The sequence below is a fragment of the Solanum stenotomum genome, chromosome 9 (assembly GCF_019186545.1).
Source record: "Solanum stenotomum isolate F172 chromosome 9, ASM1918654v1, whole genome shotgun sequence".
Lineage (NCBI taxonomy): Eukaryota > Viridiplantae > Streptophyta > Magnoliopsida > Solanales > Solanaceae > Solanum > Solanum stenotomum.
Window position 1 is genome coordinate 9383199 of NC_064290.1, and position 55639 is coordinate 9438837.

The window sequence follows — 55639 nt, forward strand, 5'->3', positions numbered from 1 at the left end:
AATTGACTACTGCTTTGTGCAGTTCAGGGTATATACAAAGTCATTTGGACTACTCCTTATTCACCAAAAGAAGAGGTGATGGAATAGTCATTGTTTTGGTCTATGTGGATGATCTTTTGATCACAGGAAATGATGCAAGTTTGATAGAAGAAACCAAACATGTACTACACAGTCACTTTAAGATCAAAGACTTAGGAGAATTGAGGTATTTTTTGGGGATTGAATTTCTCAGATCCAGCAAAGGGATAGTTATGAATCAAAGAAAATATGCTCTAGAGATAATCTCTGAGGTGGGCTTAGCTGCTGCAAAACCAGCAATGACACCATTAGAATGTAACATGAAGTTAACTAGTGTGTAATTTGATGAAGGCATTATCACTACTGATGATTTGTTTCCAGATGTTAACAAATATCAGAGGCTTGTTGGGAAGTTGTTGTATTTGACAAACACTAGGCCAGATATAGCCTTTGCAGTGCAATCCTTGAGCCAGTTCATGCAGAAGCCAAAAAGGTCACATTGGGAGGCAGCATTAAGGGTGATTAGATACATTAAAACAGAACCAGGTAAAGGTTGTTGATGAGTGCAGACACAAGACATCAGCTTACAGGGTTCTGTGATGCAGATTGGGCTGCTTGCCCAAATACTAGAAGGTCTGTGACTGGTTTCATATTGAAGTTTGGTGATTCTTTGATATCTTGGAAGTCTAAGAAGCAAAACACAATATCTAGAAGTTCTGCAGAAGCAGAGTATAGAAGTTTGGCTACATTAACTGTTGAGATTGCTTGGGTTAATAATTTGTTTCATGAGTTGGGAGTAAAACTGACAGGACCAGCCAACATTCATTGTGATAGCAAGGCAGCTATACAAATTGTTGCTAATCTTGTAATTCACAAACGTACTAAACACATAGAAATTGATTGTCACTTTATTCGAGAGAAGGTGCAACAGGGATTAATCAGACCTACATACATACATACAAAGGATCAACCAGACCTACATACATACATACAAAGGATCAACAAGCAGATGTACTGACTAAGGCTCTGGGAAGACTTCAACATGACACTTTAGTTGGCAAGCTGGGATTCCTGAACTTGTTCAATACATCTAGCTTGAGGGGGAGTATTGGAATTGGCTGATAACATTGTTAATTGTACAGTTAGTTAATTAACCTATAGCTAATTGTCCACGTGTAAATTAGTTAGTTAGAAGCGTCAGAATCAGTTAGCCCAACTAAGTAGTTAGTTTGTTAGATTGTTAAAGTGTATATAAATATCAGTGCATCATTGTATTCATTTTACAGTTTTGAGAAATAAGAATTCTCTTTCAGTTCTCTCGTTTATGGTGTGAGTTTCAATAACATGAAATGACTAGAGTACTTATTTGAATTACGAAATTCAAAAGATACCATATAAATTGAAACGAAAATAAAATATACCAAATTTGCTGAGATGCTTGCCAGTCAGGGAAAGGAAATAGAATTCATAATTTCATTGGTTAGAAAATTATTTATAACGCACCAATAATTTATATATATATATATATATATATATATACACACATAAGCTGTAACTTTTTTGACGTGAGAATATTTTCTGGTATAATGCTAGGAAAAAGAATCCGGAGTCAAAAGGACAAAAAAAATTGAGTAACATTTTTAAAAGGACAATAAAAATTGAGGATCAAATCAAAAAGGCAACATTTGGATGAAAGGGTGGGCATGCGCCTTGCAAGCAGCATGCATGTGCAACTTTATAAGCAGTGGCGGAGCCACCTTACAATGAGGGGGTCATCTGAACCCCCTTTGGCGGAAAATTATATGATTTATACATAGTTAAAATATTTTTTTAGGTATATATAGTAGATGTCGAACCCCCTTCGGCTACTTCGTGTGTCTATTTTTTTAGATTTTGAACCCCCTTACTGAAAATTCTGGCTCTGCCACTGCTTATAAGACATATGTCACTGTGTGCCTTCCAACCAACGATTTAACGACGTCCATTCTTCCATCCAAATATTGTCCTTTATGTTGTAATTGATCCTTAATTTTTATTGCCCTTTTAAAAAATTTACTCAATTTTTTTAACCTTTTGACTCCGAACTCCACAAAAAAGGTTCAAAAGGCTCTTTACATTACAGGCTCAAATTTTAATTATAATATTAAAAATATTATACTACCGCACTGTGTACTACTTTAGCTGCAAACCTTTTTTTATTTTATTTAATAAAAGGTCTTTAGCTGCAAACCGAAAAAAAGAAACATGGCTTCTTTTTTTCTTTTATATTTGAGAAGCGTGGTTTTAATATTAAGCATCCCTAATCATTCTTATTAATTATTATTATAAAATAAATAAATGTACCTTTTCTTTTTTGGCATGTTAAAGAAAAAGGAATACACGTATTCTAGTTTTTATAATTGAGAAACGTGCATTTAATATTAAGCATTCCCAATCATTCATATTAATTATTATTATTATAATAATAAAATAAATAAATTTACCTTTTCTTTTTTGGCTTGTTAAAGAAAAAGGAATACAAGCATTATAGCTTTTATATTTGAGAAGCGTGCATTTAATATTAAGCATCCTCAATCATTCTTATTAATTATTATTATAATAATAGTAAAATAAATAAATGTACCTTTTCTTTTTTGGCTTGTTAAAGAAAAAGGATTACATGTATTATAGTTTTTAAATTTGAAACAAAAGAAGAGCTTATTTTTGGTCTCTCATCATTGGTCTGCCGGGAGTGACACACGTCTTAATTTCAGATTAAGGTGTGTTATGTAGGACGAAAAATATTTTCCATATAAATGGGTGAATTTTTAAACTTATTTTCTTATGTAAGATACTTAAAAGTAAAAAATATTATCAATTTAAAAGTATTTATATATAATCTAGACAAATACTATGAGAGTTGATGGAACTAGTGTGTTGATTACCGCTTCGACCAAATACATTAACTTTGATTCAAATTCTGAATTTGTAGTAAGAAATTTACTGAATATATAAAAAGATGTTAATTTAGAACATTATAATTTAAAATAAATTAAAATTTCAAATCTATAAACTTTTAATCTGTCTCCAAATCCATTATTCATAAATCTCAAATTCTGAATCACAAAATTAAATTTGTTTTAACTAATGGAACATCAAAAACGTGAATTTTTTTCCCTCTAGAACACACCTTAAGTAACTAAAAATTATTTTAAAAGGAGCTTAATTATTTTTTTGCTCTCATGTTATCATTTGGTCTGCTAGAATAACATGTGTCATGGCCTAATTAACTTAAGACAGTTACGCCATAATGTTAGTAACTACCAAATCTCTAATTGATAATTATTGCAATCAAAACTTTATCTTATTTTCCTTTTGTATCAAGTAGGTCCACCGTATAGTATAGTTTTGACCAAAGGGTCCAATTTTGTAAAAATAATAATATTGAAAATAGTATATTTTCAATTACCTAAATCTTCGTCCTAATTATCGGAAAACAATATTCTTTTCTCCTTGTCTAAGGTTGACTAACAAATAATAAAAATAATATTGTATTTGATTATATTTTAATCTTAGTTTATGTCGTACTATACTACTATTGTCTATTTGAATATGCGGTATGAATTTTAGGATGAAGTGACTTATGCTATGAAAAAAACAAGGAAACATTTTTTAAAATATATAAAAATGTCNACTTAAGACAGTTACGCCATAATGTTAGTAACTACCAAATCTCTAATTGATAATTATTGCAATCAAAACTTTATCTTATTTTCCTTTTGTATCAAGTAGGTCCACCGTATAGTATAGTTTTGACCAAAGGGTCCAATTTTGTAAAAATAATAATATTGAAAATAGTATATTTTCCATTACCTAAATCTTCGTCCTAATTATCGGAAAGCATATTCTTTTCTCCTTGTCTAAGGTTGACTAACAGATAATAAAAATAATATTGTATTTGGTTGTATTTTAATCTTAGTTTATGTCGTACTATACTATTATTGTCTATTTGAATATGCGGTATGAATTTTAGGATGAAGTGACTTATGTTATGAAAAAAACAAGGAAACATTTTTTAAAATATATAAAAATATCGTGTCATAATTTTTTATTTGGGGTACTGTATATTCATGATTCTAAACGTTTTTATTATTATTATTTTAGTTTAATTAATTCAATTCCTACTATTTTAGTTGGTTATTGGAGAGCGGGGACAATTGCTAGATCAAAATTTTCATAGGGTACTTGAACTAAGCCACCATTTAGTTTTGTATTCAGATGATTCAAAATCTATATATATTATATATATACTAAGATTTCTTAAATTAACCTGTATATATACAATTTACTAAATGAGTTCGGGTCAACACTCTTGCCTCTTTCTAGATCTGTTCTACAAGATCAATATAAATATCACTTGCGATTTTCTATTTTTAGTTTAATCAGTCAAATATGAAAAATTGAAATTTTCTTTTCTCTTAATTATATTTGATGATGGATTCGCTTATAAGATAATATTTAATTTTTGGGAATATAAGTGATAGTAATATCTTTTAAGAGCAGCATTTAAATTGTATACTATATTGACGACATGCAAAGTTGTCAATTTATTAAAATCAGAAGCTTGTCTTCCGATTCCTAAAAAATGAGTGGAAATTTCTACTCAATTTCCGCATGGGTTGCATGTCAATAAATAATATATATTACCGCGTTCCAATTTGTTTAAACTATTTGCTTTTTAATTCAGACTATAAAATTAAAAAATATTTTAATATATTTAATATATTTTTAATTTAAAGTCACAAAATTTAATAATTATTTTTAAAATTTTTAAGATTTATATCAAATTAAAATATATCAAAGAAATTGAAATCGAAAAAGAAGTATATATATAAATACTATATCGTACCAATATTGTGTCGGCAGCAGTCAAATTAAATTATTCAAAGCGGGGACTACAACTAAAATATTTCTAACGAGTAACACTTGGCAGTAGATTTTTCACTTTGTTGACAAAAAGGCCAAGTACATATAAGCATTATTGTTCCACATACGTGTATTTTGCTTGCACATATATAAAATGTTTTACTGATAAAGATCGTGATAGAGTGATAAGCACTTTTTAATAAAATTGGTGTTAGGGAGCGAATTTAGTTTACCTAATAACTGATATCAAAATCAATGATTAAATTAAATAAAATTTATAAAAATATCAAAAAAAATGTCATGAGACTCGATTTACCAACCTTACCATAACAAAAATAGCTCGGAGACAACCAATGTATAAAAATATCAAAAAAATGTTACAAGACTCGATTTACCACCCTTACCATAACAAAATTAGCATGAACCGTGAATGGTGGTAATGAGCCACGCGAAACTTAGTTCGAGAGGGAGAGTCGTGAATTAAAGTAAAGCCACGCAAAATCTTACATTGATAGTTAAAAATACTGGTAAGCTACATATATAAGTCACATGATTACGAACAAATATTTACAACATGTTAAGAGTGTCTTTTAAATGAATTAGCTCAATGAAATATATCTTAGATTATACATTCTTTCTTTAATTCCGCAAAATTAATTACTATTTATATGATGATTGTAAATATTAGCAATATAATTAAACCAATTATACTATCAATAAAGTTTCACCTATTATAAATTATCAGTTTTGTGAAGTTACCAATTAATAATTATCACTGAAATTTATTTGTAATTAGGATGATAAAATTAGCTCATGTACTTGTAATCATCTATGTGACTTGCATAAATTTCTGTCATACAACTAAGGAGTTCGTTTGGTAATTGATTTGGAAGGAAGTTATGCATCATACATAAGCATTATATTTAGTAGCTCGTTAGAAGGTTAGTCATTCATATATAAAATTAATATAATATTATTTCATGCAAAATGTAAATTCTAACTAACTATCAACCGACCGCTTTGTGTGTATAACTTAAATTCATTCTAAAGAGTAATGGATGGATGAATTTTCTTCTCTAGTTTTAATCACGAAACACAAACTTGTTTGGCATTTTTCCTTTTTGAACCAACATCTACGCAGTAGTACAAGGAGATTACACTACTACTTTTATAAGAATAATGACAGTGGAATGAGGTCTAGCCCAAAATCAGGGACACGAATCACGTTGAGAAAAAAAGTTTAAAGGTGGCTTATACTCCTATTCTATTTTATTCTCTCGGTTTCAATTTATTTTTCTATAGTTTTAACTTGACATCGTTTAAAAAGAAACCAAACTCTTCACTCCTACTGTTTTAAATTAAAAATATATAGAATGTACTGTAATGCCTCTCAATCTTATGAGGCTAAACATTTTATCTTGTCACAACCTAAAAGTCGAGGTCATGATAACACACATACAGAAAACCCCAAAAAAGTGTGTAAGTTGTACGAAATACACATACGAGACTCTCGAAGGGAAGTCAGACCACAAACAATAAAAAAACAACAAAAAATATCCCCAAAACCTGATAGCATAAGTATAAAGAACATCTAATACATTCCTAGAATCTAAATACATCTCAAGTCTCAGAAAAGAAAGTTAAAGACTTTAAATGATAGATGGAGATTAATGACTATCCGAAAATCAAGATCTCACCACAACTCTAAAAGAGAGAACTTCACTGAATCTAATCAACTGGTACAAGACTCATCCTGACTAGGTCTACATCAAAGATAACAGAAGTAGGGGTGAATATAATCTACATGTATTCATTGGTACAAGTTTATATTAAAAAATTATCAAAAAGACATTATTTTCAAAATGGACTGAAAATAAAGAGTGACATGTGGATCATAAACGTAGAAAAATAAAACATGGGGATAATAAATATTGTAGCCTCCATTTTCAAAACCAACAAATTCAAGTAACAAACCGTTACAATTTTATAATTTTAACCATTACACCCTCCCTCCCCCCAAACCCCCACAACCCCCAACAAGAATTTTCATTTCACTTAAAGGAAAGTGACATACTAGACTACACACACATCTACATATTCCCCCCACTAGACTAAAAACAGAGCACACTTTTGTTCATTAACTTCTCCTTTTTCTTCACTCCTAAAACCTCTTTAGGAGTGACAGTAGAAGGAGAAACAAACAAACAAACAAAGAAAAAATTCAATTTCCATCATGAAGAGTTCTTTTTTGCACCATTTTTCTCTTCTTCTTCTATCACTCTCCACCATTTTCTCCTCTTCTGCTATAGCTTTTGATTATGCAGATGCTCTTTCCAAGAGTCTCCTTTACTTTGAAGCTCAAAGGTCCGGTCGATTACCTTACAATCAACGTGTCACTTGGCGCGACCATTCTGGTTTAACTGATGGTTTAGAAGAAGGAGTAAGTATAAACATTTGATTTTGATATAAACTTGATGTTATTCGGAGAAATTAATGATTTTTTATATTTGAAATTAACAATGTAGGTGGATTTAGTTGGAGGTTACTATGATGCTGGTGACCATGTGAAATTTGGTCTACCAATGGCATTTACAGTAACAATGTTGTCATGGAGTGTTATTGAATATGGTGAAGAGATTTCTTATGTAGGAGAAATTGAACATGCTTTTGAAGCTATCAAATGGGGTACTGATTATTTCATCAAAGCACATACTAGTCCAAATGTATTATGGGCTGAGGTATGAAATTAAACACAATTTATACCTAAGCATTTTTTAATTTTTTTTTGGATAAAATTAAAAATCTGTGCTATTTAGGTNAATGTTGTCATGGAGTGTTATTGAATATGGTGAAGAGATTTCTTATGTAGGAGAAATTGAACATGCTTTTGAAGCTATCAAATGGGGTACTGATTATTTCATCAAAGCACATACTAGTCCAAATGTCTTATGGGCTGAGGTATGAAATTAAACACAATTTATACCTAAACATATGGGTTTTTTTTTTTGTTATTTTGGATAAATTAAAAATTTGTGATATTTAGGTTGGAGATGGAGATACTGATCATTACTGTTGGCAACGTCCGGAGGACATGACAACTTCTCGTCGATCATTCAAGATCGACGAGAATAACCCCGGCTCTGACTTAGCCGGGGAGACAGCTGCCGCGATGGCAGCCGCGTCTATTGTGTTTAGGAAAAGTAATCCGCATTACTCTCACTTACTATTGCACCATGCCCAACAGGTAATATTATTGAATAATGAATTTAAGTTATATATACTGACCGACCGATCGATGAATGGGCATTAATTAATGAACATGGGTGCAGTTGTTTGAGTTTGGTGACAAGTACAGAGGAAAATATGACAAAAGTGTGGGAGTAGTGAAAAACTATTATGCATCAGTGAGTGGGTACGAAGATGAGTTGTTGTGGGCAGCATTATGGCTATACAAAGCCACCGACAAAGAAGATTATTTGGAGTATGTAATTAACAAGGCAAATTCATTTGGAGGTATTGGTTGGGCTATTACTGAGTTCAGTTGGGATGTTAAATTTGCTGGTCTACAAATTATTGCTTCCAAGGTAACCGACACTAACTGTTCTGTTCCAACTTTTTATAAATATTATTATGCGTTCGTGTCGAGTCTTGATGAAATATTGTGAATAGTCTTTTTTCATCTCTTTTGCACTAGACTAGAGTTCATTTTCAAATGTTTGAATTTGTTGGGCCAGCATGTTTTGTGTACTGCATTAGCTTCCAATATTTCAATTTCAAAATCTTATAAAACGTGTATTCTATAAAGAAAATGTAAAAGAGAATGTATACACTTTTTAAAGTAAAAGAGTGATTGTGTCAAATCTCATTTGGTTGCTTTTTGTTAGGAGTCAAATGTGGAATAATACTTTTACTTCTAGGTGGGATATGCTTTTTAACTTTATGGAAAACTAATTGAAGTGTGTTATGTGTAGTAATAAAGTTTTTCCCCCCACCTGGTCGGTGTTTTGATATTCACATTGAAACTCGACTAATTTTGAAATTGCGTCAGGAAGTCCCAGGGGTAAAACGCTTCCTAACAAAATGGCGACTTGTACCCAAAGTGACTCGAATCCAAAATCTTTGATTAAGGATGAAGGAGTACTTATTACTCCCCACGATCGTCGTTGATATGTAGTATTAATTAAAGTTGATAGAAAGCTATGTGAAGTGAATGCAAATTAAGGTATCATAATAAATGAAGGACTAAATATATGTGGTGGATAAAGACATAGATTGGGGCCTTGGAGAACAATGTCACATGCATATTCATAGGTCATTTGACAGTGCCTTTAATGTAGGGATCTTCAAATCAGATGGTTAAAGCAAAAATAGGAAAAAGAAGAAAAAGTGGATGAATTACCTCATATTTGTACTAGCTATTCCATACTCTTATTTAATTTCTTTATTGAGTCGATTTGGGCGGAACAATAGCGAAGCTCAGATGGTAATGTAAATGCATGATAAGTATAGCAAGTTGTATAAGTGAGCTAGTGTGACAAGACACTAGTTATGAATATTGAGAACAAAAAGTAGAGAAATAGGAAGAACTTTTTTGTGAAATAGTAATATGCATTTTAGTGATAGAAAATGAAATTGTAATCATAATTGGACTATAACTCTAATTATGATACTTTGTCAGTTCTAATTTATGTGCTTTCTTTTTTAGTCCATCCTTAGCAAAAGTCAACTTTCATAATTGGAGATAATTTAACAATAAAATTCCTTTTTTCATCCCTAATGAAATGGTCAAGGAAAAAAAATTTGGTCAAGGAGTATTATACACCATAAATTTCAATATTCTTTCTTTTTAAACTTTGTGTTAAGTCAAATATCAATATAAATTTGGACGGAGGACATATTTACGATAATTGGGCTTAAGTATTTTAATAATTTTTTCTTGCATATGATGTGATGTAATATTTATGGTGAAAAAAAAAACACTGCTGGTTTGAGTTCCCACAACATTGAATTTCCATCTACCCAACTTGAAAATTTTGAAAAATTATAAACAGATTTGCCCCACTTTGTCTCCACTTCCTGAAGTTTCCTACTACTAAATAAATATTGCATGTATCTTTATATTTGATGTAATAAAAAATAATAAATCACAAAGTGTTTTTTATACATAATTAAATTCAAAATTTAGTGGAACATTCTTTTTTAGCATGATAAAAATCCCCATCCCTTCAAGAAATGGTATTATGGACATAACTAATAAATTGATTTGACAACCCACTGACTAGCAGCACATGACCCATACTTACAATATTTTGATAGTATTTTTTTCTTAACTTATTTGAGAGTGAGACGTAATTATATAAAATTCTCAATGCAGATACTACAGGAGACAAAACACAAGAAACACAGCTACATACAAGAACAATATCGTTCGAAAGCTGAACACTACATATGTTCATGTCTCAACAAAAACAACGGTACCACCAACGTTGATCGCACCCCAGGTGGACTACTATACGTCCGTCAATGGAACAACATGCAGTACGTATCGACCGCGGCCTTCCTCCTCACATTCTACTCAGATTTCCTTAAAAATTTTGACCAAAAAATCGTCTGTCATGGAGGAATAGTTGATCATGAAGAACTATTCAATTTTGCTAAATCCCAAGTGGACTACATCTTGGGCTCAAACCCAAAAAACATGAGTTATCTTGTGGGGTTTGGCCCAAATTATCCAAAAAGAGTACACCATAGAGGGGCTTCAATTGTGTCTTATAGAGAGAACAAGGGCTTTATTGGATGTACACAAGGGTATGATTATTGGTACAACAAAAATGGGCCAAACCCAAATGTTTTAATTGGGGCAATTGTTGGTGGGCCTGATAATCAAGATGAGTTTAATGATGACAGAGCAAATTATGTGCAAACAGAGGCTTGTACATATAATACAGCACCTCTTGTGGGTATTTTTGCTAAGTTGAATTTTTTGAGTTCACCATTAATTGCATCTTTCTAAAAAAAATTAAAATGTATTATACAAAAATAATATAGTCATAGAATATGTTTACTTATCTTCTTTTTTTTTTTTTTGAATTATATGTGTTTTTTTTTTGGGTTTTCTTGTGGTGGCTAAATTTGGCAACAGCCTCCATATGATATCACATCTTGTGTAATGGAACCCCAATTGTGAATATGTGATATGCAAGTAAGAGACTTATGTATTAAATCCATGCATTATTTTCATCTTGTTTATTTCAATACTAAAAATGGTCTAAAATATTCTTAAACTATCGAGCTTGATACAAAATTGAACTTTTCGGCTTTAAACTGACCCCGATGTCACCATATTGGCCTTAAAGTACCTTTATTTTTACAGTCACATTTAAAAATATAATTAAAAGTTTCGTTTATTACGTGACATGATTTTATTAGTGTGATTTATAATTAACCCAAGCTAGTTAAATCTTAATCTAAAGTCGAATCCACTTAATAACCCTCTACCCACCCAGCCTAAAGATCCATAAAACTAAGGGGAAAGACACTAAAGAGATTTATTTTTTTAGGAAGATTGGATAAAACCTACACAAGAAATCAAATGGTAATTTTTAGACTATTGCATTTCAATTTTCATTCATGCATGTCTAAATTTTCTGGGAAATATTTAAGTAGGATTGCGCCAGAAGAATCAGAACAATATCATTTGGAAAGGACAAGTGACTTATAGCATTCATTATACAATTTGTCCACATCCATGCACCATAAGGCTCCAATGTGTGATGTGTCCTTTTCTGATTTGTTAGACAATTTTTGTCCATATCAATTATAAATGACAAAGTTAACATGTATATGTAACCCTTTTCCTTTTTTTCTTTTTTTAAAAAAATTTATGAAATCTATTTGGATGTGCCTTTTTGTGTGGTTCAAAATGAAATAATGAATAATGAGCTTTTGCCTCTGTATAGTATACTTTCGTTTCAATTTTATATGACAATTCTTATCCTACGTAGCATTTTATGTGTATTGTGATACTATGTGTTATGCAAATTCTAAGGAAGTGACATGGTGAAAGTGAACCAAATCAGTAGGGAATTGCTCAGAAGATTTCACATGTCGTTGAAAAAATACCCAACTACCAATAGGACGATGTCCAGCTTGTCTATTTGCTGAAACTATTTAATTAGTAGCTAGCTAGAGGCCAATATATAGTTGTATGAAGCAGTGACAACAATCATTTCTTTCTAGTGTTTGATACACCTGTTAGGAGTACTATTTTCTTTCTAATGTTTGATACACCTGTTAGGAGTACTATTAATCAATAATTGATACATACAACTACAAGGGTAAGATTATTATAGAAATGCATCATTTTTTATAAGAGCGACTAAAAAAAAAGTGTGTCACGTGAATTGAAACAGAAGGAATACTGTTTTGTAAATCCTCTCAATTTGTCAATGCATTAAATAGCTTGTAACTAAACCTCGATCCAAGAAATTTTAGTAACTCAGTTGATTTGCTTCTTTATTAAAAAACCACGCCCCATCCAGGGTAATAAGGACGATGCAATGAGGGGCCTGGGTAGGATTAGGAGAGAAAACAATCAAATATATGTCCAAATAAGTACCAGTTAGGTGGACCAAACAAATTAAATCAGAAAACGAATAATCATCCATTGTACCAAAAACATAATCAACACTAACATTTACATTATTTTGTTTGCTTAAACTTTAATAAACGTACTTAAGTTTTTCCTGATATAATGCAAAAGTTAGATTTCTCAATAGTTTGACACTCCCTTTTCAAGAGTTCACGGATGGAAACAGCATCAAAATAGTTATATTCTTGAATCTTACTATACACAGTAGACCGTTTCTTCCAATAACACGAGAAATCACAACAAAAAATATACGTTAACAAACTAAAAAGAGGTTTTTTTTTTTTTTTTTTTTCTGTTACTGAAATTTAACATGATTTTCACCTCACAACTAAGCATGAGTTCTCTGTCCTTTACAAACTTCTTTTTTAGTCGTTACGTCCTTTTTACAAGAAATTTTCATTTTTACACATAAGATATATATACGAACCTATATCAACTGCTTCTCCATCTATCTAGCCTGTGTCAATTCACTATCAAAGCTCAAAAGCTTTAAACTAACCAAATGTAATTTTTTTTGTAAATAAAAGTGAGAATTATGACAACTGGTCCCATTGTGAAGAGATAAGAACAACCATGTACATTCAAAGATATGTCAATTTTCCAATCTAATAGATTGTAAACTTTTTCGACCACAAAATGATGCTTTCAAATACAAACAAACCTGCTGCAATCAGTCAATACCTTCCAACTTTAGAACACATATGTAGCAATGCTGCTACAGTTTACCTTTCTATCTTTTGGCCTTTATTCTCATATTTTTCTTTAAACTAGAAAGTTCAGAATCCAAATATAATAGCATCTCCTTCTCTCTGGAGGCCCTATTACAGCAATGGTAATTAGATTCAGATTTTCTCTTCCATTTTATAGAATATAATTATGTCTATGCTTACATATTTCTTGCAACTCTTTTTCGAATAACTTCAAGAAAGAGTAGGGTTAAGGTCTGCATACATCTTATCCTCCCTAGCCGTCACTTGTGGTGGAATAATTACACTGTGTATGTTGTTGTTGCTTACATATCTCATCAAAGCTTTCATTTAATCATGTACAGGTTTTGGTTGATAACCATGCTGGAAAAGATGGTGCAGAAGATGGTAATCTGGTTGATTTTCGAGGAAACCCAGCCGATAAGTCTAGGACAGGGGGATGGCTAGCTGCAGGACTTATCCTAGGTGACCTTCCTAATATAGAACTTGTCTAATATCTTGAGTGTGTAATGTTTTTTGTAGTCATATAACTGAAATTTTTATTGTAGGAACTGAGCTATCAGAAAGGGTATGTGTTATGGGGATTTCGATGAATTTAGTCACATACTTGGTTGGAGATTTACATCTTCCATCCTCCAAATCTGCCAACATTGTCACCAATTTCATGGGGACACTTAATCTTCTTGGTCTTCTAGGTGGTTTCTTGGCAGATGCTAAACTCGGACGTTATCTGACTGTTGCAATCTTTGCTTCAATTGCTGCTGTGGTAAGATTCTTGAGCAAATTAAAGATAGAGAAGTTGTTTCGTATATCAACAAGGAAAATCTGAAATGGCAAAAAGGGTGTTCATACTAATAGACAATATGTAGCCTACATGTCTGGTTTTCGAACTGGTAAAAGATTTGCAATACACTTAAATGAATTACATGTAAATCTTGTTTCTCTTAGAACTTCTTCTACATGTTATTGTCCATTAAAGAAGTACTAAAATACCGTTTTAATATACGAGAGCTTTCATCATATGTATATTGTGTCTAACCAGGGGGTTACGCTGTTGACACTGGCGACATCCATTCCAAGCATGAAGCCCCCTGAATGTAACCCAAGAAAAGGTGGTCACTGCATTGAAGCCAGTGGCCAGCAGCTTGCTCTTCTCTATACGGCGCTATACATCCTAGCTCTTGGTGGTGGTGGAATCAAGTCAAATGTCTCCGGGTTTGGTTCAGACCAATTTGACTCATCAGATCCCAAGGAGAACAAGTCCATGATATATTTCTTCAATAGATTCTATTTCTGCATAAGCCTAGGTTCTCTGTTTGCAGTGACTGTGTTGGTGTATTTACAAGACAATGTAGGAAGAGCATGGGGATATGGGATATCAGCAGGCACGATGGTCCTCGGAGTTGCTGTATTGATTGGTGGAACGACGTTGTATAGATTCAAGAAGCCTCAAGGAAGTCCTTTGACTATCATATGGAGAGTTCTACTTTTAGCTTGGAGGAAAAGAAAGCTTACCTACCCTTCTGATCCTGGCTTCTTGAATGAATATCACAATGCAAAAGTCCCACATACACATATGTTGAGGTAAGCGACTATTATCTACTATCGATGTAAAACACCGATAAACATAGAAGATCATGGACTAGACCATCCCAACATAGGATGGCATCCCGGTATTGCTAGGCAGAGCTAGTCAACCCAAACAGAATGCACAAAATGGGCAATAGACATCACAAGTGTGGAATCTTCAATCAACATATATTCACAGGCAATTGCATCATAATGTAGTCGCTGAATTTTTAACATATACGGACAGGATTAACCTGAATGTAGTAGTTTTAGTACAAATTAAGAAATCATCAAATGAAACTAGAAGTGAAAAACAATTACTTGATATTAATAGAAGCTAACCAGTACTTGTTAACAAATAGGTGTCTTGACAAGGCAGCCATTCTTGATGACTCTGCAGCTGCAAATGAGGATAGCAAGAGCCCGTGGATAGTTTCAACGGTTACAGAAGTCGAAGAAGTGAAAATGGTGCTTAAATTGATTCCCATATGGTCTACATGCATACTTTTTTGGACAGTATACTCTCAGATGAACACCTTCACCATTGAACAAGCTACCTTCATGAACCGGAAAGTTGGCAACTTTGCCGTCCCTGCAGGCTCCTTATCCGTCTTTCTCTTTATTAGCATACTTCTCTTTACTTCCATAAATGAAAGAGTCATTGTACGTATCGCCAGAAAAATCACTCACAACACCCAAGGAATCACAAGCCTTCAGAGAGTTGGAATTGGACTACTATTCTCTATTGTTGGTATGGTAGCTTCAGCTTTGGTAGAAAAACGCCGGAGGGAACATGCCATCCATCACAAGTTCAATATAAGTGCGTTTTGGTTAGTCCCTCAATTCTTCATTGTAGGTGCTGGGGAAGCTTTTGCCTATGTAGGACAGCTAGAATTTTTCATCAGGGAGGCACCCGAAGGGATGAAATCTATGAGCACGGGCCTATTTCTCAGCACACTCTCGATGGGATATTTCGTGAGTAGCTTGCTAGTGTCACTTGTACAGAAAGCAACAAAAGGAAGATGGCTTAAAAGCAATTTAAACAAAGGAAAGCTGGATTTATTCTACTGGTTGCTAGCAGTTCTTGGAGTAATTAATTTCTTGATTTTCATTGCATTTTCAATGAAACACCAATACAAGGTGCAGAACCTTAGCAGTATTGAGTATTCTGCGGAAGAGCTTGGGAATTGGAAGGATTTGACCCTCGACAACAAGGAAAAGAAACTCGAAGCAGACAAGAAGGTGGAAGCTTAAATACAGCATATTAGCTTTCAACGAATCATTCATTTCCAGAGTTTGTACTATAGGACCGTATTCAGTTATCAAAGACATCAATAGTACAAATTTGCAACAAGTCTTGAGTTCTGTTTAGATTAAAAACTTCTTTTCTTTTCCTGATACATCGGATGTTCTATTAGAGTGCAGAAATATGATCAATTCAGAAAGCACAACGTGATATTGACACACTTCAAATCATGCTGAAGTTAGAAACCTGGTCATATTTCTTGTTTTAAGTAAATAGCATAACAACATTCATTTTTTTTAAAACATACCAACATTCTTTATTGACTTCATACATTTGTCCTTCTATCGCGATCACAATAAATACCTTAACATAAGCAATAACGACTAACCGAAATTAGTGATCGTCACCTTCACTAGAAATTGCACATTGTTCTGCTTTGTTTCACACTTGAACCACTAGAGAGAGATCTTTTTATAAGCACTTCATTTAGAAACAATTAATCATCTGAAATTTACTATGCCTATAGATAAGTATCAGCCATTCTAATTTGTAGTTAGAAGTATTTTTTTAAAATTTATTAGTCAAACACAAATCGATTCTCACTAAATATACTTTTTCTGAAAAGCACTTTCGAGTTTTTTTCTTCGTTCAAAATAAATTATTAATTTTAGAAGCATGATCAAACGGGCTAGAAGTTGGATTCCAAATTTTTGAAAACTACTTCTAATATGTATAAATAAATTTCAATACAAAATATATACTCTAACCAAATAGTAGTACATTTTTATCTTCAATTCTAATTTCATAAATTTCAAATTAAGTGATTATCGTCAAACGTTTGCTAAAAATTAAGTATTTCAAATTTCATAAATTTCCTTCTCCTGCTGGAGCAAGCCCGAGCCCGTGAATAGCTATAGCACCACTTCCCCGGCTTTAGAATAGTTCAAAAGTGGCAGCATTCAAAATCATAACTAACTCTCCTCTTTCTACGATTTCACTTGAAAAAAATAATTAAACTTCACATTTTTCTCACATCTCTCATCTTCTCCTTGTCGTCACACACACATTTCCACAGGATCAATTAGTTAAGCACGAAAAACATGGCAGCAACAGCCGTCGGCCCCGGACGATCGACCTCGTCGTACAGCGAAGTCCAACACAACCGTCTTATTGTATCACTTCCTCTGCCTTCTGTCCTCAAAAAGCCCTTTTCAGTCATTGATGGCCCTCCTAGCTCAGCCGCTGGAAATCCAGGTTAATCTCACTTTTCTATCGTTATAAGAGGAAAATATGTTTTATGCGCAGTGTAATTTAACTTATTCGAACGTGCTATTTCTCGGTTTTCAATTGTGTAGTTGCTTTCTATTTTTGAATTTTTAGTTCATCCATTGTGTTTCGTATTTAAAAAAGGGAAAAAAAATGAGTGCCGTTGTTCAAACCTCAGCAGAGACAAAAAGCATGAGGTGATTCCCTTCATCTGTTATAGCATTGGTGGATAGAGTTACCTGATACCTATAGCTGATGGATGTTTGACATGTATGCACGCAAGTTGGCCCTGAAGCAAGGTTATCAAAAAAACAAAATAAAAAGTGTACCATTAAATGTCAAAGGGAATGGAAATAATCTGACATTCGCTTGATGTGTAGCATGAGCATTATAACTAACTTCTTACTCTAGTCTCTACTCTCTAGTTGGTTTATAGATAGTTTTATGGATTTCGATTAATTGGCAAGCTTCATAATTTGATAATAGGCCTGCATCTATGATATAAGTTGATTAGATGTTTGATGATCTGAAACTTTTTTTGAAAAAAAAAACAGAAGGAAACACTGAGATTACATTCATTCTATTTAATATGACACTCTATCTCATAACTCGGTACAAAAAAATAGACACCATTATATATCTGGAAACTCATTAGCTTTAACATTCCTGTTTTATATTGTTGTATAGGAATGGTAGTTGAAGACCACTAGATACCAATAGTATTTATAGAATGTTAAATACTATCATATAATATGATACATAGAAGCATTTATTTATGTGGTAGTATAAGTAACTAGTAAATGAGTAGATTTATAAGGACTCTATCTTCTTATATACTTGGTACCAAAGTTAGGCCTATCTAATTCTGGACTAAATAAAAATTATCCGAATGTTATATCAAAGAAGCACAAACTTAGGTTTTTACTTAGTGATGGTTATTATTAGTCGTGTGGTTTTCCCAGAGATGGCCGTGAGTTCCGTGCCAAATTAGGTGGGGAGGGGAGGATTAGAGCTAATTTCATCTTGAATATAGCACCAACACAAGGTACTATCCTCTTAAAAGAATTTTATACCTTTTTTTAACTGAAGAGCTTTAGTGTGGTATAGCCAGTTTGAAAATTTGAAGCAAGTAATGACAAACAAACGAGGCTAATCTAATTTTGTGCTCAAAATGGAGGTAAGTTTTCCATATAAAGACGTCACACATGTTCAGTTTCCGATCTCATTAGCCCAAGAAATAGAACAATGCTAAATGTTCTGTTACAAACAAGCCTTTTTTCATGCTTAGCTTCATATACATTTTAACATCATTATTGTAGGTGAAATTGCAAAGCTTTTTCCAAATCTGTTTGGGCAGCCTTCCGTGTCGTTACTTCCAGGTCACACATCTGGGGCTGCATTGGATCATACTCTTAAAATCGGGGTTGTATTGTCCGGTGGACAGGCTCCTGGTGGGCACAATGTCATCTCTGGAATTTTTGGTGAGTTCTTTTCCAATAGTTCTTGCTTAATGGTATTTACCTTTTTGCAGTTCTGTGCATATGTATAGTTATTAGTACCTAAGCGTGTATCTCAGCAATTAGTAGACTATTTTTCTTCTAGACTATTTGCAGGAGAAAACGAAAAATAGCACACTCTATGGATTCAAGGGAGGTCCAGCAGGGATAATGAACTGTAAATATGTAGAGTTGACAACGGATTTTGTTTATCCTTACAGAAATCAAGTAAGAAATTTACTTTCCATCATCCAGTTAATATACATGGTCTTTGTTTGCACATGTTCCAAACAAAATTTTCTCTAACAAATTATGCTTATGGAATTTTATGGAAAAAATATTTTTCTATCTAGACTTATCTGTAACAATATGATGGCCGCCTATTTAGTTTCTGATGTGGGAACTTTGCAACTCTTTTTTTTTTTTTTTGTAATTGAACTTTTCATTAATCACCAAGTAAGGACATCACATTGCTTAGCATAGCATGTCACAGCTAATTAATCTCAAGGATAATACACACTCTCATCATCCTACACATCAGTGCTACCTTTCTAGATGTATCATTATAAACTTCAAATTGACTTCCAATTTAGTCTATGAGTTTCTGTAGTAAATTTGTAATGCACCCTCAGCCCTCACATTGAAGACACATACTATTTCTCTGGCAATGCTTTCAAGCTCCCCTTTTTTTTCCTTAAAAAATACGGTAGTTCCTTTCTCCCCATATGGCATGGATATTTTCAGCATACGTCAATTTGAGAAGCTTTGTCTGTTGTGTTTTACCTCTTCTGCGACTGGTTATCCTAGAGACTGCTGCCGTGAATTGATCAGAATTGTTTGAATTTTGCAACTTGATTAAGCTAAACCTCTACCTTTGGTTTAGTGGATATTTTATCCTTATTGTTTTCTCTTTTTGATTTACTGCCTGATTTTACTTCTGTAGAACATCTTTCATTGATAATATTTTGACAGGGTGGCTTTGATATGATCTGTAGTGGTAGAGACAAGATAGAAAGTGATGAACAGGTTATCTTTCTTTTCTTTCATATTCAAATAGTTCTTCACTTCATCACCTATCAACTTCTTTTTATTTCTTCTATTTATTCTACGCAAACTATGCTTCATTGTAACTCAGTCTGCATAATGATTTTGTTTCCTTCTTCATTTTACAGTTTAATCAAGCTGCAGAAACAGCTAAGAAACTTGACTTAGATGGGATTGTTGTGATTGGTGGAGATGATTCAAATACAAATGCTTGTCTTCTAGCTGAGAACTTCAGGTAAGTATTATCATTATATTGGACTGGCTCATGGTAGTCGTCATTGGCGTTCTTCTCACGGAACTTTGTTTATTTGGTGCGACTGAAGGGGTAAAGGTCTGAAAACACGGGTTATTGGATGCCCGAAGACAATTGATGGTGATTTGAAAAGCAAAGAAGTTCCTACTAGTTTTGGATTTGATACTGCTTGCAAGGTAATTGTTTTCCCTTTTGCCTTATTTCCTACATCTTAGTTCCATTTTACTTCACATTATTTTTATTAATAACATCTAGGTAGCACTTCTCTCTTGACCTTTAGTTTTTGTTACTTCTAGTATGAGAAACACTTTGAAATGGTGTTACTTCAGAATATTTTTATGCTATGTCTGTCTTATTTTCAAACTGTTATGGAAGTATTTCACCCAAACCTTGTTGCTTTCTTTGTTTTCTTAGTAATGACATATTATCACACAAATTTGATAACTTCGGTAGGTTACTCCTATCTATGGAATGTATAGATAGAGATTATCCAACTTCAGAATTTCGGTGCAGATATATGCAGAAATGATTGGAAATGTCATGATAGATGCTCGTTCAACAGGAAAATACTATCACTGTAAGTACATAAATTGTGGACTACTTGGGATACTACTTTATACATGCGTAACTTTGAGAACTAGGACTTGTTTCTTCTAAATAAATTTATAATTTTAACTCTCAATACTATTATTCATGTTCTTTTTATCAAGCAATTTATGGTTTCTCTAGTTGTAAGGCTTATGGGCCGTGCTGCATCACACATCACATTGGAGTGTGCTCTTCAAACCCATCCAAATATTACCATCATTGGCGAAGAGGTAATTGTTTTCCAAATCATTGAACATATTTTTCATGCATGTATGCAACATATTACACTTATATGTGCCCAAAACTTGAAGAGAGAATTCAGTATTCTCCTAGAGTTCATTACAAATGCACAGTTTGAATAAATTTGTGATGAAGAAACTCTTTGGAGTAATGGATTATTTTTGGAAGTTCAATTTTATTCAGAGTTTCTCTAAGTTTCTATTGTATACTATGTCTAAGGAAAAGCCTTAACTCTACTACTTAAATTACTAGGTAGGGACTTCAGTGTATGCCATCGAGATGATTGCATTAAAATTCCATTTTCATGACTTTTTTTTCCTGAGAACTATTCTGTAAAGAGGATCATGCCAAGTATCTTAGTTAGAATTAACTTTATAGGAACTGTTTCGTGATTTTTCCCTAATATTGACAAAGGTACTGTTTTGCCACAGGTTGCAGCCCAAAAGCAAACACTTAAAAGTGTTACAGATTACATCGTAGGAGTAATTTGTAAACGAGCAAAACTTGGTTATAATTATGGAGTTATACTAATACCCGAAGGCCTGATTGACTTCATTCCAGAGGTTCAAACTTTTAATTGTAGAAATCTTATCTCCCTCTATTTCTTGTTGTATAACTTTTTACCTCCATTTCACTCAGTTCTCCTTTCAGCTTGTTCTGTCTTTTGCATCTGATTTAGTTGATTCGTTTATCATTATGAACAGAAAAAATCAATAAAGTGTTGTTAAGATTCTCTCTTATTTGCAGGTGCAACAGTTGATTGCAGAGCTCAATGAAATCCTGGCTCATGATGTTATTGATGAAGCTGGCAGTTGGAAAAAGAAACTCCAATGCCAGTCTCACGATCTCTTTGAACTCCTACCACAAGCAATTCAGGAGCAGTTACTTCTTGAAAGAGATCCACATGGAAATGTCCAGGTACTCTCCTTCAGTTCGATGGAAGTCAGGCAAATAGGACAACTGCTCATGTAGTCAAGGCATACTATGTTCTTTGTCTTATAGTACATTTTCTTTTGCAATTTCTACAGGTTGCCAAAATAGAAACTGAGAAAATGCTTATTCAAATGGTGGAAGCTGAACTCGAAAGCAAGAGGAAGGAAGGTTCATATACCAAACAATTCAAAGGGCAGTCTCATTTTTTCGGGTAATTGATGCCCCTTACATTTGACTTGTGCTGTTCTGTTTCAATAACCTATAATTGATACGAGTACTTAGAACTGCTTTCCTTAATTTATCCTGATAATAGTTCGTACTTGACCCTGTTTGCTTTGTAGTTACGAGGGTAGATGTGGTTTGCCTTCAAATTTTGACTCCAACTATTGCTATGCATTGGGTTATGGGGCTGGAGCACTTCTTCAGTCTGGCAAAACAGGCTTGATTTCCTCTGTCGGTGTTTCCATGCCTCCTTATATCTTCCCTCCTTTCTCCCTTCCTTTTACGTAACTATCTTTACGTAGATAATTGCAATTTATACTGACACACTTGTTCATATATAGGTGGGAAATTTGAAAGGTCCAGTTGAAGACTGGACAGTCGGTGGAACAGCACTAACATCTTTGATGGATGTGGAAAGGAGACATGGTATCAACCTCCTTCCTCTCTTGTTCATTGAATATGGTGTTATGGTATATTCTCCCTATTGATAAGCAAAAGTCTTAGAACCGTGAAGTGCCTGATTTTGCTGTTCAGACTCTTGCTCTTTTGTTTGAATTATTTTAGCTGAATACCTTAGTGCTAAAAGAAACTATTTGAATTTTTCTATTCTGAAGCATCTACTTAGTCATTTAAAGCATATACTCAGGCAATACTCAACTAAGGACAAGTGCCTTTCTTAGTCCTTCCAGTGTATATGGAAACCATTTTCCAAAACAAAGCAAAAATAAAAACTGAATTGACAAGGAACAGCCAAATGTTTGCACAAGTAATTATAATAACGGAAAAGTACCTAGCTTACATCATATGAAAGTTTCACACTAAGAGATTCTGTGTTTGAGCCTTCGGGGGGATTGACACCCCTCACTTATATGATGATCCATAACAAATTTATATAGACAAGTCCTTGGAGTGTTAAGAGTCACACATTAAATAGTAGTATTTAGCTCGATGACATTATGAGCCTCTCAGTACGAGTAGATCTAGGATGTAAAATCAGTAATTCGAGTTCTCAAAGCTAGTTCGAGTAGCTTCCACTATAGCCACTGGTAATTTGAAGCTGTGGGTTCGATTCTCTTAATAAATACCAATGATCAGGGATTTTCAGATATATATACAAGTTCAGAGCGGAAAGCAGTGGTCCTATATAGACACTAGGTCTGCCCTCGCCTTCCAGGCCTGTCATGTTTTGGCTAAGATTCCATGCTATATTTGTGATAAAGTGAAACTTTTGCAGGTAAGTTCAAGCCTGTGATTAAGAAGGCAATGGTGGAACTAGAAGGTAAAAGCTCCATTATGCTATGAATCATACAAGCTATGATTACTTACTACTCCCTCTATTCCATATTCACTGATTTGTGAGGCAATGTACATATATTAAAAATAATAATTAAAGGACATAATTTAAACCATAATTTTCACTATTGCCTTTTGTGAAATCACAAGTATAACTTTATAAGTAGAGTAATTTATCTCCTAGAAAATATAGAACTTCAATAAATGAAAGGACAAATTAAATTTTTTTGAAACATCCATCTTGAACAATTCAATTATTTTGAACAATGAAAAAAGCCTAAAAACTTCAGTTAATATGGAATTAAAGGAGTATCTTTTAGTAGAATCCTTTCTGCTGTAATTTTTGGGTAGTTAAAGCCTCACAACTGTTCAATTCCCAGGTGCTCCTTTCAAAAAATTTGCTTCCTTGCGAGAAGAGTGGGCTCTAAAGAATCGATACTTCAGCCCTGGTATGTCTTTATTATTGTTTCTAGAAACGTGTTAAGTCCTTCTTATTCAATACTTGAATTTTAACCTTTAAAAGCATGTATTAGCCACAACGTTGAGATTTTTCTTTTCCACATACAGAGCTAATTAGGCTATTGATGTCCTTGTTAATTTGAAATTTTGTGGTTGTGTGGTATCACTTTTCATCTGGCACAATCTTTATTGGGTATGGTTGCCAATATACCCTCTCACTGATACAAAAGTACCTCACAAGTAACATATTCGCTGCAATGAACCGTCATTGAGTACATCAAGTGAGAAAACATAATGATATTAGCAAATCATATATCTGATTATCCTGTTGACACACTGTTATTCTTCTACAACTAAGGAACACTCTATCGGAAACAATATCTCTATCCCTATAAGGTAGGGGTAAGGTCAGCGTACACTCTCAAACATCACTTGAGCTATTACACAGGCTATGTTGTTGTAGTTGCAACCAAAGAGCATTGGTTCCAGCAACGACTCCCCTGTTTACTCTATTTTTATTTATTTAGGATGATTTGTAAGTTCTGCATAGGCGTTCGATGGTTTGTGTTCATTGTGTGCTTATTTTTTCTTGTTTATGTATTTGTGAGCAGGTCCACTTCAATTTGTTGGCCCAACATCAAATGAAACCAATCACACTTTAATGCTGGAGTTGGGAGCCAAAGCTTAATTGATTCCCAAATCTGAACTCGAACTTCTGCTCCTTTGACATTTTCATCAAAGCACATTCATCCTATATAGCAAATGGACTCAGCAGATGGCAGAAACTTGCTTACAGTCACAACATGATGGTTATTTCTTGGAGAATTGTTCATCTTATTCTTGGACGGGAAAAAAAGTTATTCACATTATTCAACATTATCTTTTGAGAAAATTGTTTTAGTCCTGCTGTAGATTTCTGGTTTCTATACTAGCAGCTAGCACATTTCTGAAGCTAAAAGAGATGCTCTCTACTACTAAGCATTATAATTTTGTGTAGCCTGACGAACGGGCAGCCAAAGTGTACACTTGTCATGCCTTTGTTTAACTACTACTCACTCCATTTCAAAATAAACTGTTGTGTTTTACCATTTCATTTCGTTTCAAAATAAGTGGTATTTCACAAAATTTAGAAGATATTGATTTTTCTCTTCCATTTTATCCTTATTTAAATAAATGAAATTTTGTAACTAAAAAACTATTAAAGATCAATTTCTTTGTAAAGATTAGTAAAAATACTTATTACTTTTTAGGAATGAATAATTTTCTTAAGGGAGTAATTTATTGCTAGTTTTCCATTTATCAAACATTTAATAGGCATTTCAACAAAAAAATTGGATGTTCTTAAAATAAAAACAAAGTTAGAAGAAGCAAGTTTAAAGAAAGAAAAAATGAAGGGAATTTTGATAGAGTTGTCGAGAAGAGTTGTAAGACTCCCAAATAATATTGTGAATGGACGATTGTATTGCTCTCCTCCTTCATCTTCTTCTCTACCTCCCAATAACAAGCTCTTCGTCGCTGGTACTATGATTTCAATTTCGCTTATTTTTATCATTTCATCTGTATATATATATCAGTTTATCATATTGTAAGCATTTGCAGGTTTGTCATGGTCTGTGGATGAAAAATCGCTCAGTGATGCATTCTCCTCTTTCGGGCAAGTAACAGAAGGTAATACAAATTGCTAATGATTTACATTACAGTTTGTTTCTTCAGGAACAAAGGTATATTTATGTTGCACTCTATGTATTTGATAAAATGCCTCAATGGAATTACTTCTTTACGGAAGGTGCAAGTGTCTGTACTATTGAGGGCATGAAGGAGCTAGGTAACACCAGCGTGTAGCGGTCAGCTTATAAAAGATTAAGCTCATGGTATTAATTTCAATGAACCTTAAATCATAGTATATGATAAAAGACGAAAGTTAGCAGATAATTTGAACAAAGTATATACCTGAAAGGTTCAGGGCAAGAAAATCTTCTGCAAGCAACGGATGACTCTGAGACGGTATTAAAATTAGTAGAGCACAGTTGACTGGAAAAGTAGTGGCCAATGATTAATGATTAATGGGGCTGCCATTCACGAGAAATATTGTTTGTCTTTTACCAAGTGTCCTTTCTTGAATTGCCTTTCCATGTTACCTCAAGAACACGGTTTCTAGAGATTTTTCAACTGGAAAGGACTCACTATTAGAGACTTATTGACCAACTTTCTCTGCCTTTACTTGTAGCTTATTAGAGACAAAATTGACCACATCAAGCAATGGTGTGCAGTCTTGAGAAATATTTTTCAAACATAGGCTACCAATATAGTCCCCCCTGGTTCTGCTTCACTCAAAATATAAACTGGAAGAATCAGCTTTAAGATGCGCTTCCCGTGGGATGAAGGAGGTCTGTTGCAGAATTCTTAATGGTTTAGTATCACATTATTTAAATGAGCTGTCCCTAAATTATCTTCAACATTTAATCAGTAACATTGTCTTGCACGATATTACTGATTGTCAAGATTTTCATTTTCTTGTTTCTTTTTGTATGAACATGTATGTACATTCCCACTATTTCTGAGCTGAACTTAAATTGCCTGAATATCTGTGTTTTCATGTCTAGTAAGGATAATGTATGATAAGGAAACTGGTCGATCAAGGGGATTTGGGTTTGTTTACTTCTCAAAAGACGAAGAGGCCAGCAGTGCAAAAGACTCCATGGATGGAAAGGTGAGCTAACAACTATATACTGTGATATTTCAGTCTTGTCACAATGGCATAGAATCTCAAAATGACATTAGTTTTATTTCAGGCTTTTCTAGGTCGTCCATTGAGGGTAAGCTTTGCCCTTGAAAAGGTCCGCGGTGCACCTGTTGTTGTTCCCCGACTTACAGGCACTGGAAATGCTGATAGAAAAACTCGTTGAGTTTTGTTTGCGGTAGTGTCCCTGGCATTGAGGAGTGGTTTTCTGCAGCATTTTTTTGGTTTGGTGAATATACCTTATGTTACTGGATCAATTACCTGATTACCTCCATGAACGCTTAATAAAAGGCGTTCGTTCTTTGCAAAAGCTACCAGGAAATGAAGCTAGTGCTGGGGTGGTCTTGTGGGAATTCACATTATGTTGACTTGAGTTTGTACTTACTATACTACCACAAAACAATTAGAAATCTTATGCTGCAACCAGGAAATTGGTGCAGCTCTCTTTGTGTACCCTTCATTTGGTTGTTGGTTATAGTTACGCAGGTAAGATTTAGTAATTCATGTATTAGTTATTCATCATAACTTATACATGCATTAGTTAAGCGGAATTGTAAATTGATAATCAAACGTATGTTGAATTTATATTCATTAATATAGTAAGGTTGTTTGGTGTTGTCAAAAAAGAAAAGAAAGAAAGATAGCATAACTAACTTGCCACATTTTGGCTTTATTTGTTCTATCATTGATGCTTAATAATCGAAAAATGTCATAAACTATTATAAAAGCTTAGTTTCATTAAATTAAAATCAAATAGAAATTTTCATTGATGTTATTGAACCTGGTCAATCAGGCAATCACATCTCTTTCATACTCATATTTTAAACATAATTTTAATCGATTATAAAGCCAATATTAAGACTTTTACCTGGTTAAGATAAAAAAAAATGTTATGATGAGATTAGTTCTGGTAAGATAAGTTATGTTGAGATTATTTTTTATTGAGTGTTTGATTGGTTGTATTCTAAAATAATATGCATTGCATAAATTTTAAGAATATGTTTTTTGTTTACAAAAATACCCTTCACTTTATTTAGTTTTTTTTTTTATATTTACTTGCAAGCTTTAGTTGTTTATTCTTAAAAATAAAATTTTCATCTTATTTAGCTTAAATATTTTTGTGTGTGCATCCCATGTTGGTATCATATGTATTTTAATTTATTTCTTTTTGTTTAGCTTAAAAATAGAACTTTCACCTTAAATATGTAAAAGTAAAAAAGATTTATGAGAAATCAAAATATAAATAAACATAAGAATTAGTCAAATAAATTCATAAATAAAAATAATAGTTATATAATGTAATTTTTTAATTGAAAAATATGAAGAATTATCATAAAAATAAGGGAAAATGGTTTGAAAAATACTCTAACTTTGGCCAAAATTGTTGTTACGATACCAAACTTTATGGATGACCTTTTGTCTCCCTGCACTATTTAATAGTGTATTTTAAATGTATATATGTGCCCACGTGGACACGTTATTATTTATAATTATGTAATATTTATGATGTCTACGTAGACACATATATACCTTTAAAATACACTATTAAATAGTGCAGGGGTAAAAGGTCATTTCCAAAGTTTGGTATCGTTACATCAATTTCGATCAAAGTTCGGATATATTTCAGACATTTTCCCTAAAAATAAGGAGTAGTGAAGGTTGTGAATGTTATTATACATGATATTGAAAATAATGTAAATATACATGAATGTGAAAAGTGAGGTATAAAAAAGGGTTTAAAGAGATATCTTTGTCATCTACATATTTTATCCTGAGATAAGTTATCCTGTAATTACTATAGCACCCAAGGGAGAAATAACTTATTCCAATACTTTTATTAATTTGGGATAAGTTATTCCGAACTTGCCAACCAAACAACAAATTAAGTGTCACTATAATTTAATCTCACGACTATTTGATATTTATCCTTTACACCAAACGACCCCTAAATGTTATGATAACCAACATGAATTGTGGTGCAGTGGTTGAACTGCTTCACCCTTAATTAGAAGTCTCGATTCCAGCGTTGGACTCCATAAACTGGTTGGGAAAAAAATATAAAAAAGATACTCCTATTATGATAAAATTAACTTATAATTTTATCCGAAATGAATTATAATTTTTAAAGAATAATAAGGTCCATCAATATTTTGTATAGAGATCTTTTGCAATAGTACTCTTACATTGCAACTCAATGTAAGTAGAGTTAGACATATTTACCAATTAGACATCATTATATTATATTATATCATAAAAAGGAATATTTCTTTTTTCTATTTTCAAAAATTCACAATCTTATTTTTCGAACACAAGGTAAATCTATTTGTATACAATAAGAATTATTTTGCTTATTAGACTTGATGTTGGACTGTAGAAAATAATAAGCCTATTTAATAAAGAGGAAAAAATAAATACTCAAATCTTCGGCGGAAGAAACGAATATATACCAAAACTCTACAGTCGTAGCTAAAAAGAGAGAGAGGAAGACGAAGAAGCATCAGAATTCAGAAAAAATGGAAAATCAAGCAAATCTCGCCGCCGACGCACAAAGAGAAGAACTTGTCAACACATTCTGTGAGATTACTTCTGCTTCTAAACCTGAAGCCCTTTTCTTCCTTGAAAGCCATAACTTCGATTTGGATGCTGCTGTTTCCACTTTCTTCGAGAACAGTACCTTTGCCGCCACCGCTGCTGCTGCCGTTGATGAAGACGATGAAGCTCCTGTCCCTGCTTCCGCCGCCACTAACGTCGCCGCGCAAGGCCGTTCTCCGTCGCGCTCGCGATCTTCCTCTCCACCTCGACCTAGAAACCCTCCAACTTCTAGCCGCGGCGCTGCTGGGAGGAGAACTGGTGGAATTCACTCTTTCTCTGATCTGAATCGTCGTCCTGTTACTGGGTCTGGGAGTGACTCCGATGAGCCTCAAGAGTATTATACTGGTGGAGAAAAAAGGTATAACTGGTGATACTAATGCTACTTTACTATTGGCTTTGTATTGCTTCATTCATATTTAGTTAGTACTAATAAAGTATTGGCATTGATGTTCTATCATTAGTTTGTTTTTGAGTAGGAATTGGAGAAAGTGTTTGAGTATGATATTTTTTGAATTTACTAGTGCAGAAATTTGAGGCCTTTGATGAGAGGAATATGTGAAAATTGTGATGTCAGTATGCTTATCATTCCTGTTTATTCTTAATTTACTGTTGTGTCTGATCAATTTGATCTTGACAATGCAACCGGGTTCCTATATCCTTCCACCAAGTACAAATCATCTAGCTTTTTTTTTTGCTTTTACCAAGATTTGGATCCCGGTTTCCATAGTCTTCATTCTATATAACTGATCACTATGTCACACTCTCGGGTGTGTTGATATGTGTATTTTGATATCACAATGTTGCATGATGTAGTTGCTTATCAATGTGACATGTTTGTGTGTTGCAATTTTGGCTGTCTAAGCCAATGGAGCCTTGACCTAGTATTTATGGAGGAGTTGCTTAGAGTTGAGAAACTATCAGGTTCAAATTTCGTTGATGTATGGGGTCGAGTCGAACTTATGGATTCAATGTGTTTTCCCTACTAGTGTGTCCTGCATGTTACCTGTTTTCACCATTTCGTGGTGTAAATATAGGAAATATTCCTATTACTATCAATCTCACGATTTGGGTTTGGTCAGGTTTAAGGCTTTATGATTTGTTCATGTATTCAAGTATTTTTAAAATTGTTGGAATATGGAAAAAGTGCTCATCATCGAAAAGAAAACTAAACATGTAGTGCTTTATAAGAATTTGTTTCTGGTTCCTAGATGGCATCATCCAATTCCTTATTCTGTTTATGTAAGATGGAGAAAGCAAACTTTGTAAATACATAATTCTTATTCTTGAGGTGTTCTGTTACATGGATACACTTGAATATTTCGGACTTGTATTGTAGAGACGCAGTGTGCATTATTGCTAGTAATTTGCTTATCAAAATCTTTTTGTAGCGGAATGCTTGTTCAAGATCCATCTAAGGCAAATGATGTGAACTCAATATTCGATCAAGCTAGACAACATGCAACTGTTGAAGGACCTCCTGCATCATCTGGCTCTAGAAGCTTTATTGGAACTGCTAGAAGACTTACGGGTGAGACTGTGTCCACTGCTCCTCAGCCACCTGAGAGTGTTACTCATACCATCACTTTCTGGACCAATGGGTTCACTATTGATGATGGACCCTTGCGGAGGTTTGATGATCCAGAAAATGCCCCTTTCGTAGAGGTAATGTCAGTCATGAGTTTTACCCTTCAAATATTTCCTTTGTTGCTCATCTTTCTGGTTCTACATTCACTACACATGTTCTCCTCAGCTGAGTCAACTAAACCTCCTTTTGTTAGAAAAGGTGTTCACAAAAATGTGTGACATTCTACTCTTTTTGTTGAAACTGTTGTGAACAGTGTTATCAAAGGTGAAAAACACAAAAAAGCTCTAAGGTGCATTGGGGCTTTAAGCACTAATGAAGAAAGTCGCAAATGGAGGAAAAAATAAAAATATGTATGTGTAAAAGGATTAAAGAGGCATGTTGTAGGTTGGAAAAATAGTGGGTTTTAGGTTATGTTGTTTCTCCTATTCTTCGTCGGCTATAAAGCTACTTCCTGTAGCTATGGGTGACAACTGAATGGATGGTTTCCTTCTACTAAGGCAATAACTCCCTCCCCCGAATATTTTGTTTGCTTTTGAATGCTTCAGAGTCAGACCTCTAGTTACATAACTGTTATGATCCTAATCGGGTCGCCCAATGTTCAACCTCGGTTTAAAGTTAGCGACTAGCTAAAACTTTCTCTAAAAGGTACTAACTTAACTCTTATCTGAAAGGGAAATTTTGAATCAAAGTAACAAGCTAGTACATGTTTAGAACATACCACCCAAGTATTCTGATGTGTATCGAAGGTAATCTCATCCAAGGTAGTGAATTTGAAGCAAGTTTGTGCCTATAGTATTGAATTTTCTTGGAGATCCATTATCTTTCACTGGAAGGAACTGAGAATCTAAATTTGAAGTCTTCTTAGGTGCTCCTTAGAAACATATGGAAAACCATATGTTGTGTTCCAGGTCAAATTTGCATCTTGCATGTTTATGGTCGTTTATGTTGTTGACAATTTCCCCCCATCTTTGCATTGGCAAAAATTAAGGACATAATATGAAACAATGATTATTCTTTTCTTTTTGGTGACTGGTTGTTGAACACTTGAACTTAATAAGTTGAATTAAACTCTTTATTCTTACTCCCTTTTCTTTTGCGTAGTGCACTAAAACCTGATCCTCCATAGTAACTATTTTTCACATGACTGTTTCCCTGAAGTAATTTCATGCTGTCGGAATTGGAATTATATTAACTCCTATTTATTCATTATCTATCCACGCCAGATGTTCTATGGATACAATTATTAGGCAGAACCACCAATGACTTTAGCTGGTTTATGCTTTTTCTATGTTGTGTTTTTCTTTCTCCACACTTGCTCTTAATATTTTGGTATGTGTAATTCAGAGTATCCGGAAGTCCGAGTGCCCAAAAGAACTTGAGCCAGAAGATAGGAGGACGTCTGTCCGAGTTAATCTGACAAGGAGAGAGGAGGACTGCCCTGTACGTCCTTATTTCTCTATTACCAAAGGCTCTCAATTATGCTTCTAAAACCTTTGCTCTTCATGGTAACACTCTTTTCCTTATTTGCAGGTACCAGAGAAGCGCCGTGCGTTATTTCAGGGTGTGGGAAGAACTTTAGGTAGCACTAGCAATGCTGAACAAGTAGACTCAACCGCTACTATCTCATCATTCACCGCAGCTCCATCCCCATCAGTGGGCCTAGTTGTTGATCAGTCACAGCCATCAACCTCAATTCAACTAAGGTTGGCAGATGGTACACGAATGGTTTCTCGGTTTAACTACCAACACACAATCAGGGATATTCGAGGGTTTATTGATGCATCAAGGCCTGGTGGATCAAGGAATTATCAACTGCAGACAGTGGGCTTTCCTCCCAAACAACTCTCTGATCTGGACCAGACGGTAGAGCAAGCTGGCCTAGCCAATTCAGTTGTGATTCAGAAACTTTAGCGGGTTACGACTTCTCTGTTATATCTGCTGCAGTTACACCCAGAACCATGCTGATTTCAATGCTATCTTTAAACTACACATACATTCCTAATCACAAGTAGGGCTAGCTTTTCTTGGAGCCTACTGATGGAATTCTCTTTTGAAGTTGAGCAACATTCAGAAAGTTCCTTCTACTTTCCATTGTCGTCTAAAATTTGCGTTTTGTATATTGCATGTCCTTTTCATACTTATGATATGTGTTACTTGTGTTGAGAGTCTGGAAACAAACTCTCTACCTTCACGAGTTAGGGATAAGACGCATACACATCACCCTCTCAAGACCCCACTTGTGGATTATACCGAGTATGTTGTCTGCATTGTTCTGATTTCCCAACTTTACCTTAGTTCCAACTTCCAACAGAAAGCACATTTAGGACAAAACTTGCTCTGCATGTTTAACTTAAGTATGAATTAAACGGCATTATAAGGCCAGCTCTAGTGGTCTACACTAAATAAATTTCTATGCAAGATACTGAGTTACAACAATGGGGCTAGAAGACTTCTAATTTTAGCAGTAACCAAGAGGGTGGGTTCGCTTGTAGGATGTATAAGAATAGTATTGAATAAAGTGTATTCTGTAGTAATATTGATATCAATTATGCTGAGATTATTTTTACCCATCGTTTAATTTGGTGTATTAAAATAATATGTACACATCATTTCTAAGAAAAAACATTTACAGAAATATCCTCCATAAATACCGTGGAAAGGATGTGAAAAGGTTTTAAGGTCTAATTATGTCTTTAACCATGCTAATGCATGTATTAGAACTCTTGCATTGCTAATACTTATATGATTTGTGATGTATTAGTTATACATAGCATAATACCAAATAGAGTGATATATAGATTAAAAAACTGTATCACGTAAGATATTAGTAATACACAAAGTTAATACATAAATTATTTATTCTAACACATTCTATCAAATGACCCATCATGTTGGAACGCATAAGCTAAAAGGATAAAGTAATACGCTGTTTCCACTTATATTGTTTAATAAGTTATAACTGAATAAACTAATCATGCACACTGGACATATGTTTCATATGAATTTGAAAATTATATCCTTTTGGAATATCTCTTGAAAATTATTTTTATTTTTGTTATTAAATCCAAAAAGTAATCGAATATTGGCTATATATATATTTTTTTATCACTGTCCTTATGCGCTTATAGAATTTTTTGGTTGTTAACAGATAAAACTTTCCTGCGTGAAATAGGATGAGAAAATATTAATCCCAATTTAGAGTAGGATTAGTATTTTAAATCCTAGTTCCACTAGTAGAACAAAGAAATACTATTAATTTAGAGCCACCATTATTATTATTATAAATACAAATTCTTCTATTCACCCTTGTCACTTGGCAAAGTACGTCTCACAAATTTCTCAGCTATGGATTTTGCCGGTGCTGCGTATTTCATCCGTCGTCTGCGATTATACCCACAAATGTACGAGCAATTCCTCCGAGTAATGAGAGATTATTCAACTGACAAATTGGATGTTGATACTCATGTCATTTCAGAATTAGATACTCCATTTCAATTCCATCATGATTTACTAGTTAGATATAAAATTTTCTTGCCTCCACAATTCCGAGTTGTTATCAGCAATCCCAAATACGACCCGATCTGGCTATTTTGAAACAATGTATCGATTTTATGAACAAAGTGCAGAAGCGCTTTCCTGATGATCAGGTTGTTTTTGGGAAATACATGAAGACAATCAAGGAATTGAAACAAGATAAAATATCTAAAAAGGAGGCATATAATACAATTGCGGATATCTTTGGTGAGGAAAATCAAGATTTGGTGGATGAGTTTTTGTGGCTGCTTTAAATAAGATAAGGGAGGAGGGCAAGTCGAAAAGATGAAAATTAGAAGTACTAAGTATAATTTATCATCTTGAAAGCAAAGCCTCTTAAAATGACATTTATGTATTATTATAACTGCGGGATGATCCAAGATCAAATATTGGCGTGAAGTTCAAAGAAACATAATTTTATTTCAAATCAAGGAGTATAGTATAAGAGTTTTCTTGGACTTCTTGTGTTTTTTTTTTCTCTATGTGAATGTACTGCTACTTTGTTATTGTACCATTTAATGAATTGCAGATAGTTTCATTAATTACAGTTTTAATTCTTCACCCAATTCTGTATGAAGTTGTTTTACTCTAATTGCAGACACTAATGTTACTCTCTAATTTGATACTATTCATATTAATGTACTTATTTGGCTTTAAAACAGTTATTCATTGTTTAATTTGGTGCAGACACTAATACACTCGGTATAAATGTATCCTTTAGAATGCAACAAGCTCTATTATAGTAGTACAGTCAGAATCTAACAAAGATTTACAAAATAAAATCCAACACAATAGAATATTGAAAAAAGAACTTGACTTTTTTTCATGACTATTTGCGAAAGTTTCCCTTTGTTATATGGATGAAGATATCCTCTATTGTTTTTAATGACAATAAAGAGAAAAGAATAAACATGGTTGCTTTCAATTTGGCAAAGAAAATGTTAGAGGAGTTTTGGGAACTGAAGAAGAATAAAGGTTAACTAAGGGCTATTCAAGGAGACAAAGTTCATGGATGAATTTATTTTTTCTAATGCATCATACTATACAACACCTGATATTGGAACACATAAGCTAAAACGATGAAGTAGTGCCCCTAGGATTATTTAGTTCAACTTTTGACGTAACATATCTAAGACCATAAGATAAAAAGTCATATTGGTATATTCTATAATTTATATATTTTAAATTTAAGATCAAACGATTCAAAATATTTCCTTATTTTTTTAAAACTCCGTATCTATTCAAAACAAGACAAACAAATTGAAATGGAGAGAGTAACAAGTAAGGTCTCATTTTTTGACATGATTTGAAATTTGAAGCTTTGTTTGGACATGCAATTTGAATTTCTTAAGCTGTATTTTTTCTCATAAAAATAAAAAGTCTACAAGTTATTAAAAAAATCAAAATTTCCCTAGTTCTTATAAATTCTTACAAAATGTGTAAATCATAGTTATTAAACAATATGTCAAATCTCCTAAGATTTCACAAGATACATTAACTAGTCAGCAATAGTAGAAACTAAATTATTTTTTAATGTAATTCTTTAACATGGCATAGACGATGATATCTTCACAAAGAGCATAGAGTTTTTTTTTACATAATTAAAATAACGGATCTTTTTTTTTTTTACAAAATAAAAATCTATAGGTTTAGTTTTTCATTTAAAAAAATTAAAATCACAAGTTAAAATCTAAAATCCTATTTTTTGGAAAATTTGTATTTGAAATGATTTCAAATCATACATCAAAACATTAATTTAAATCACAATATAAATTGCATGTCCAAATACCAATTAATTTAGAATATATATCGTCTTAAATAATAAGATTTCTCATATAGGACAATTAAAGAAGTATGTAATAAGCAAAAACATTAATTTATTTTAAATATTATAATAATTTGAAATGAAAATTTAAGATAATTTTTTGGTGATACGACCGTCAGCATTATTTCTTTGAGTCATGAGTGATTATTCAATGTTATTGTTGCTATCGTGTCCCAATTAAATACCCTATTTCAATTACACAATGATTTGTTAAATTGGTATCAAATTTTTCCGCTTTCATAATTTTAAACATGGTTATCTTTGTTGCATCCTCGACAGCTCCAAAAGAGTAATGTTATTAACGCCTACACTATAAAGGAAATTACATTTGATCTTTATTAAAATGCATGAAGAAAATGTATTTAGTCATTTATTAAAAATCCTAAACTCCTCTAGCTTTTACCTAGGTGGTGGAAAATCTTGAACCATATGGAATAAAAAATAGAGTAAGAAATTTAATTCTTGCATTAATTTTAGGAAAGCTACTTTACATTTAAACACCAAAATTAATGGTCCAATCATAATTACTCCATCCGTCTCATTTTATGTGAGGTAGTTTGACTCGGTACGGAGTTTAAGAAAGAAAGGAAGACTTTTAAAACTTGTGGTCCAAAATGAATGATAGAAATTTGTGTGACGGTAAATCATTTCATTAAGGATAAAATAGACATTTTATAGTTAAATTGTTACTTAATATAAAAATGTGTCATTTCTTTTAGGACTGACTAAAAGGAAATTAAGTCACATAAATTGTGACAGAGGGAGGAATATTTTTCTCTCTCTCATTGTCTGTTTCCTTTTGCCAAATCATTCTTGTATGCACCTTGCTAAATGCCAATGGTGAATTGTTCCTCGTTCAGTATCTGTTGGGTGACATCTAATCCAATTTTAAAAACCCAACTTCAAGCATATACCACATTACGGGCGTGTGCTTCAGTTACATATCATATTTAGATACAAATAAGTAGATGTATCTGCTTATCATGTATTCAAGATGAATATTTTTGAATATAACATATGAAATTTATAACATAATTTGGATAACATCAAAATTATTTATTATTTTTAATTATTTAAATTATTACTCTTTAATAAATATGTTTTTTAGTCTTTTCTAAGTAAATAAGATAAGAGTTAATCTAAGCCATAGCAATATTGGAGTATGTATGCATATATGTTTTTTACTTAGATTTTTTATATTAATTAGTCAATGTTCATTACTTTCAAGAATATAATTATTACTAAAAGCAAAAATGTGAAGAAAATAATCACTTAATATATATATTTTTTTTAAAAAAACTTTAAGTTGTTGAGTATGGACTTTGTATGTCTTTAAGAAAAAATAATTATTATGAGTGTTTTACTATAATATTCATATTAATTGACATGTTTCAAGTCTGGAAAAGTAATTTGAGGATAATTAATGTTAAAGTTAAAAACAAAAAAATAGCAAAAAAATGAACATTTATTCCTAAAATCTTGAATTAACAGGGAAATATAACAACCAAATACATTTCTCATGTCTCAAGTGGAATTTAATTTCCTCTTTGTTTGGTTCTTTTTCCTTTTTTTTTGGTTATGATGAAGCAAGAAAATAAAGAATTGTAAGAGCAATGAAGAGTTGTTACGTGAGTGTAGTAAAAATTTACAACATATGAATTAATGAGTGGAAAAATAACAAGGTTGCTCATATGATTCCAGTTTTGAATTTTTATTTTGTTATGTGGTTTCTAAAATTTGATTGTAATTATTTGATGTCTGATAACTTTTTGTTTAAAAATGAGAATGGAGAGAGTTTGTGCGAGTAAATCTATGTATTATTTTATATAGGTATTAGTTATGAAGGGATAAGTTACTTATATATTAGTGTCACGATCCAGATCGTCGTGATTGACACCCACACTAACACTCTGGTTGGAGAACCACTACTACAACTCAACCCAAGCAACTGAACCAAAACTAAGGCATTTAAGTACACGAGAGCAGGAAAAGACTAAGGAAAGAAATAGAGTTCCCATAAACTCTAACAAAAGTCTAACAATAATAAACTAACAATGCGGAAGTAATGCCTAGAACCTGAAAGTCAATGTACCAAAACATCTAACAATGAACCAAGTCCAAACAAGAAGGGATACAACCCCAACTAATGTACTAATAACTAATAGAACTGTCTAAGTCCGAAATGTGGACATAGACGAAAAAAGAACTCATGGTAGCCCGGAAGAATTAGCTCACCCTTGAATTCGAACGACTATCACTGATCTTCTAAGCGAGGTCTGTCAGTAGCCGCTTGAAGATGCCTTGTACTCAACAAAAATAAGAGCAAGTGCAATATCAGTACACCACCACAGTGTACTGGTAGGATCACACGGCTATCCCACTAAGTGCAACATACATTAGTCAATACAACAATATAATCACATGCACATATCGAACATATACAATATTATCAACATTTATGAACAACGAACAACTTCACATTTCTCAAGATAAACAATTGTGACAAGTCATTGTTCCTCTCATGGAACCCAAACCCAAACAGTTAGCATACCAGAACGTGATATTCGATCCAATAGTTATGCCGAAACGTGGCAACCGATCCCATATTTATGTAGGAATGTGGTAACCGATCCAAGTTAATTATGCCGGAACGTGACAATAGATCCATTCAACACACCACAATCACAATCACAAGTATATCCTCAAGATCATACAATTAAGTCATGATTTCATGATAACCATCATTCATCTATCTCATTTACAACAAGTGTGATAAATAATGCAACATTCATATACATACATGTATCATAATGAAGCAAGAACAAACATACATCACACAATCATAGAATCACAACCATCACCTACCTCGAAACAAGCTTGAAACCCTAAGAAACTTGATCCTTCCCTTTCCAGATTCGTTCCGCTTGTTCTTAATCTACAAACAATCAATATAATATGGGAATCAATAAACAATCACTAATTACCCGAATTACTAACAATTCTATGAACCCTAGATCAAACCCATGATCCCAATTATCCAAATTAGAATTGTTTCCACCATAGAATCTATAACAAAACCCACCCCCATCAATATTCATCCATTCAATTACGTTCTACGGATCGAAAAACGGATTTGGGGAGTGAAAAACTTACCTTTAGCCTCAAGAATGGTGAAAAATGAGTAGGTGTCGCCTGAGGTTCGTTCCTTAGCTCTAAAAATCGAAAAGTGCCAAATAAGATCGTTTAAGGGTTTATTTACGACTTTAAGTCGCGTCGAACCCGCCACAACAACCCTCACCCCACTGTAGCGGCCCCGTTAAAGCGACACCAATCCCGCTAAAGCGGCTTGCATGAAACCAGTGAGCTATTTAAAGAATTCCAAGACCCCCATTTCACAACACACCTCTAACCAACGACGATTAGAAAATACCTTTTACGCTAAGATCGATTCCGGGAGTTCTACTCGCACGAATTCAATTCTGTAAAGTCGTACCAGTTCTTTAACGAGTTATCTAACTACTCATGTAATCAAAATCATAATTAACTCACCCGGTTGTTACCAAATTTCCCTACACCTTAAAGACTTCGATTTCGTCCAAATCTAGACTAGATTAGGAAAATTCAAATACTACGAAAAAGGTTTCCGGCCTCAAATTTTTCTCCGTTGGCAATTCTATAACGACGGGAACATGTCGTTACAATTAGTTATACATGTATTAATTATTTCAAATTCTATCCCACGTAAAATAATATATAGATTTCCTCATATAACTTATACATATATTAGTTATGCGAATTTCTAAATGGTCAACTAAACAATATATTAATTTTATATATACATAAACTACCTATTTACTAAACATTATATAAATAATATTAAAAAAATACCTAAATAACGTATTTCTTATCCACCTATCAAACCACTCCTAATTTGGTATTTATACGAACTTATTCATTCAATAATAGGAGACTTGAGCTCCACAATTAATCAAAAAAGATAAAAATAAGCATAAGTCGGTAGCCTACTCTTTGTATTCTTCGAAAACTTTCAATAAATAGACACTTAATTTATCACTCTCTAGTATCTCCTTTTCTCTTTTTTTTTTTTTAACTTTTAAATTTTAATTTTTCACTTGATATGCATGATCAAAGATTAGAAGATAATTTTGGTATATTTCAAATATCTTTAATTAATAACCACATAATTTCAAAGATATTTTTTAAAATTACATGTCAAGTCAAAATTAAATAAATAAATTAAAACAGAAGGAACAAGTATAATGAAACTCCACTAAATTTAATTTCAACTAAGATTAGTAAACCTATCTCATGTAAAATAGAATTAGTTGGGGAGTATTACTTACCAATTATAATAGTTGAATTCATCAAGACAAGTATCAATATTTAGCGCTCTCAAAGTATAGATTATCAATTGCTCTACTTTTGAAGAACAATCTCACGCTAAATTTTTTCGATTTTTTGAGAAAAAATGGAACCGCCTGGTTTCACAGCCCGCGCCACATCTTTCCTTCTGTGTGTGCAATCATACCCACAACTTTTCAGCCAATATATGCGAGTGATGAATGATTATTCAACAAATAAATTGGATTATGATGGTCCAGATTCCGAATTGAATACTCTCTTCCAATTCCATCGCGATTTGCTAACTGAGTATAAAATTCTCGTGTCTGAGCGTTTAAAATCAAAATTACTTTCTTCTGAACAATCACGGAACAAACCCGATCTGAAAATTTTGAAGCCTTGCATTCATTGAATGAACAAAGTGCAGAATCGATTTGCTGATGAAGGGGGTGTTATTATGGCCTATTTGGACACCATTAGATCATTGAAGGAAGGTAATCTTTGTAATGAAGAGGCTTATAATGCAATTGCGAAAATATTTGGTGAGGAAAATCAAGATTTGGTAGATGAATTTGAATTCATGTTTTTGGATAAAAAGGAAATTAGAAAGAAGAAGAAGAATAATTTATCATCGTCAAGTAATAAGAAAACACTTGATGACTTGAAACGTTCCGAGCTAATGTAAGATGAGATGTGTGAACTTGATATTGACTTAGCCCTTGGGAAAAAAACAGTGGCATGTGTAAACATGTTGATGAACTCAGCAGAATAAGAGCGGAATCAAATAATCACTATCGATAATAGTTTAAGTGTTGTGAGTCTCGGTTACATTGAGAAAGTATACAAAGAAGAAGATGCTTCTATTCTAACAAGACTACGGGATGATCCAAGAAGTGTTTTGCCCGAAATTTTGGAAAAATTGAAGTCGAAAGAGGACGAACTGAGCAAAAAGTGGAGTGATATTCATGAGAAGAAAAAGAATCCGACAAATTCATTACGTAAATTAAGGAGTATAGTATGATTAATTCCAGTGATTTTTTTAATTTGTTTTGGATTTGCTCTGTTTTCTGTTAATTTATTTTGGATTTGCTTTGTTTTCTGTTAATTTGTTTTGGATTTGCTCTGTTTTCTGTTTGTGAATGTACTGCTGCTCTGTTTCTTGGAAACACTATTTTTTAGACCTAATATATTAATTTTGATTATTATCTCTGTAGCAGAAGTATGTGTATCTAAATATTCAATATTATCTCTCTATATATATGCAACTTCAAATACATTTTTTTGGGTATAAGTTTTTATTTTTAATTATATAATTGCATTTTCCATATGACTTATCATATGCGCCCTTACCCGTTTGACTTGTAGATCTCATAAGTTAAGTATATGGAGGGTTGGTGTACGCAAACTTTTTTTCTATTTTGTCTGAGATAATAAAGTTATTTTCGATAGACAATGGATTAAAAAAGGTTTTGACAAATACAAATATGATATAAGAATATTTGAAAAAATATTTGAAGATTATTTCATGTTGCATTGTAAACGCGGAGCTATGACTTGGCGAGGGTGGTTAGATGAACAACCTTCGTCAGAAAATTTTTGCGAGTATATATACTAAATATCGATATTTTGGATATATACTAATTGTTGGACACTCTTGACGCAATAAAGAGTATATATACTAAATATCGATATTTTGGATATATACTAATTGTTGGACACCCTTGACACAATAAAAGAAGACAATGTTAGGGTTTTCCCGGATTTTCTTACCTTAATTGAAGTTTATTTTTTTCCTTAAAGAAATATCAAAGTATTACCATAAATGCTTGAACTTTTTCTGAAAGAAAATAATAATTTTCTTCCATATTTGATTTATTCTTTTCTTAGAGGAAATGTTTGGAGATCAATAAATTGAAGATCCTTATTCTCATAGCATAACTCAATAGCATCCACAATGTAGTAATTTAGAGAGTCTTGTTTATGGGGATATTTTTTCTCCTTAACATATTTATGTTTTTCAATATTAGTTTTATAATATGTAGGTCGCTTGACCAAACTATATTAATAATATGCTTTTAATATGATTTTATTTGTCGTCTAATTTATCGTCATATGATTTGCAAATTATAATCTTCCGCATGATGCCTAATCACCCTTCATAACCCAACAAGTGGTATCAGAGCACATCGTCCAACGATCCCATGGTCCAATGGTTGAACACGAGGTTGAAGATATACTCAAGTTTGTTTCAAATCAATTTGTAATCAATTTGATGATAATGAAGATTTTTTGTCAAGCTACATGTGGAGAAAAAGTTTCAACCATATTTTCAACATTTCTGTTGCTGCAATTTTTAAGAATAAAAACAAAATAATTTTAACTCATATATTTTAAACTTTATTTTTAACAATGACAAACAACTGTGATGAAGACTATGTGAAGAACAAAGATTATCATGCAATTGAAGAAGACGGATCAAGTTTTGTCAAGAAAATACAGCCAAAAGGGGAGATTTGTTAGGTTTTGTCCGAATTTTCTTACCTTAATTGAAATTTATTTTTTTCCTTAAAGAAAAGTCAAAGTATTACCATAAATGCTTGAACTTTTTCTGAAAGAAAAATATAATTTTTTTCCATATTTGATTTATTCTTTCCTTAGAGGAAATGTTTGGAGATCTATAAATTGAAGATCCCTATTCTCATAGCATAACACAATAGCATCTACAATATAGTCATTTAGAGAGTCTTGTTTATGGGGAGATTTTTTCTCCTTAACATATTTATGTTTTTCAATATTAGTTTTATAATATGTAGGTCGTTTGACCAAACTATATTAATAATATGTAGGTCGCTTGACCAAACTATATTAATAATATGTTTTTAATATAATTTTATTTGTCGTCTAATTTATCATCATATGATTTGCAAATTATAAGCTTCCGCATGATGCCCTAATCACCCTTCATAACCCAACAGACAACCCAGTTGTTAAGAATTTTCATTTTGGATAGTTGGTTAATTTGATATTGAACAGGTAAAAAATATATACAACTTGGAGCACTATTTTGTAACCAATCTTTATAAGCTGACCAACAATGTTTATTTTTTTACTTGTCCTAGAGTATGAGCACCCTTGACGAAAATCCTGACTCTGTCACTGCATATAGTCTCGAATTGATTGCAGTATCAGATTGCATATGATGAACAGGTAACTTGGTACAATGGTTGATCATCTTTGGTTATACTACAAACCAAAACTTTGATTCTTAGAGCAAAACCATGTGGGTACCAAAAGTTATATGGCGGTGTGAAAGCAAAAACACAAATACTCAAAAGGCCAAATAGGAAGCGCACTCAAAACGGGTCCATCTGTCATGACTTCCAAAAAGAATAAAGGCTAGCTTTAAGAGAACAACAATCATCCATTGCGAGAGATTCCAATTTCGAATATGCTGTTTTATGTCATTCGATGACTTGATTGGGACATTCTTGTTTTAATACGTGAAGATGGTGATTGCCTAGGCAGAAATAATTTTATTTTCAGCTGTTGAAGTATCTCAATCTGACTTGATCATCGATAAGAGATCACTATTGAGTATTGATCAACGAGTTCCCAGGAAAATTTATGCAAATTAGAACACTACACATTTAACTAAATCAATTTGATTCTTGATCAGGAGATAAAGTTTGGATGCTTGTAACATAGGAGTTAGGTGGATAATTATTCATGTGTATAAGTGGAGGATATATATACGACAAAATGATCTATTTAATGTAACATTTGGACTATTACTAGTATTAATATTGTTATATGTTAAATTAGGTCTTAGACCTAACTCACACTCCAAAAGCTAGCTCAAAGGGAGGAGGATTGTCCAAGCCTTGTAAGAAGTCCATCCATCTCAATAACCACCGATGTGGGACTTTTGTCATTCTTTAACACCCCACCTCACGCTCAGTGCTTAGCATCTAGTGCATGGGCAATTTTGATTTTTAGGGGCCCCAACATCGCCCAGTGCTTAGCATCTAGTGCGTGGGCAATTTTGATTTTTGGGGGCCCCAACATCGGGTTGACAATTTTGATTTTTGGGGCCCCCAACATCAGGTGAGACGGGCTCTGCTCTGATACCATGTTAAATAGGTCTTAGGCCTAACTCACACCCCAAAAGCTAGCTCACAGGGAGGCAGATTGCCCAAGCCTTATAAGGAGTCCACCCATCTCATTAACCACCGATGTGAGACTTTTGTCATTTTTTAACACCCCACCTAACATCCAATGCTTAGCATCTGGTGCGTGAACAATTTTGATTTTTGGAAGCCCCAACATCGGGTGAGACGGACCTTGCTCTGATACCATGTTAAATTAGGTCTTAAGCCTAACTCACACTTCAAAAACTAGCTCAAAGGGAGGAGGATTGCCCAAGCCTTATAAGGAGTCCACCCATCTTATTAACCACCGATGTGAGACTTTTGTCATTCTTTTACATTATAGTCTGTCTGTCTTTGTGAGAGTGGAATTTATCCTTTATTTTGTCCTTTCCATTCATTTGGATTTCTTCCGTTTCATCGATTTGGAGTTCATTAACTCTTTTGGTAAAAAGGGTCCTAAAAGAATTATGTGGGACAAAATTTTAAATGACACATATAATTGGTCATATAATCGTGCTTATATAGATATTTTTTATACAAAATTCTTAGTTGGTGGGATAAGATGATTAACTGAATTTAGTCATTTTTTTTATCCGAGTTGAATTGAATAAATAAATAATATTAAATCAAAATGCATTGTTAATAGTAAATCCTAACAATTATCTTCAATCTCCAATCCCATCACGATTTGTTGATCGGATTTTCCATTCTCTCTAATTCCGAGCAACATTACCTTCTTGGCAGTATTAAAACTGTTATAAAGCAGGGTATTATTGGGGAATACTTGGAAGTTGGATATCATCATGCACTGAACTTAACTGACAAATTGGATGTTTATGTTGTTGTGTTAGAATTGAATATTTTGTTTTAATTCCACGATAATTTGTTAACTGTGAATCAAATTTTCTTGCTATCAAAATATTGAGCATCGTTATTTTTGTTGCAGCATTGTCAGTCCTGACAAATGCAATATTAGTAATGCCAACATTATAAACATATTAAATATGAAAGATATGAAGGAAAATATATTCGGTCATTTATTAAAACACATGAAAGAAAATAAAAATATATATATATATATATATATTCAATCATTTAGTAATGAAAGAAAGTTTGAGCATATTGGCTATTTCGGAAAAAGATAAACATGTTAAATTTTCATCAAAACATATGAGACAAAACAAATAGAGCAAGAAAAATACGCCATCTATTCCTAATTATTTGTTCATATTTCCTTTTTTAGTTGTTCCTAAACAAATCAAGAAAGAACAATTTTTTTTTTACTTATTATACCCTCAATTAATTACTTCAAAAAAAGGTAGAACTTGTTAAAATTATTAAGTTTTTAATTCATCCACTTCATAATTAATAGGGGTAAAATGGTAAACTACTATATCAATTATTTATTTCTTAATAAGTGTGTCAATTCAAAAGTAGACAAATAATTAGGGACAGAGAGAATATATGTTTTCACGGGATTACTCCCCTTTTTTGGGGAAGTAACCGTCTTGCATTAATTTTATGAACAAAGGAGAAATGTTTCATTGATAAAATGGAGAAGGGCCTAAAATACCCTTCAAGTATAAGAAATGAAACAAAAACACCTTCCTTTCACCTTTGGGCTCGAAAATACCCCTCCATCCATCTATATGGACCTATATTATCCTTTCACTTAACAAATTCTTTAAGATTGATAATTAATCATTTTATTAATGATGTGGCGGCCTTTAATTGGCTAAAAAATAAATTAACCAAAAATAATAATTTCTCCTAATTAAATCCGGATCCAGCTAAATTCTACCCAACCCAAGGGACCCTTCTAAACAAAATCAATTTACTTTCAGCAAATTGGCTTTCTCTCCACCATTAAAGCTTGAGTCAAGATATAAATTTTAGATAATTATAGAGTAGATTTTCTTTTCTTTTATGAGTTGATATCATTTAAATGATCTGTATTCTAATCTGTAGACTCTTGCTTATTAATTTGTTTTTTACTTTTACTTTTTTTTGTTTATTCATCTAGTATATCTATACCTTCCATACTTGTAAGGTAAGATGCAAAATCATATTTTTAGTTACTATTGTAGCATACTTTCATAGTTTTATTACAAAAATAATCTGCTAAAAACATAATTCAGATGCATAATATAGCACGGCATCACAAGCGGGCAACACTCACAACCATTTTATCAGCAGTGAATCAATATGTGGTGCATATGAAATTGTTCTTGGAAGTAAATTCCAAGAACTAAAGAGAGGAGAAGAGAGGAGGAGAAGAAGAGAGAAACTATGTATTTGCTTTATTAATCAAAGAACTTAATCAGAGAAGAGAAAAACCTAACTATTCAATTACACCTAAGCCTCTCTTATATAAAGAATCTTATGACCGTTACTATCTAACTAATCCTTGGAGTTAGTTATAGATTAACTACTTTTAGGAAATACTAACCCTTTTTTCATTTTCTCTCAACACTCCCCCTCAAGCTAGGAAGGGGAGAATATATCACACAGTCCTAGCTTGGAATTAAGATAATTGTGTTGAACTCTAGTAAGCCCCTTAGTCAACATATCACCTGGTTGTTCTTGTGTTGAAATGTAACTTGTCGTAATAACTCCTTGAAGTATTTTTTTTCTGATGAAATAGCAATCAACATCTATGTGTTTTGTCCTCTCGTGATAAACATGATTTGCCGCTATTTGTATTGCAGACTTGCTATCACTGAAGACACTCACATGGAGTGTTACCTCACTTCCAATCTCCTTCATCAAGCCTAGTATCCATACTAGTTCTGCTACAACAGCTGCAAGACTCCTGAACTCTGCTTCTGCAGAACTTCTGGAGACTGTAGTCTGTTTCTTTGACTTCCAAGACACTATTGAATTTCCCAGCTTCACAAAACAACCAGTTACAGACCTTCTAGTCTGTGGACAAGATGCCCAATCAGCATCACAATAAGCACTGATCTTTCCTTCTGAATTGCTAGACAAAAGAACTCCTAACCCTGGCTGATTTTTGACATACCNAGTTCAGTAAAGAGTAAAGAGTAAAGTTTGAAGTCCTTTTCTTCAAAAGTATATGGGGACTAAGTATTCCCAAAGAGTTTATAAATATTTTCACATTTAAATAAGAACGGAAACTGAGATTTCCAAAGGGCCTTCGGGCTAGTTTTCAGAAAAGAGTAATAGCTTTCTAAATAAAGCAAGCAGGGAAACTGATATTTCCAAGATAGCCTTTGAGCAAAGTTCTTGAGCAATTATCTGAAATCAGCAGAAAGAAGTATGTTTTTAAAACATAAGAGCTTGTATATTTTTTGGAGTAGTATTGAGCACCGATATGGGGGAGAGTTTAGACAACTCACAGCCTCCATAAACCATGTAGCCACCATGGGTAGAAAAGGGTCATACTTTTTAGATAAACCTTTTTCGAAATAGACTAGTGGATCCATTAGGCAGTTTAGGTCCTATACCTTTGGCCAGGTATAGGATGCGCTGGCAGCGTGAGGAAGATCGATGTATCATCACAATAGCTCTTATGTGATGGTTGTCGGTTAGAAAAACTCTCACAGAAGTTATTGTATTTTTATATACATCAGTTTATTGTATTTTTATATACATTTCAGAGTTATGTTGTATCCTTGCATACACACAGATTTGACAGCATATTTTTAAACAGTTTGTTTCTTTATATTGCACTTGTTTTAAATTGCTTTATATTGAAATGAGTTCAGAGTTGAGTATTCAAAGTTGAGTATCCAGAGTCGAATATCATATCTTTGAATTGAATATCATATTCTTGAGTTGAGTATCTAATCTCGGAGTTGAGTATCTTATCCTTGAGTACTTCTAAGTTGAGTAAGTTTGAGTAGTTTTGAGTACCCTTGAGTATTCCTTGAGTTGAGTAAATTTGAGAAGAGGTAAGTATGTTTCATTTCTATCAAGTTTCAAGCTTATGTTTATGTTTTAGAATTCCTCTTACATGCTCGTTCATTCCACGTACTGAGCCATTTGGCCTGCATCTTCTCATGATGCAGACACAGGTATTCAGGATCATCAACAGGAGCTTCGTTGATACATCAAAGAGTTCGATTTAGCTATGGTGAGCCTCCTTGCTTTCGGAGGACTTCATTTACCTTTCAGTTATATCAGTTGTTAGGATGTCCTGGGTCTTGTCCCGACTTCCATCTTTATCAGTTAGAGGCTTCATAGATAGTCAGTATAGTTGAGAAGTATGTATCATTTATTTTATTAAATGTTTTAAAGACTAAAGTTGTCTTTTTATGGCAAGTTGTATATATTTTATTATACAGAGTTTTCTTTGGACTTAAAGTTTATATTTAAGTTTCATGAACTTTTATTTCAGTTTTTAAGCTTTGTATGCTTGAATCAGTTTTCCGCTTGTAGTCAGCCAGGATGAGGGTTCGCTTGGGGACCAGCAATGGTCTTCGAGTGTCGGCCACGTCCAGAGTGTAGGCTCGGGTCGTGACATTATTGATTTCTTAATAGGTGTGTCAATTCAAAAGTGAACAAGTAATTAGGGACAGAGAGAGTATATGTTTTCACGGGATTACTCCCTTTTTTTGAGGAAGTAACCATCTTGCATTAATTTTATGAACAAAGGAGAAATGTTTCATTGATAAAATGGAGAAGGGCCTAAAATACCCTTCAAGTATAAGAAATGAAACAAAAACACCTTCCTTTCACCTTTGGGCTCGAAAATACCCCTCCATCCATCTATATGGACCTATATTATCCTTTCACTTAACAAATTCTTTAAGATTGATAATTAATCATTTTATTAATGATGTGGCGGCCTTTAATTGGCTAAAAAATAAATTAACCAAAAATAATAATTTCTCCTAATTAAATCCGGATCCAGCTAAATTCTACCCAACCCAAGGGACCCTTCTAAACAAAATCAATTTACTTTCAGCAAATTGGCTTTCTCTCCACCATTAAAGCTTGAGTCAAGATATAAATTTTAGATAATTATAGAGTAGATTTTCTTTTCTTTTATGAGTTGATATCATTTAAATGATCTGTATTCTAATCTGTAGACTCTTGCTTATTAATTTGTTTTTTACTTTTACTTTTTTTTGTTTATTCATCTAGTATATCTATACCTTCCATACTTGTAAGGTAAGATGCAAAATCATATTTTTAGTTACTATTGTAGCATACTTTCATAGTTTTATTACAAAAATAATCTGCTAAAAACATAATTCAGATGCATAATATAGCACGGCATCACAAGCGGGCAACACTCACAACCATTTTATCAGCAGTGAATCAATATGTGGTGCATAAGCCGCCCTATGTTTCTGTGTCATCTCAGCATTCTACTCCTTTTCTATAGTTGTCTCACTGGTTCGAACCAACCTAACAACAATTTCTTAACATAAGACAAATTGGGTCGGTAGAATTTTAAGTAGGTGGGTAGAATTTAGCTGCATTCGAGTTTAATTTGGAGAAATTATTATTTTTGGTTAATTTAAATTTCATATTGGAGAAAGAATTACTTAGAAGAAGTTAGAATTGATGTGTACAAAATTGAAGTCAGTAGAGTTAGTTAGTAGTTTGTTATAAAGTTAGTTAGACAAGTTAGGTAGATGACACTGTATATAACAATCTGTAAGTCACATTGTTGAGTATTACATTGAATGAAAATTTCACAGTAAACTTCATCTTCTCTGTAGAATTAGCTAACATGGAGAAATCTAACATGGTATCAAAGCGTCTCGATCTCTAAAGCTTGTGGAAAATAGTCATGGCGACTGTCGATAATGAGTTGCCTGAGAAGCTTGGCCACAATCATCCTCTGTTTCTGAGTTGGATTGACAATTCAGGGGCTACACTAATTTCAATTCAACTGACAGGAGCAGAAAACTTCTCGATATGGAGTCGTGCAATGAGAATTGCAATTTTAGGTCGGAACAAGCTTGGATTCATTGAAGGAACATGCTTGAAGGAAGCCTATGGCCCTAATCTCACTGCTCTATGGGAACGATGTAACGCAATTGTACTCTCATGGATCATGAACTGTGTATCCAAGGAACTTCTTGGAGGAATTGTTTACTCAACAAATACAGCAGCTGTATGGAGTGATCTCAAGGAAAGGTATGACAAAGTAGATGGATCTCGAATCTTTCAGTTGCACAAAGAAATCGCTTCAGCAAGTCAAGGTACCAATTCAATCTCTGTGTATTTTGCTCGTTTGAGAGATCTTTGGGTAGAATTTGACAGCATCACCTCTGTGTCTGGATGTGACTGTGTTAAATCAAGAGATTTTGTCTTGTTTATGGATAATCAGAAGTTGTTACAGTTCCTTATGGGACTGAATGATACATATGAATAGGCTAGAGGCCAAATCCTTATGATGATCCCTTTACCAACACTAAACAAAGCTTACTCTATGTTAATTAAACGTGAAAGTCAAAAATCTATCTCACAATCTCACAATTCTGGAAATCAACCTGAGATGAATGCACTTGCCTCTATCAGAACTGGTTCTAATTCTTTGAATAGATTGAAGAAACCTTTCTCTCCTTATAGTTACGATCATAATGTTGTCTGTGATCACTGCAAGCGTAAAGGTCATACTAAGGCAATATGTTTTCGATTAGTTGGGTATCCACCTGATTTTGAGAAGAGAAGAAGGGAGAATCGGATTAACAATCAATCAGATAAAGGGAACTATCATAGTGAGAGAAATGGTGGTAATGGTAATTTTCATGCTGAGAGAGGTGGTGGTCACTTTCCTGCTGAGAGAAATGGAAGTGGTGGTCATTTTCACACAGCTCATAATGTTGCTAATAATCCAGTGAGATATCAGGATCATGCGCCTAATTACACAGGGAATATGGACTATAGCAAAGGTATGGAAGTCATCCATGAACAATATCATCAGATCTTGAATATGCTTGGAAAGTCTAACCTGTAGGAGACATCAGATATGGCTTCTAGCAACTCTGGCAGTGCTAACTCAATTTAGAGTTCCTCCTCAACTAACACAGCAGGTAATACTATTAATCCCACAGTAGGGGATCATAATTGGATTGTGGATTCCGGGGCAACAAATCATATGACCTACAACCCAAACATGCTAGTACAAAAGAAGCTTCTTTCTTCTATAACTCCTAATCAAGTTCACCTACCTAATGGAGACACTACTACTGTCACTCATTCAGGGTCTTGTAGCATCACCAAGAATGACAATATTCAGGATGTGTTAGTCATACCTGCATTCAAAAGCAACCTCTTGTCTGTGTCAAAACTTACTAGAGAATTGCAGTGTTCAGTCTCCTTCTTCCCTGATTTCTTTGTTTTTCAGGATCTTTACAATGGGCAGGTGAAGGTGATTGGTAAAGAGTCTGATGGCCTCTATTTTCTTCCCACTCAAAATCCCAGAAAAGACTATCCTACTCATATACATTCCTTCAGTGCTAAAGAGGACACTCCCTCAGCAGACTCTCAAATCTGGTTGTGGCACCAAAGACTGGGACACACCTCCTCTAGTGTCTTAGCAAACGTTATCCCTATTTCTTCTAAGCATAGTTTAGTAGAATTGACAAATTGTACTATTTGCCCTCTAGCTAAACAACATAGATTACCTTTTTCTCATAGTACTTCCATGTCATCTTTACCATTTCCATTGTTACATATTGATGTTTGGGGTCCATTCAAAATTCCTACACATGATGGAAACAGATTCTTTGTTACCATTGTGGATGATTGTACAAGAATGTTGTGGTTGTTTTTAATAAAATTGAAGAGTGATGTTTGTGTCATTCTAGCAAACTTCTTTACTTTGCTTCATACACAGTTTGGAGTAGTGGTGAAATCAATTAGAACAGACAATGGTACAAAATTTGTCAATGCTGAATGTCACAAGTTATGCACTTCATTAGGCATTGTGCACCAAAGAACTTGTATCCATACCCCTCAACAGAATGGTGTTGCTGAGAGAAAACATAAACATATTTTAGAGGTAGCCAGGGCCATCAAATTTCAAGGGCACATTCCTATCAGATTTTGGGGACAGTGTATTTTAAGTGTTGCGTATATTATTAACAGGTTGCCTACTCCTGTTCTAAATGGAAAATCACCTTATGAGGTATTTCATAAGTGCAAACCTTCTCTACAGCATATTAGAATCATTGGTTATCTATGTTTTGCCAAAAATATGTATATCAATGATAAATTTCAACCCAGGAGTGTTGTTGCTATTCATATGGGATGCAGTGAGCAGACTAAGGGTTATGTTTTTTATGACTTGAAAGACAAACATTTCTTCATCAGTAGAGATGTTATCTTCAAGGAGTCTATATTTCCATTCTCTCTTCTCTCATCTACTACCTGGAAGCTCTTTCCTACAACTGTTAGTTCTACAGATGCTGATCAATGCTCATCTTCTGACCTCTCTAGTCCTTCACCAGTTCCTATGGTGCCAGCTCACACTTCCGAACCACCTATTCAGAGAAAATCCCAAAGAACTACTACTACTCCTATATGGATGAAAGATTATGTAGCAAATGTTGAAAATGCTCCTTCCACACCCAAGCCTTTATACTCTATTGATCAGTACCTGGGGTATGACAAGTTGACTGCACCTTATCAGGCGTATATATCTTCTTTTGGAGCTGATGTTGAACCATCCAGTTTTGAAGCAGCATGTAGGGATCCTAGATGGGTTTAGGCAATGCAGGTTGAGATTAATGCATTGGAATCTAACAACACATGGCAGATAGTTCCTCTGCCTCCTGATAAAACAACTATTGGTTGCAAATGGATTTTTAAAATCAAATATCAAGCTAATGGGCAGGTTGAGAGATTTAAAGCTCGGTTAGTTGCTAAGGGGTTCAATCAGAGGGAAGGATTGGACTATTAGGAGACCTTCTCACCTGTTGTAAAGATGGTGACTGTTAGAAGTGTGTTAGCCTTAGTTGCGGCTGGTAATTAGCATGTACATCAGATAGACGTGTTCAATGCCTTCTTACAAGGTGATTTGCATGATGAAGTCTATATGACTCTTCCACAAGGTTTTCAACTTCCACAGGGATTTAATGGGTAGGGGGAGAAACCAGTGTGTAGGCTCATCAAATCCCTCTATGGATTGAAGCAAACACCAAGACAATGGAATGTAAAGCTCACTGAAGCACTCATTAGATCAGGATTTGTACAAAGTCAGCTTGATTATTCTTTATTCACTAAAAGAGTTGGTATTGCTATGGTGATAATCTTGGTATATGTAGATGATATGATGATCACTGGCAATGACATCAACCTCATTCAGGAGACAAAAAGGACCTTGCAAAGTTCATTCAAAATGAAGGATCTTGGAGAACTCAAGTATTTCATAGGAATTGAGTTTGCTAGATCTCAAAAGGGAATAGTGATGCATCAGAGGAAGTACACTCTTGAGATCATTTCTGAAGTTGGACTCAGTGCTGCAAAACCAGCTACAACACCACTTGATCCATATGTACAATTAACCACTAAAGAGTATGATGAAGCTAATGATAGAGGCAATACTGATAGGTTACTAAAAGATCCTAGTATCTACAGAAGATTGATAGGGAAACTCTTGTACTTAACCATTACTAGACCAGACATCTCATTTGCCACGCAGACTTTAAGTCAGTTCTTGCAACAACCAAAACAGTCTCACCTTAATGCTGCACTACGAGTTGTAAAGTACATAAAGGGACAAGCAGGTTTGGGAATCTTATTGTCCAGCACAGGCAGTAAACAACTTCAGGTATATTGTGATTCAGATTGGGCCACATGTCCACACTCCAGGAGGTCAGTGACAGGATTCCTAATCAAACTAGGAAATTCTCTCATTTCATAGAAGTCTAAAAAACAGGGAACTGTCTCCAGAAGCTCAGCTGAAGCAGAGTACAGGAGCATGGCTACTTCAGTGTCTGAGATAGTATGGATAGTTGGACTGCTCAAGGAGCTAGGAGCAAGAATTGAAACACCAGTTATCAATCACAGCGACAGCAAATCAGCAATACAGATAGCAGCAAATCCAGTGCATCATGAAAGAACAAAACACATAGAGTTGGATTGTCACTTCATAAGAGAGAAGATACAACAAGGCTTGGTTGAAACAAGATACTTGAACACCAAAGAGCAAATAGCTGATCTACTGACAAAGGGTCTAAGTAGAACTCAACATGAGTACTTACTATCCAAGTTTGGTGTATTAAATTTATTTATACCCTCAAACTTGAGGGGGAGTATTGGAGAAAGAATTACTTAGAAGAAGTTATAATTGATGTGTACAAAATAGAAGTCAGTAGAGTTAGTTAGTAGTTTGTTATAAAGTTAGTTAGACAAGTTAGTTAGATGGCACTGTATATAACAATCTGTAAGTCACATTGTTGAGTATTACATTGAATGAAAATTTCACAGTAAACTTCATCTTCTCTGTAGAATTAGCTAACATGGAGAAATCTAACATTTCAGTCAGTTAATGACTGACACGTCATTAATGAAAAGATTAATTATTAATTATTAATCTTAAAGAATTTGTTAAGTGAAAGGGTAACATAGGTCCATATAGGTGGATGGAAGGGTATTTTGGAGCCCAAAGATGGCAGGAGGATGTTTTTGTTCCATTTCCTATACTTGAAGGGTATTTTAGGCCCTCCTCCGTTGATAAAAACATGTTATTTCAACATACTTAAAGATACTTCAAGTTGAGGACGAATAAGTTTGAGTCAATTTTAAGCGATTGAGATAGAAATGAATTAAGAAAGAGAAAATAAGGAGAGAACAAGTTAAATACAATAAATCAAATGAGAAATAGTTTTATTAAATTAAAAAGATAAACCGTTGAAGGTGTGATATATTTTGTTATGTTATTATTAGATATATTTTGTGAAATATGTCTTTTTATTTTCTAGTTATTAGATTGTTATAAAACAAATATAGAATGTTACAATAACAACAACAACAACAA

The 55639-nt window shown here is 33.4% G+C and overlaps 5 protein-coding genes across 5 annotated transcripts; all 5 read left to right on the forward strand.

Moving 5' to 3' along the window:
- Positions 1 to 7061: 7061 nt before the first annotated feature.
- LOC125877076 (endoglucanase 11) lies at positions 7062 to 10963 on the forward strand. Its single transcript, XM_049558390.1, has 5 exons — positions 7062 to 7363; positions 7449 to 7661; positions 7967 to 8167; positions 8253 to 8507; positions 10298 to 10963. The coding sequence occupies exons 1-5, from the start codon at positions 7157 to 7159 to the stop codon at positions 10934 to 10936; spliced, it is 1515 nt and encodes a 504-aa protein (XP_049414347.1). The 5' UTR covers positions 7062 to 7156; the 3' UTR covers positions 10937 to 10963.
- A 2295-nt stretch (positions 10964 to 13258) lies between these two features.
- Positions 13259 to 16400, forward strand: LOC125875998 (protein NRT1/ PTR FAMILY 6.4-like). The gene is made up of 5 exons (XM_049557091.1): positions 13259 to 13406; positions 13626 to 13746; positions 13830 to 14047; positions 14324 to 14865; positions 15213 to 16400. Exons 1-5 carry the CDS (start codon positions 13404 to 13406, stop codon positions 16102 to 16104), a joined length of 1776 nt encoding a protein of 591 aa, XP_049413048.1. The 5' UTR covers positions 13259 to 13403; the 3' UTR covers positions 16105 to 16400.
- Positions 16401 to 17052: 652 nt separating this feature from the next.
- On the forward strand, positions 17053 to 24939 carry LOC125877157 (pyrophosphate--fructose 6-phosphate 1-phosphotransferase subunit beta-like). Its single transcript, XM_049558496.1, has 16 exons — positions 17053 to 17350; positions 18682 to 18843; positions 18965 to 19086; positions 19831 to 19884; positions 20031 to 20137; positions 20226 to 20331; positions 20669 to 20732; positions 20885 to 20973; positions 21415 to 21546; positions 21731 to 21901; positions 22012 to 22127; positions 22258 to 22369; positions 22480 to 22564; positions 23373 to 23417; positions 23812 to 23880; positions 24502 to 24939. The coding sequence occupies exons 1-16, from the start codon at positions 17197 to 17199 to the stop codon at positions 24576 to 24578; spliced, it is 1665 nt and encodes a 554-aa protein (XP_049414453.1). The 5' UTR covers positions 17053 to 17196; the 3' UTR covers positions 24579 to 24939.
- A 316-nt stretch (positions 24940 to 25255) lies between these two features.
- LOC125876477 (glycine-rich RNA-binding protein 4, mitochondrial) lies at positions 25256 to 27245 on the forward strand. The gene is made up of 4 exons (XM_049557663.1): positions 25256 to 25408; positions 25490 to 25558; positions 26494 to 26600; positions 26683 to 27245. The coding sequence occupies exons 1-4, from the start codon at positions 25279 to 25281 to the stop codon at positions 26794 to 26796; spliced, it is 420 nt and encodes a 139-aa protein (XP_049413620.1). The 5' UTR covers positions 25256 to 25278; the 3' UTR covers positions 26797 to 27245.
- A 1805-nt stretch (positions 27246 to 29050) lies between these two features.
- LOC125876620 (plant UBX domain-containing protein 4-like) lies at positions 29051 to 32948 on the forward strand. Its single transcript, XM_049557839.1, has 4 exons — positions 29051 to 29580; positions 30611 to 30884; positions 32152 to 32247; positions 32338 to 32948. The coding sequence occupies exons 1-4, from the start codon at positions 29144 to 29146 to the stop codon at positions 32716 to 32718; spliced, it is 1188 nt and encodes a 395-aa protein (XP_049413796.1). The 5' UTR covers positions 29051 to 29143; the 3' UTR covers positions 32719 to 32948.
- Positions 32949 to 55639: the final 22691 nt, after the last annotated feature.

Coding starts and splice junctions, on each gene's coding strand:
- LOC125877076 (XM_049558390.1), top strand. CDS start 7,157: ATGAAGAGTTCTTTTTTGCACCATTTTTCTCTTCTTCTTCTATCACTC. Junction 7,364..7,448: donor CTGATGGTTTAGAAGAAGGA/GTAAGTATAAAC, acceptor TTAACAATGTAG/GTGGATTTAGTTGGAGGTTA. Junction 8,508..10,297: donor TACAAATTATTGCTTCCAAG/GTAACCGACACT, acceptor TTCTCAATGCAG/ATACTACAGGAGACAAAACA.
- LOC125875998 (XM_049557091.1), top strand. Junction 13,747..13,829: donor AGCTGCAGGACTTATCCTAG/GTGACCTTCCTA, acceptor TTTTTATTGTAG/GAACTGAGCTATCAGAAAGG. Junction 14,048..14,323: donor TTGCTTCAATTGCTGCTGTG/GTAAGATTCTTG, acceptor GTGTCTAACCAG/GGGGTTACGCTGTTGACACT.
- LOC125877157 (XM_049558496.1), top strand. CDS start 17,197: ATGGCAGCAACAGCCGTCGGCCCCGGACGATCGACCTCGTCGTACAGC. Junction 20,733..20,884: donor AACAGGAAAATACTATCACT/GTAAGTACATAA, acceptor TGGTTTCTCTAG/TTGTAAGGCTTATGGGCCGT. Junction 23,418..23,811: donor GGCAATGGTGGAACTAGAAG/GTAAAAGCTCCA, acceptor TTCAATTCCCAG/GTGCTCCTTTCAAAAAATTT.
- LOC125876477 (XM_049557663.1), top strand. CDS start 25,279: ATGAAGGGAATTTTGATAGAGTTGTCGAGAAGAGTTGTAAGACTCCCA. Junction 25,409..25,489: donor TAACAAGCTCTTCGTCGCTG/GTACTATGATTT, acceptor AAGCATTTGCAG/GTTTGTCATGGTCTGTGGAT. Junction 25,559..26,493: donor TTTCGGGCAAGTAACAGAAG/GTAATACAAATT, acceptor TTTCATGTCTAG/TAAGGATAATGTATGATAAG.
- LOC125876620 (XM_049557839.1), top strand. CDS start 29,144: ATGGAAAATCAAGCAAATCTCGCCGCCGACGCACAAAGAGAAGAACTT. Junction 29,581..30,610: donor TATACTGGTGGAGAAAAAAG/GTATAACTGGTG, acceptor ATCTTTTTGTAG/CGGAATGCTTGTTCAAGATC. Junction 32,248..32,337: donor GGAGAGAGGAGGACTGCCCT/GTACGTCCTTAT, acceptor CCTTATTTGCAG/GTACCAGAGAAGCGCCGTGC.